Consider the following 72089-nt stretch of genomic DNA (forward strand, 5'->3'; position numbering starts at 1 on the left):
TACTTGTGTTTGTATTTACGTAAATCTTTTCATGTTGTAAGCCACCTTGAATACGGTTTTAACTACGGAAAGGCGGCATACAAATAAAATGATGTTGATGATGATGATGATGGTAATGGCATAAGATAGAGCAGGGAAGGCTCAAGCTAGTTGATTCTACCTGTCAGTGCAACTGTCGAAGTTACAGATGAGGCAGTGAAGCCAGGCCATCTTGTTAGCTATGAATGGTTTGTGACTTAGGCAGAAAAGCTGGCAAGGGTTGTGAGGGCTATCCTTTGTTCACAAATGGTTTGGTGCAGCCATTATGAAGGATAGCTATGGTATGGGACCAGGCATGCTATTCCAAGGTTGATGTACAAAAGCCCAGACCAGAGCCATCAATGCAAAAGGTTTTTCTGCAAATAAGATTCATCCATCAAATGCATGTGTTCAGTTTTCCTATGGTGCAAGTACTATGCCAGCGTGGTGTAGTGGTTAAGAGCGGTGGACTCGTAATCTGGTGAACCAGGTTCACTTCCCTGCTCCTCCACATGCAGCTGCTGGGTGACCTTGGGCTAGTTACACTTCTTTGAAGTCTCTCAGCCTCACTCACCTCACAGATTCAATTCAATTCAAAGTTTATTGCGACTATAAGCCCATATAAACATAAAAACATAAAGCATAAAAGCACAGAGCATAAAAGCACAAAATTCACAAGGAACGCAACAGCAGAAGACCGTACCACAGCCATCTAAAATAACCATAAACACAGGAATATTAGGCAACAGTCGGAAGGATAACAGAAGCCTTTAATAGTCATGCAATTGACCAATTCGCCTTTTTTGGGACAGAACAGAGTTTAAAAACCTTGCCACCTGCAAGGTTGTAAGAGGATCATTGTCTTGCAAGGTGTGACTCTACTGGCAAACCAACCAATTTCTGAATTATTGGTCTTAGAAGGTTTGCTCGCGCATCTCTGTGCAACGGACATGTAAAAATTATATGATGGAGGGATGCCGTTGACTTATTGTCACAAGTGCATAAAGCAGAAACTAGACCCTTGGAGAATCTATGTCTCAAAACATTGGAGGGAAACACATTAAACCTCGCTTTAATAAACGCAAATTGGTGGGAAGCAGTGGAAAGGGAGGATAGATATGTTGGAATATGGTGTATTGGAGTAATGCCTATGTTCCGAGGTGAACAGAGCCCCCACCCACCCAACGTGGAATTACGTTGTAACTCAATGTCGCCCAGTCTTTGGTTGATAAGTCTTTTTGCTGGAACAAGATCTAATTTTAGGGAGTCTACAGGGGAGATTTCAAAGAGCAAGAGTTTGGCGTGGATTTTGCTGGTCCAAAAGCTTGCAAATTTGTCACATCAGAGACACTGGACAAGATAGTGGCTTGGTAAACTATGCCATCGAGTTAGCCAGTAGTTGAAGGTTCGTTTCCATAGAAGGGTCTCTAGTGAAGGGATCTTCAGTTCTAAATGCATAGATGCATTACTCACACATGGAGGTAATTTCAAGAGCTGGCGAAGGAATTGATTTTCCAGCGCCTCCAGAAGAGCAGAGTTTGTCAGAGCGGCCCAAAGCGGGCCGGAATAAGTAAGAGTGGCCACTACTTTTGCGTTAAACACCTTTAGAGCCGAAGGGACATGTAAGGCCCCGTCTGAAAAGAGAAACTGAAGAAGTGCATCAGATAGAGTTTTGCCCTTGTTAAGTAAATATTGAATTTGAGATTTCCAATTCAAATTATATTGGAAGAAAATCCCTAAATATTGGAACTTAAAAACTTGTTCTATTTTTACTCCACCAAGCATCCACTTATAAAGTTTCCGGCTTCTAGAGAAAACCACTGCTTTAGATTTTGAGTGGTTGATGGTCAGCTGGTTAGATTGACAGTAGACCTCACAGAGTGTTTCTTGTGGCGAAGGAAGGGAAAGGAGATTGTTAGCTGCTTTGAGACTCCTTAAAGGGAGTGAAAGGGAGGATATCAAGTCCAAACTCCTCCCTTTCTTCTTCTTCTTCTTCTTCTTCTTCTTCTTCTTCTTCTTCTTCTTCTTCTTCTTCTTCTTCTTCTTCTTCTTCTTCTTCTTCCCACATTGGCCTACTCACATTGGCCTACTCAGACAAGTGTCATTGACATAGCTGCCAAGTTCTCCCTTTTTTTAAGGGAAATTCCCTTATGCTGAATAGGCTTCCTCGTGAGAAAAGGGGAAACTTGGCAGCTATGGTCATTGAGTTCAATGGAACTTGACATCAGGTATGTGTGTGTAGGATTGGATACTGACATTCCTACATAAAGTCATTTTGTAACAGTAAAGCTTCCCACTTATTCAAACGTTAAATTCTCCTGTAGTTTTGGGTGTTCCTTTCAACCACTTTCCTAGAATAAGTGTGCCATATATCTTTAAATAAAGCATGTAGTCTTAAAAGCACCCACTGAACAGAAATGGGCAAAGAAGGCATTGGAGGACATCACATTATGTAAATACAGCAGAATAGTTGCACTGTTTTCAGAAAGGTTACATCAAGGAAACTTTGATTGTACAGAACATTTATACATGTATTATTGCAAGATGCTCAAGTGGCTAAAACAAAATACTAACAATATAGCTAGCGTGTTTCATTTGCCAGCATGAATTATGACAGAATTAAAATGTGAACATCTGGTTTGGCAGATAAAGATTATGTGATGTATATAAACACACACACACACACACACACACACACACACACACACGTTAATCTTTTTCACTTTAAAACAAGATATTTACTAGGCCAATGTCTTCATTGTGTGTGTAGCTGATTATGTGCTGAGGTTTGTTTTGGTTTTTTTTTTTTTTTGCAAAATTAACTTTTCCCTCTGTAATTGAACTGAAGGAATATGTAGCAATTCAGCTTGGGAAGAATAATCTATGGGTATGCAGAGGGAGTTTTAGGGTAGCGGAACACAGTAGGCTGCACTGAGCACTGCACTGCAGGGAGCGCCACAACAATGCTATAGAACAGAGTGCGAGAGGCAGGTGGCACTGAATTTTAGCATCGCACAGGGCACCGCTGAAATTTTAGAGCCCAAAGTCCACCACTGGGGCATGTACTTTTTCCAGCTTTGTTTGGAGGTGGAAATGAAGCCCTGTGACATCTTAGAGAAGTGTGGGAGGGCGGGAAATAGATGTACTGGCTTTCACCTTGCAACGGACCTTGGTAGAGATATCTGAGAAGTTCAGAGGTGGACCTTCCCTGCTTTAGGAGCACTGGTGAGGGAGCAGAGACCCTGATTCAAGGACAAATGCAAGAACTTCACAGGAAGTCCCAAAATAAATAAAAAGCACTAAGCAAAAAGACACAGACTTCTATCTTGGACCTGGTCTTCATCAACGGGGAGGAACTGATTAAGTGGAAGTACTAGAAACCTTGGGAGGAAGTGATCATGTACACTTGGGTTTCATTATAAAGAGCCAACATGACTGCTGGCCCTGTTAGCTAGGGATCATGGGAGTTGTAGTTCCAAAACATCTGGAGAGCCAAGGTTGCCTATGCCTGGCCAAGAGTAAGCTGAATGCAGTCAGATATGTACTCTGGGCTTTAAGGAGGCTGATTTCCATCTCAAGGTGCTACTGGGGGAGATCCCATGGTCAGATTTACTCAAAGAGAAGCGAGTCCAAGATGGATGGGAGTTTCTTAAAGGTGAAATATTGAAGGCGCAAATGCAGACAATTCCAAAAAGAAAGAAAAGTGGGAGGCATCTAAAGAAACTAGTGAGGCTGTGTAAGGAGCTTACAGATGAGCTAAAATTTAAGGAGGGCATTTATAAAAAAAATGGAACTAAGGGGAATAATAGAATCATGAAACCATAGAATTGTAGAGTTGGAAGGCATCCTGAGGATCATCTAGTGCAACCCCTTGCTATGCAAGAATCTCAACTTAAGTATCCATGTCATCTAAGCCATTGGTTCAGGTCCTACCCTCAGGAGAAAACAAATGTTTGCAGATGAGAGTGACTAAGATGATTAAGGATCTGGAAACCAAGCCTTATGAGGAACGGCTGAGGAAGCTGGATATGTTTAGCCTGGAAAAGAGGAGACTGAGGGGAGATATAATAGCCATCTTCAAATATGTAGGACGGAGCAAGCTGGCACATGAAGGATGTTTTCTTCTGCTGAGGAGGGTAGAACCTGAACCAATGGCTTCAAGTCACAAGGAAGAAGATTGTGACTAAACATATATGGAAGAACTTTCTGACAATAAGAGTTGGTTGACAATGGAATGGATTCCCTCGGTAGGTGGTGAACTCTTCTTTCTTAGAGGTTTTTTATGCAGAGGTTGGATGGCCACCTGTCATGGATGCTTTAGCTGAGATTCCTGCATTGCAGGGGGTTGGACCAGATGATTTTTAGGGTCCCTTCCAACTCTACAATTCTATAAATGAGAGCGTTTTAAAATCTCACAGCTAAAAGTAAACAGAGCACAAACTTTGAATAGGGTTATCAATCAACACAGAGAGTCTTGTCTGGAGAAGTCAATTGGGAATAGAGGTGCAGATGATGCCAAGGAGCTGTCAACCTGTCAGAAATGCAATGATGAACATGTCCTTTGCTCTTTTTATGTATCAAGAGCCATGGGAAAGAGTAATACTCTTCAGCCAAAGAGCATTGTAATTTACACAGAGATTACCTATTATGCTACCATGGTTACAACCTCTCTCACACACTTTCATGTGTGTAATTCTGCCTGTAATCACTGGGATTAGTTTATGTGTAATTAGGCAGGACTACAGCCTGCAAGAATAGCAGTTTGATCATGGTTCAAAGGTAATGAGATTCAGGTTCAGCCTACAGCACAATCTGTGTGGAGACAACCTTGAATGGTTGTCCACTGTGGGTGTAGTTTCAAATGACAGCTGCCTCTCGATGGGCCTGGACTCTGATCTCACATAAACTTTGGTATCATAGGTGAAACTGTACTTTGAAAATCTCATGATTTTTTTTGCTTTTAACCCTCCATGGCAAACAACTTTCACAAAGGGGCATTCTATGGGTTCCCAGTTATGCCTTTATGTGCAATCTTGAAATCTGTTTTGGCATGTCTCAGCAGCAGTGGAATACTACAAGTGAAAGCTAGGAATTTCATATATGGGGAAAAGAGTTTCTCCAAATCTCTGAGAGAAGCAACAAGAAGTTTGAGTTGCTTGCCCTTTTTCTTACCATATTGCCAAATCTCATCCACACTGAAAGACCTGCCTACAGCCTCTTTGTGCTCCATTATTAATTTAATTAATATTAATTATTAATAATAAAATATTGGGCAGGAGAGAATCTGGAATTAAAGTGACCTGTTCTGCAGAACCGTATTTCAAAGTTTCCTCCAATTTTTAAATAAATGGGTAAAATTTTGCCGCTTGCAGAAATATCTGGGCTCCTTCGAAGGGAGTGCAGTTATCTTTTATTGGGCACATTCATCTTCCTGTTTTCACTTCTTTGAATTTATCTTTCTGAATGCAACAGCTGATTTGCAAACCCCACTTACGTAGTCCCATAATCATGCCATGAGTATAAGCATCCAGTGAGCTGAATGTCAACAGAAGTTTCAACCTGGATTGGTCATGGCCAAGTATAAAGTTGATTTCTGGAAGTGACGCTCTGTGACGATTTTATTCTTCTTGAAAGCAATTAAAATGGGTTTTAAAGAACACATGCCAAATAGTGTAAGGGTTATTTATAATCCCAGATGCATTGCCCAATAAAGATTTAACCTCTCATACGGTTCAAAGGTTTTACAGTAGATAAAACCTTGAATCATGCACCGTAAACATAGCGCTGCTTCCTCTTCTGGCTTATCTTACCTTTTTCTGCTATATCATAGTGTTGTAGTTGCATTTCTTTCTTCTCTGCCCTTCTTGTGTATTCATTGCTTACACTGCATTACAGCAACGTATGGCATACTTTTATGATATCTTTGCTTTGGGGCCTTGAACCAGAATCTATGCATCTTGAGCTAATCAGTCCCTTCTCCAATTTTTCATGGTCTAGTCAAAGAGCACCTTTTCTCCTTTATAGCGCTCCAAATGTACTTAGCCAAGATAATATTTTACTTTCCTCTGAACTGCAGTTTATGCGTGCGTTATGAAGGCACCATCTCATCATGACTTTCCTAACCTAATTTGTGCTTGTGTACTCTGTGTGTTGCCAACCATTGCTGAGTCTGTGGCCACTTCAGATTCTTTCTTGTTCCAAAGACTGTCTTATTTGTGAAGGATGTGTGGGTAGACTCAGCCAGATGGGCGGGGTATAAATAATATATTATTATTATTATTATTATTATTATTATTGACACACCCTTCTCCACCACTGCATAATACATGATTTGGGTGCTCCTCATGGAGTGATTGCAGCACACATGATATTTATTGCAGGAGTGGTGGAAAGGGGTGAAACTGAATTAAGTAAACAGCTGAATCAGGCCACAATTTTCAATTTCTAGTTAACAGACCCATCCTAATGTGCACAGGGAGATACGTATATTACTTGGCTTTTATGTAAATCACACATCAAATTCCTCTTCTTACCTGAAGGAGAGTCTCCATCCCCATCTTTCAGCCTGGACACTGAGGTCCAGCTCCGAGGGCCTTCTGGTGTTTCCCTCACTGCAATAAGTCCATGTCTTCTCACACCCACCAAATAAGATTTCTGTCAATTTCACTCTGCAGAGTACAAACCTTTTGAGGCAGAAATACTAGAAAGGTAAAGAAAAGCAACAGAGTTGCTAGGAAACTTTAACTGTGTTGAGGGGACAAATAAATTTTGTCCCGCTAGGAATTCTGAAAACTAGCACAGGGAAACAGTCTGATTATGCACGCTAGTCCCAGCTTCTCTAAAAGTGTCAGTTTCCGTCATGTATGATTGACTTCTGCTCCTTATCCAGGAGCTCTGAGACCTGGGAGCCTTTTAGGCCCAAGGTACAGGGCAGAATAACCTGACATGTCATGCTTCAACAGCTTCTTTAGGACATTGCCTAGAGGCAGAGTTATCGAGTGCCTGACAGTTCCAGCCACACCTCTTTACAAACGCCCTGCATGCAAAAGGACCAGGGGACAAGTAGACTTCAGCAGAGCTCCCAAACTGTGTCTGCCCTTGTCCTGTAATATACTGGGCATAATGGAGAATTCAGCAGGAACAGCAGCGGTTTGAAAAATGCAGCTGCTCATTGCAACGTAGAAAGAGAAATTAAGAGTCCATTTGCACTTTTAAGACTGAATGGAATGGTTTCACTGAAAGAGCACCAGCTTTTGCAGACTACTGCTTCATCAGATGCTAGAGCTGAGCACCTGCAGATTGCAAATCAGAGAAATGAGATGTCCTCAGTCTTTAAAGGGCCAGTCACCTATACTATGAACTGTATATTGAAAAATTCAGGGTACAACATCAAGAATCCTTCTCTTTAGCCCCTGACTGATACAGTCCTATTGTTGAATAAATTCCTATTCTGCCACCTCACACTCCTCAAATCTATCAGAATTAATTTCCTTAAGGATGGCTACTCCAAGGGGGGTTTGATGGAGTGTCCAGGGAAGCCAAAATATTCATTCAGAAGCAGAGAGAGAGAGAGAGAGACAAAACAACAGTGCTCCAGTTATGTCAATTGCAACATTTCTTAAGGATCTAGGCATTCAGAAACAGGCAACCAGGCTCTTATTAATGCTGCCTGAAAAAGCAAGGGATTGGTCTCAAGTATTTCTACGATCTTTATAGAAATCATAGGATTTGAAGTAGTCTGGGAGACAGATATGGGTGAAATGGACAAATCTGTGATGTTCCATACCAGTGAGGTCAGTGTCAGACTACATAACGGGAAACACTTTAAAGATTAGCCATAGATGGGCACAAGAACTCCTGTACAATTATTGCATGTGACAGCTAACATAACATCAACATGTTGGCAGGATGTGCTGGAGGCACTAAATGTTGCCTCTGGTGGGAGTGCCCTCAAGGAAAGCAGTTCTGGGAAGGAAGAGGTTTCATGGAAATCTGTGATACTATCCAAGAAACTTGACGATGCCCTCCACAACTTTTTAATTATCTATATTTGAAAGTGAAAACAGAACAGTTAAATTCAGGGACCTTATAATATTTTTACTAGTTTCTGAGAGACAGTCTAATGCCCAGATATGGAAGCCACTACATAGTTTGAACACTGCAATTTGGTAGCATATGAGAGAGAGAGAAGTCACTCATAATTTGCGTTCTCTATGAGGAATTGAAACTCTGGACGTTTTCTGCACTACTATTATATTTATTACACTGGACCATAAAGAAGGCTGATCGCCGAAGAATTGATGCTTTTGAATTTCGGTGTTGGAGGAGACTCTTGAGTGTCTCATGGACTGCAAGAAGATCAAACCTATCCATTCTGAAGGAAATCAGCCCTGAGGGCTCACTGGAAGTACAGATCCTGAAGCTGAGGCTCCAATACTTTGGCCAACTCATGAGAAGAGAAGACTCCCTGGAAAAGACCCTAATGTTGGGAAAGATTCACAAGGAGAAGGGGACGACAGAGGACGAGATGGTTGGACAGTGTTCTCGGAGCTACCAACATGAATCTGACCAAACTGCAGGACGCTGTGGAAGACAGGAGTACCTGGTATGCTCTGGTCCATGGGGTCACGAAGAGTTGGACACAACTAAACAACAACAACAATATGCTAGCAGTGCAGACCTTCTTCAATGGCTGCTTGTAGTACCCTTGGAATTTGGAATGGATGGATAAAAATGCAATATAGATTACTTCTGACCATGTTCCTATGGGATAGAATATTTGGTTGATGCCCTGGCCCCCTTGTTGTGTTTGTTGCTTTGGTTTTCTTTGCTTATACAGGCAAACCCAAGTAAAAACACATTTGATTTTATAAAATATCAGATTATTTGCAGTCATTCTTTGATACAGTCCTGTTTGCTCCATGTACTGTATACTGCTGGTGCACATTTTATACAAAAGATACCAGGTACATCTCATTAGTAATGTTATGGGTTGGTGTTGTTAGATTTTCTAACTATATTCCAGGTTTTGATTAAGGCGCACAATTAGTGGCTGGACATATTGCATGGTCTTATACCTTGGTGTGTTGCTGCTTTGATCTTCTTACTTCTTTTAAGTAGTAGTTTTAATTTGGAGAGGTTGTCTGTGTGCCATCATTTGTCTAGCTTCTCTGTGTCTGTGAGAGTAGACTCATTCTCTCTAACATAGGCTGTGAATCTATTCTGATGCATTGTGTTTATTTGTGTAGAGAGAGTTACAGTAGGTGATTTGGGGGTTGTCCTACTGTTTCACACGAAAGCTCATACCTATGACAAACCTAGTTGGTCTCTAAAGTGCTACTGGAAGGATTTTTTTTATTTTGTTTTGACTACGTCAGACCGACACGGCTACCTACCTGTAACTGTTTCTCTTATGTTATTTCTGTCATTTTTTGACAGAATTACAAGCCTGGTAGATGAAGGGAACGCTGTGGATGTAGCCTATCTTGATTTCAGCAAGGCCTTTGACAAAGTGCCCCATGATATTCTTGCAAAGAAGCTGGTAAAATGTGGGCTATACAATGCTACCATTCAGTGGATTTGTAACTGTCTTACTGACCGAACCCAAAGGGTGCTCATCAATGGCTCCTCCTCATCCTGGAGAGTAGTGTAGTGGGGTGTCACAGGGTTCTGTCTTGGGCCCAGTCTTATTCAACATCTTTATCAATGACTTGGATGATGGGCTTGAGGGCATCCTGAGCAGGTTTGCAGACAACACCAAATTGGGATGGGTGACTAATACCCCAGAGGACAGGATCACACTTCAAAATGACCTTAACAGATTAGACAACTGGGCCAAAGCAAACAAGATGAATTTTAACAAGGAAAATGTAAAGTACTACACTTGGGCAAAAAAAATAAAAAAAAATGAAAGGCACAAATACAGGATGGGAGACACCTGGCTTGAGAGCAGTACATGTGAAAAGGATCTAGGAGTCTTGGTAGACCACAAACTTGACATGAGTCAACAGTGTGATGCAGCAGCTAAAAAAGCCAATGCAATTCTGGGCTGCATCAATAGGAGTATAGCATCTAGATCAAGGGTAGTAATAGTACCACTGTATTCTGCTCTGGTCAGACCTCACCTGGAGTACTGTGTCCAGTTCTGGGCACCACAGTTCAGGAAGGATACAGACAAGCTGGAACGTGTCCAGAAGAGGGCAACCAAAATGGTCAAAGGCCTGGAAACGATGCCTTATGAGGAACGGCTTAGGGAGCTGGGTATGTTTAGCCTGGAGAAGAGAAGGTTAAGGGGTGATATGATAGCCATGTTCAAATATATAAAAGGATGTCATATAGAGGAGGGAGAAAGATTGTTTTCTGCTGCTCCAGAGAAGCGGACACGGAGCAATGGATTCAAACTACAAGAAAGAAGATTCCACCTAAACATTAGGAAGAACTTCCTGACAGTAAGAGCTGTTCGGCAATGGAATTTGCTACCAAGGAGTGGGTGGAGTCTCCTTCTTTGGAGGTCTTTAAGTAGAGGCTTGACAGGCATATGTCAAGAATGCTTTGATGGTGTTTCCTGCTTGGCAGGGGGTTGGACTGGATGGCCCTTGTGGTCTCTTCCAACTCTGTTTCTGTGATTCTATGATTTGTGCTGTAATGATTGTCCTCTTGGTGTGAGTCTTCGTCTTGCACTCTTGTTTTAGAACTGTATCTCAGATTTAGGAATGCTTGAATGTACCAAATGTTTTAATCTGGTGGATTGGTGTAGACAAAATTCAATTCAGGGTTTCACTGTTCATTATAGAACTTTTGATGTGTTGGGGTGATAGCTACTCCATGGAATCGTATAAAATAATTGCTCATCGTTTTAATGAAAACTAACATGGTTTCTCTTGTAATGTGGAATAAATTGGTTGTTGTTTTTCAACGTAAAAACAACAACAATCTTTAATCTAACAAGCAGTAGTTTCCTCTGACCTGAGCACTGGAAACGAAAGGAGAATGATAATGGGAGGACTATTTCATGGTGTGTATGTGTGTGTTTGGGAGGAGACATTGTGGGAAAGATGGTTCATATCTATTATCAAAGGATATATATATATATATATATATATATATATATATATATATATGAGAATAAATATGTGCAGATGAGTTCCTAGCTATTTTTTCTTAGTCAAGACAATGCACTTGGCTGTATTTTAATTTACAGAGAACAGAGAACCAATTTCATTTCTTCTCAGGGATGGAAAGCCAGTTTCACTTGTTTAAAAAGTTAGAAAATCTCCACTAATAAGCCAATTTGAGGAAGCAGTCTAGCTTAAAATATATTTGCCAACCAAATGTTCGTTGACGAACTTATATGTGACTGCCCCAGGTAGCAGATGTGCTGGGGGGGGGGGAGAAATTATGTGTTGGCGGGCACAGCTGCATGTGCCACCCACCGTGCCCTGTGTCCCTTAATCCTGCTGCCCTCAGATGAGTGGGTGGAGCCCTGTTGCTACTGCTGATGTCAGGTTTGACTGCTGGTCCAGTCAGCTTGTGTATGTGGAGGAGTGGGAGAGAGACGCCATTAAACAGAGCTAGCTCTCCGAGTATAGAATGTATATAAGAGTTTTCCATAAATATAGCAAAGATTTTCTGGGAGGAAATAATATTTACCCTTGGCTTGTCACTGTGGGATAAAACTACCATTAAAATATATTCCCAACAATTTGAGATAGCCGTTATACTTCTTTGCAAATACACTTTTTGAAAATCTAATATAGCAAGTTCGAAATAGTACTTTGCATGTACAAGAGAAGACAGCAAAAGGCAGGATGGCAAACTTCCTGGATTTCACTTCATCTGCACTTCACTTTTAGTAACAGCCTACACAAGATTTAAAGCTCTAGAAAAGTATGCACTTCAAAATATTAAGCCTCTCTGTTTTACTTCTTCTTTCTTTACCCAGCTGTCATGAACAGTGTAGAATCGATGTTACAGCAACATTGCACTTTATTATTTGTATTTAAATAGTATGTGCAGTTCTAGGTTATATTGAGGTGACTCTCTGCATTGTGTTTGACATTTCTCTTCCATTGAAATGCATTAAAATTAATTAATTTTGTTCATTTCTGCCATAGCAGATAATCAAATCAGAGTGGGTTTTAGAGGAAGCCAAACTGTAGCAGAATGAAAGAGTGTTGATTGCCTTCTTCTTCTTTGGCGATCACTCATAGCCGAGGAAGATTGTCTTCCATGAACACGGTTTTAAGAGTCTGTAAGTGACTGTGGAGGCCAATTCTGGATATTCTGCAGCCAATTCTGCAGTGGGGACATAGGTTTCCAGGTGGGAGTTGATCATGGTGAGGGTTTGCCAAGCTCTTAGCGCATTTCTCCCTTTCGTCCTGAGTTTGAGCGTCTTCAAAACCCACAACACCTTTGGTAAAGGCTGTTCTCCAGTTGGAGTGCTTGCAGGCCAGTGTTTCCCAGTTGTCGGTGTTTATACTACATTTTTTTTAGATTTTTTGATTGTGATGGACATAGGACAGGAAATTCAATTAATGCGTTCCTATGGGCAAAAAAAATTAAAAAAAATTCAATGCATTCCTATGGGATTCACTAGACGAATTTTTCGCTATAAGAAAAGACCCGAATTAATTTCGTCTAGCGAGGCACCACTGTAGCTTCCTGGCCCTAGGCTCAACAGCTCCTGACAGATGGCAGGATTTGGTGTCTCCTGGACCCATTTCACAGCATTACTAGGCCATAAGAACAAATAGCTATGCTTGGCTCAGGGGTTACATTCACAAGCACAGACCTGTGCATGGGGATAGCCTATTCCATTCAGCAGCATGGCAGTGTCCCCATTGATTTCAGTAGGATATGCATTGAACCCATAGTTTGTGGTGTCTTCTACTCATTTTGCAGGGTATATGGGCTCCCCTTGGGAACTATTGAGTTCCTTTTACTAAGCACTTTCCAAATGTCCTATAAAGCATTTTTGTTTAGGGCCTAAACATTACACTCACTTTAATGAGCAAAGTTAAGCAAACAAATGGTATTAAAAGAAAAAGAAAACCCACAGAGTACTATAGTGTTTTAAAGAAGTATTTTATTTTGTTAGTTGTTTTTTTATCAGAGTCTTTTTAGCCTTGTCACCAATTCTGAGCTCTCAGGATAAGGTGGGTGGCAACAGTTGACAAATATTAATTAAATAAATGCTTCACACCAATTTTCTGTCTTTTTGTCAGAGAGCCTAACAATGAACTAAACATGGGAAAATGAATTATACCACCTCCCTTGAAAATCGCCTTTGCAGGTCATGATTCAGACACAGCGGTAGGTGGTATGAGAGAAAATTGATCTGTTGTTATACGCGCTGTGCCTGATCTGTGAATGTATAGGGATGATTAATTTGTGGGGCTTTGGATTTGACAGCTTTGCCACCATTTATTTCTGTCTCCCACATGTGCATGTGTCAGTGTGCCTGCACACCCCCCCCCCCTGCAAAATCAATACACACTGAGAAACAAAGGAAGCAAGACAGAGGAAGCAAACTATAGGCTGGGACTATATGATGTCCAGTAAAAACAATCAAAAGTGCCTCTCTCAGAGTTGATCATTCTGGAGTTACCCTCATTAGTGAGTGCTGTGATGAAGCCAATTTCTCAAGAAGTTCTTCCCCCACAAAAGAAGCTTCTATTTTTCTCCCTTTTTCTCAGAACACTTCTTAATTCTTTCAGAATGTTGATTAGTACAGGCTTGAGCATACTTGATTGTTACGAGGTGGCAATGGGCAATATATTTTTCTTTCTGTTAAGCATTTATCCGGCACTCTGTAACTTCATCATGAAATCTTTGTGAAAAAATTAGCTGGAATAAGCTGCTGTTGCTAGTTTTAAACAGGTGAGAGTCAGAAGCCTTTGTTGACCTGCTGCAGATCACCCAAAGATCTACCAATCCTTCTTGTAATCTGTTTTAGGAATTCCAGTAGGAAAGCAGGCTATAAATCTCCTAAATAATAAATAAAATACTTAAAACTCCCTGGTGATCATGCAATCACTGTTTCTCAGCATAACATAAATTAAAAAAACAAAATACTGTGGGTTGGATCCTGAGGAACTGAAACTGCTATCCTGTGCTTCTGAGTAGACATGTACAGGATTGCTTCTTTAACATCACTGGAATCAATAGGAGAAATAGGTGATGGAAAACTTAAAGTGCCATTGTTTCCATTGTGACTAAACCCCCTGATTCCATCCTCTAGCACTCTCTAGATCAGTGATGGGCAACCTTTTGAGCTTGGTGTGTCAAAATTCGCCAAAAAACCAAGCATAACTCGGGTGAGAAAAAACCATAATTTTGCAATATTTATAGTTTAAATAACAAATATGTATAATTGTAATATATAACTGTATTTAATAAACCAAAAACTAATTATTTAACCTAACCAAACCAAAAACCCCTTAAAAGAAGTGTGCATGCACACGAAAGCTCATACCAAAATAAAAAAACTTAGTTGGTCTTTAAGGTGCTGCTGGAATGAATTTTTTTATTTTGTTTCAAAAGTGCCCAGAGTTGTTGAACTTTTTTGGGGGGGAGCTGCTGACCAAAGTTTTGGAGGTTTTTTTGGGGGGGAGTTGCTTTGCTTTTTGGGGGGATGCCCCAAAGCTGCTGCGTTTTTTGAGGGGGAAAGAGAACAGAAATAAATGACGAATAATACCTTCGCTGGAACTAACATACAGCACCAACATAGTCTGCCAAAGCGCCAAAAAACCGAGCACAGAACGGGTCAAAAAACGAATGCTGTTACACCCAATCATATTCTGCCAAAGCGCCAGAAAAAACAGCACAGAAAGGGTTAAAAAAATCTCTGGCTATCAACAACAACAACAACAACAACAAAGGATCCGGGTTTTAACAACGGAGACAAGCTGTAGTGGAGACAAGCTGTAGGAGGAGCGGGAGAACAAATGGGGAAAAACAACAACAGCACGAATGGGCCGATGGGGCGCATGCCAGCAGTGAGGGCTCTGCGTGTCACGTCTGACACGCGTGTCATAGGTTCACCATCACTGCTCTAGACCCAAAGTACAAAGTCCTTAACAGTCTGAAGGATGAGTGGGGATAGAAATCAAACAGACCAATAAGAGACCAAAGTGAACAGAAATTCCCGTTTGCTATGATTATTCTAAACGGCTGTCAAAATATAGTATGCTCTAAATATTCCTCCTTGTCATTGTTGCGGCCAGTCATACTAAAATATAATGTCTTTATCAAACTAGAAAATAAGTAGCATTGTTAACATAATATATTATAAATATAAAAACTGTTTACTAGGCTACCTCGAAGGAAGTTACACTGGAAATAAAGGCTATTAACTTGCAGCCAACCCATGAAATTGTTACTGCAAACATTCATTATTTTATGAAGCAGCCTATTGACAGTCTTTTAGCCTGCAGAAAGGATTATGTACTCATGGTAATGCAGAATACCATAAATGGTTTTTTTTTGTAAATTCGTCATTTTGTTCATAAACCCTCAGTAATGCCGTGGTTTCAGGAATAAAGCATGCCTATTATTCCTAATTTCACCACCATGATAGGCAGAAAAGACAGTGTTTAAACAACTGCCATGCAAAAAAAAAAAACCCTTGTCAAATGTGGCAATATTAATACAAAATGAGGCAGGATAGTTTTTGATGCCTTTGAACATGATTTAACATCAGGCGGACAATTTTCAGAGTTTATTGTACATGAACATGCAATGCTTCCTTATACTGAATCAGATCTTTGGTCCATCCAGCTGAAGGGTTGAGAATCTATGGCCTTCCAAATGTTGCCAAAATAAGTGTCCCATCATTTTTGGCCAATGGTCATGGGGCTGATGGGAGTTGGAGTCCAGCAACTGAGAGCTACAAGTTCCCCTCCCCTGATGTAGCCCACTAGCTTAACTGGCAGTGGCTCTCTGCTGTCTTAGACAATGGTCTTTCCTGCTACCTGAGGTCCCTTTGACTAGAAATGTGAGGGATGGAACCTGGGACCTCCTGCAGACAAAGCATGTACTCTGTATTAACTCATGGTCCCTCCTGCTGACCCAGGAGGGATTTAAGCTGCTGGGCATCCTGTTGTAATGATCTCAGGCAGGCAAGCAAGCCCCAATAAGAATGAATGAGTCTCTGACAGTTTTATGGCATGTTTATTTACAATTTACATCCAGAGGGCGGCTCCGAGCCTGCTGCTCTTAGCTACGAGTTGGTCCCTCTGAGTCTCCACCCCTTTTGCAGCACGAAGGGCGCCAAAGTTCCGTCCTTCCTCTCTTGTACTTCCATTGCATTTTAACCCTGGCAGCTTTTCTGGTTTGGGGAGAAGGTGGGTGAACTTCACCCCCGCTATCAAACGAAGATCCCTCCAAACGCTGCCGCCCCCCTGGTTGCATAGCAACCCCCTCAATGTCATCTATCTCCTCCCCTCCCCCTGCTGCAAGCTTTCTGAGTATGCTGCTCTATCTGAGTCTGGGAACCCCGGGCGAAGGGGGGCCAAACTAACCCATTCCTGCTCTGTCTGTGGCATTCTTTCATCTCCAGAGTCAGACTCTTTCCAGGCATTCGATTCAGCCACGTCCCTGACACCTATGTTCTGTATGCCACACAACTCTGGAGTATCCTGACTTCACTTGCAAGCTTTCCCCAAAACATTTGCCTTTCAAGAAAAAGCACTAAATGTGGGGTGAATTTTAGCACTGTGTGTACATAGCAGATTGTGGTGGACTCAGTGCTGTTCAGGCACTTTTGTGCACATGAGGCTGTCTTCATCCAGATGCCATCCCATAGTATTTTCCTTGTTGAATCTGGATTTACCATTGCTGCAGAAAACCCGATAAGTTAGAAATACCCATGGGAACAATAAACCTGAATTAAATTTTGGGAGTGGGAAATGGGATGGCATTTGGATGAGGATGTCGTATGGGCACTGCAAAAGCAAGCCAAAACAACAACAACAACAACAACAACAACAACAACAACAACACCCCTCCATGCATGATCAGCTCCAATTCCACAACAAACTGCTCTGTGGAAGTGTCATTTTCCCATGCAGCAGGATCAGAGGGTCTAGGAAAGCATGAGGTCCCAGACTTTTGGAATTGTTCCTCTCTCTGAAGCATCCCAGCCTGGCAAAATACTGAGAGAGGGATATAGCTCAAGAATCTGTGTCAAATGCAGGAGGCTACTGTAAGACAAGTGGCAATAATGTACAGGAGAACTCAAATGAGTCATCCTATATAATAATATGCAAGTTCTGCATCCAGATTCCCTGTGTCCCGTTTTCCGCGCTACTGAGCATGTGCCCCAGGGACACAGGGATTGGACGCAGAGACTGCATGCACACACACACACACGCTCTCCCCACCCCACCCCTACCCCTCTGCCCTGCACTGGTTCAATAAGCAGTTAAAACAGAGGCCACCAGGTGGAAGGCAGGAGCAGGCAGCAAGGCTCCTAAGCAGGGCAGGCCCTCTCTCAACATGCCCAAGGGCCTGAGGAGGAAGCCGGGACGACCAAAAAATCGAGGCCCCGGCTTCTCCTCACTAACAGGCCCGAAATTGAGGCCCAAACAGCACAAGCAACCGGGAGACCCCCGCTGGGCCGGAACGGCCAGTAAAGGCGTGGGAGGCCACCGAAAGCTCAGCGCCAACCGCGGGACCCTCAGAAAGTGCCAGGGCGGGTGCAAGCCCCACGGACGGCAAAGTTCCCTCCCGGACGCAGCAGGTGACTGAAAAACAGCCGCGGAGGCCAACAAAAGTAGCGGGAGCCACCCCCACCCCCCTGAAAAACTGGGTGTACACCCCGGAGCAGCCGCCTGGGCCGTCCAGGAGCCAGAATCCGGCCACTGGGCCCTGGTAGCAACAGCGCTATTGACGGGGGGAAATTCGGAACCAAACGGCAGGCGCAAAAAGTGCGCGAAAACAGGGTGGGGAGGGATCCGCACTCCAAACACAAGCTTCGGAGGGGGTAAAGGAAGAAATACCCCCCTGCACCCCCAGCCGAGCCCGGGTTGTAAAGGTAAAAAGGGGGGGGACTTTGGCTTGGGGTTTGGGAACGGGGGGAGAAAATTAGGGATAAATTAAGGATCAAAGGGAGGGGGGGAGGAACAATCAATTAGACAAGGAATAAAAGCCCCCCACGCGCCGCTGCCACCGAAAAAGGCCGAATGTTCTAGCGCCCGTTTATTAAACGGGCTGAATGGCACTAGAAGCTCATAAAATATAACATTGGGTTTCCCAGTATGTTTTCCTCAACTTTTGGAGAGAGAAACAAAATTAAAAAAATTCCTTCCAGCAGCACCTTAGAGACCAACTAAGTTTGTCATTGGTATGAGCTTTCGTGTGCATGCACACTTCTTCAGATGCACACGAAAGCTCATACCAATGACAAACTTAGTTGGTCTCTAAGGTGCTGCTGGAAGGAATTTTTTTTAAAAAAAATTCAACTACGTCAGACCAACATGGCTACCTGGGGAGAGAGAGAGAGAGAGAGAGAGAGAGAGAGAGAGAGAGAGAGAGAGAGAGAGAGAGAGAGAGAGAGAGAGATTGTGCAAGTTTCAGTGCTACAGTTCCAGAATGGCTTCTGTAGTTGCTAATGTAAGAGAAGGGAAGATCATTTTCTTTGATTTCCCCCTTCCCTGAGCCACCTTCCATGCTGTTCTGAAGGGCCTGACCCTGAAACAGATTTAGGGTATGGCGAGTAGCGGGAAAAAGGAATTTAATAAAATTGCCCTCCTTCTTTTAAATTTATGAACACCTCCACTGGATCAAAAGCATAGCTGCCAAGTTTTCCCTTTTCTTGCGAGGAAGCCTATTCAGCATAAGGGAAAATCCCTTTAAAAAAGGGATAACTTGGCAGCTATGAAAAGCCATTTGGCAACTAGAATGGCAGCACTGGATTTCGCCCAATGCATTAGCTGAACAGGCTGTAATAAATAACATTTCCCCAATTTCAAAAGCTTATTGCTTTGATTGGCTAATCTCTTTGGGCATGTAAACAGATGGTTCGTTGTTGATATACAATAGGCATTTTTCTCCCACCTTCGAGATTTTGTTGTACAGGACATATTTTTTATGCTGTAAGTTGAAAATGACTGCACTGTACTAGAGTGTGCTGGAGACTTCCCTGAAGTGAACTGATAAATCAGTTGTAATTAGAACAAAGTGATCTTGAGCTGAAACAGAGATATCCAGTTACGTGTGATTTCCATTTGCCAATACACTCTGGCAAATACATTTTACATGTTAGCTTGACTAGAGAATCAAATTTGACACTACTTACAAGATCATCACCACAAACAGGTTTTAGATTTGTATTTTGCACTTACTGGGTCAATACAAGCCTTGCAATTTCTTTTATCTGTGCTTGGGAAGGACAATTATATGGCATTTTATAGAGGTGTCACTCATATAAATCTGAAGGAATTTTGCAGGTGGTACTAAAATGGTTCATGTAATAATAATAATAATAATAATAATAATAATAATAATAATAATAATACCTTTATTGTCATTGTTCAACCTGTGTACAATGAAAAACAAGCCTCTTCCCCCAACACTCTAATCTCTTATCAAACAACACATCACCTTGCAAGTCAATTTCGCTATGTTATTTTTTGTTCAACAGCCTAACAGCCCACGGATAGAAGCTAGTTTTTAGGCTTTAGGTATGGCTGATTATACTTCTATATCTCCTACCCAAGGGTAGAAGATTAAAGAGGTGATTCAGGGGTGTGAGTCATCCCTGAGAATTTTTCTCGCTCTCCTAAGGCAACGATCCCTTGCAATGTCATCTAGTGGACTCAAGGGACAGCCCATGATAACATGTGCTGTATTCACCATCCTCTGTAGAGACTTTCTGTCTGTGGCTGTCAGGCCAGCATACCACACTGTGATACAATATGGAAGGACACTTTATATTGTGGAGCTGTAAAAGGAGTTCATCAGTTGTTTTTTAATATTATTCTTTCACAAGACCCTGAGGAAATGGAGTCTCTGTTGGGCCTTTCTGACCACCTGAGTTATGTTGATTTTCCAAGTGAGGTCCTCACTAAGGTAAACTCCCAGGAATTTAAAGGAGGCGACTCTCTCCACACAGCTCCCCCCCCCCCCTGATATACAACGGGGCAGGTTCCCCTCTCTTCCTCCGGAAGTCCAACACAATCTCCTTTGTCTTACTAATATTTAGGTGCAAGTTATTCTCTGAGCACCATGTAGATACTTTTTGAAACCCCCCCCTATGCTGTTTCATCTCTACCTGCAATTAGGCCCATTATGGTAGTATCACCTGCAAACTTAATAATTACTGTGGATGGATCTGATGATATGTGTACAATGAGTATAGGTAGGGACTTAGCACACATCCCTGTCGGGTGTCATTGCTAAGCTTCAGGGAAGTAGATGTAACAGTCCCAATCCTCACTATGTACAGATAAAAAACAAAAACCAAACATATACCAATGTGAAGCTATCCCAAAATACAGAATGCTGGAAACTTAGAAGTAGTGTGGTACTGTCTACCCAGCACAATCACCTATGGGTTTGCATCAAGAGACCACATCAGTCATGTCATCAGACCCCATAAGCATTGTGGTTGTGGTATGAGAGTTAAAAAATACCAGCTCTCCATACATGTATATACCATGGTCAAAATGACCATTCCCTCTAATAGAGAACTTGCGTATTTGACTACCTATTAGTGGAGAAGTGAAAAACAGGGCCGCCCCCCCAAAATAGGATAGTGCTTTCTACATACTTGGAAAATTTCCTAGGTATGACAAAGTAAAGAAGCTTGTAAATTACTGGTAAGAAGTTTTATTTTTTTAAAGGCTAACAAATGGCCTTGTGAATGCCCATGGTTTATGAAATATTAAGGTGCCTGTTGAAGTGGGAGAAAGGAAACCGGAAAGGGATATGAGAGAAGAGGAATTTGGCCTGTTCAATCTCCTGAAATTTATAGAAAGAATTTGAGAGGAGAGTTTAGAGTTGGGGGGGGGGCAAGGACTTGGCTCCCTGAGGGTGTGGGAATACACCGCAACATTTTGTTACGGGTTCCACTCGTAAACCTCTAAACCAGAGAACCTTTATCCAATCCCCTCTTACTTGCCTTTACTCTAAAACACCACGAATACTGTAACCTTGCCTCATAGGGGAGTTTCCCCATCCCCTCAATCATTTCGGTTGCCCTCCATTTGTCTCTGCTTTTTCTTCCTAACTGCAATTCTTCATGCTGTGTTGAAACCCACTTTGGATAGTTTTCAGTCTTCACTGATACTCTCTGGACAGGGGCAGAAAGTGCTGCAGTGAGATGGAAAACTGGAAAAGTCCTGTTGTGTATGCAGAATGCAACACATTGCCTTTTGGAAGTCAAGCGGAGGTGGCTCTCAGAAATGTGCCCCTCAATTAAGAAATGGTTTATCATTGTTTCATGGGGCAAGAGGTCAAAAGGTTCCATTATGACGATGCGATCTGACCTCTTGGATGCATGGGGCATCTATGTGTCATGTTTGAATTGAAACCTAATCTTAATTTAAAACTCTAAACAATGGTAATGTGATTACCTCTAAGAAGATTAAGTGTTTAGTTAACATCCCTGCTAGGGAATTTTGCCATATTTGAAACTGCCTTTGTCCATCTGCTCAGTTTCCTTCAGCTTTGGGCTGAAACAATCCCTATTAGCTGTTTAAAACTTAGCTTGAGGTTAGAAAATATGGATTAATAAAAAAAATGCTAAATACCCACTTAAACCAAAGTGTTACAGTGGAAATGAAAAAGGTTAAAGACCCATTCCCTTTTTGCATTAACTCTGCCCCAAACCAGGTTAAGCGAAGGTTCTTACCGTTGCTCAGTGGTAAAGCACAGGCTCTCAGAAGTCACAGGTTCAATCCTTGGCATCTGCAGGTAGGGCTGGGGAAATCAACTGTCTGAAAGGCGGGAAAGCTATTGCTAATCAGTATAGACCAACAGTCTAAGGCAATTTTCTTTGTTCATACCTTCTTCCTGTTGCTCAGATTTCAGCAAGTCTCTGGAGGAGAGACTGCTTTATTTTATGGGCTCACACTCACACTTTTCTCTACATATGGTAGCAAGCCTGTCACCATCATGATGCTTTGTTGTTGTTGTTTAGTCGTTTAGTCGTGTCCGACTCTTCGTGACCCCATGGACCATAGCACGCCAGGCACTCCTGTCTTGCACTGCCTCCCGCAGTTCGGTCAAACTCATGTTCGTAGCTTCGAGAACACTGTCCAACCATCTTGTCCTCTGTCGTCCCCTTCTCCTAGTGCCCTCAGTCTTTCCTAACATCAGGGTCTTTTCCAAGGATTCTTCTCTTCTCATGAGGTGGCCAAAGTATTGGAGCCTCAGCTTCACGATCTGTCCTTCCAGGGAGCACTCAGGGCTGATTTCCTTAAGAATGGATAGGTTTGATCTTCTTGCAGTCCATGGGACTCTCAAGAGTCTCCTCCAGCACCATAATTCAAAAGCATCAATTCTTCGGCGATCAGCCTTCTTTATGGTCCAGCTCTCACTTCCATACATCACTACTGGGAAAACCATAGCTTTAACTATACGGACCTTTGTCGGCAAGGTGATGTCTCTGCTTTTTAAGATGCTGTCTAGGTTTGTCATTGCTTTTCTCCCAAGAAGCAGGCGTCTTTTAATTTCGTGACTGCTGTCACCATCTGCAGTGATCAAGGAGCCCAAGAAAGTAAAATCTCTCACTGCCTCCGTTTCTTCCCCTTCTATTTGCCAGGAGGTGATGGGAGCAGTGGCCATGATCTTGGTTTTTTTTATGTTGAGCTTCAGACCATATTTTGCGCTCTCCTCTTTCACCCTCATTAAAAGGTTCTTTAATTCCTCCTCGCTTTCTGCCATCAAGGTTGTGTCATCTGCATATCTGAGGTTGTTGATATTTCTTCCAGCAATCTTAATTCCGGCTAGGGATTCATCTAGTCCAGCCTTTCGCATGATGAATTCTGCATATAAGTTAAATAAGCAGGGAGACAATATACAACCTTGTCGTACTCCTTTCCCAATTTTGAACCAATCAGTTGTTCCATATCCAGTTCTAACTGTAGCTTCTTGTCCCACATAGAGATTTCTCAGGAGACAGATGAGGTGATCAGGCACTCCCATTTCTTTAAGAACTTGCCATAGTTTGCTGTGGTCGACACAGTCAAAGGCTTTTGCATAGTCAATGAAGCAGAAGTAGACGTTTTTCTGGAACTCTCTAGCTTTCTCCATAATCCAGCGCATGTTTGCTATTTGGTCTCTGGTTCCTCTGCCCTTTCGAAATCCAGCTTGCACTTCTGGGAGTTCTCGGTCCACATACTGCCTAAGCCTGCCTTGTAGAATTTTAAGCATAACCTTGCTAGCGTGTGAAATGAGCGCAATTGTGCGGTAGTTGCAGCATTCTTTGGCACTGCCCTTCTTTGGAATTGGGATGTAGACTGATCTTCTCCAATCCTCTGGCCATTGCTGAGTTTTCCAAACTTGCTGGCATATTGGGTGTAGCACCTTAACAGCATCATCTTTTAAAATTTTAAACAGTTCAGCTGGAATATCATCACTTCCACTGGCCTTGTTATTAGCAGTGCTTTCTAAGGCCCATTTGACTTCACTCTCCAAGATGTCTGGCTCAAGGTCAGCAACCACACTACCTGGGGTGTACGAGACCTCCATATCTTTCTGGTATAATTCCTCTGTGTATTCCTGCCACCTCTTCTTGATGTCTTCTGCTTCTGTTAGGTCCTTACCACTTTTGTCCTTTATTATGGTAATCTTTGTACGAAATGTTCCTTTCATATTTCCAATTTTCTTGAACAGATCTCTGGTTTTCCCTATTCTATTGTTTTCCTCTATTCTATTCCTCTATTCTATTGTTTTCCTCCATGATGCTTTACAGAGTTACATATACAGCATAGATGGGTTGCTGCCCTGAGAAGCTTGGACTGTAAAATTGGAAGTGGGAAAACAAAACAAAGAAACCTATTTTTTTTATTAAAAAAATGCAAGGGATGATGTTATACCCCTGAAAGAGCTGATTTATGCATAGCTCTTGAGAGTTATCACACTGCCACATAATGAGTCCAGATTTCCACATTCTTCTGGCCCACTTTGCATTATATACATGTAAAGAGGACTTCACTTTGTGGAGCACGGCACCTCCATACCCAATATCATAATCATCCCTGCCCCTCCACCGAGTGTGGATGTCTGAAAAAAGGAAGCCCGTGAACATTGAGCGCTACACATGTGGGCTTTCATTGTCAGACATCTATGCTCAATGCATGGATGCTGGGATGTGGGGCCAGGGATGGCTGCAACATTGGAGATGGGGGCAGCAACGTGACCCTGCTTCCTCTTCTGTGCATGGATCAGTCTTCATGCATGTAACACATGAATCAGAGTCAGAGTTGTATCAACATCCTTGTTTAATGAATGAGTATCAAAGTCAAAGGAATGTGAAAACCTGACAATGCCAACACAACATTGTACTGTACCTTCACCACCGTGGAGTTTTTCTTTAATTTTATGCTAAAAATTCAACTGGTGACCTAGAGTAGTAACCGCCGTGTTCAAACTGATCTGGTGGCTAGTGATTTGCTTGTGAATGTGAAAATCTGTTGGAACAGTCATTTTTTCTGGGTAGCTTTTATAATAATTATAATAGCACTACTCTTTGTGTAGGAGAACCATTGCTAGGTGTTTAAAATAATTATATTATCCTTATTCCCTTATCACGTCAGGCATTCTCTTATCATGTAAATTAATTTTTCTTTCAAGAGGAAAGTCAGCAATGCAAAACCATAAAACCAAGTTACATTGCCTGGAACAACAAGTTTCATATCATCTGCCTTCAAAATTACATGTATGAGATATGCCCCGTATCTTTTCTGGCTCAGTATTCCTCTCTTTAGATAAATCAAATAGAAACTAGGTCTGAACTGAAAGCTTACTTTACTGGACTTTGAAATTTAGACATAAAGGAGGGCCAGTTCAGAGTAGTGTTAAACTCTGCAAAATTTCTTTGGGTGTTATTCTTTGGCAGTGGTAGTGACAATGCCCTTTAAACATTTACCCCCTTTCTTTTAAACTTAAAAAGCAGAGAGTGGTAAGGAAGCTTACAGGACATTAATGATCTTCCCAGCAAAGAACATCTGATACATATTCCCTCTTTTCAGGCAAAATAAATATTTGACAGCATGGGAATCTCAGTGACACCCAATGGTCCTGTATCTTTGTGCATTCATCCAAACCTGTGCATGGAGCCTGTGCACATACGGTGTGCACACAGGTTCAGATGAACACGCAGGGGTTGAGATGGGGCCTGTGGGTGCAATTCCAACTCCACACATTTACCCTGGTGTGGTCTGAAAAGGCTGGAGAGCTCCATGGTAGATCATCTGCTTTTTGTGCAAACTTTCCCAGATTCAATTCTCAACATCTTCAGGTAGGACTGGGAAAGATCCTTGTTTGAAGCCCCCAGAGAGCTGCTACTAGTTGGTACAGTCAAAATTCTGGACCAAAATCACCAAGATACAGGTTTGTTCAGAACCTTGGACAGAGAATTGACAAGCACTTGGTTTTGATTGAACTTTTGTATAACCTTGGAGCAGACTACCTCTTCCAGGTGCTACGTTCTTGCTGAGAAGTTGAGAGCAGTAAAGAGAGCAATTTTTCTGGCCTGGAACCTGTTGCCTTTCTACTACCACTTTTTGGGTTGACCTCCTAAGATAGTAAATGGGGTTACCCCCAGGGGGTAACGAAGCCAGCACACTTGGTAGAGTCTAGGCTTAGAGTTGCAGTTTCTGTGGGTCTCTGATTCTGACAACTCTTAGCTTTTGGCCTTGGGATCAATGTTGAGGCACAAGTCCAGCACTCCTACTTTCTACATTATTGGACCTCCTTACCTAGTTTGCTCCTCTCTCTCTCTTTGCCAGTGTACAGATAATTGCTTGCCATGGTAGCAGAACAGAATTTGAAAACCATAACCTCAAAAGATAAAATGCTAGTATTCATTATTATTATTTTGTTTGCACCCATTCTAACAGTACTCAGTATGCTACTTAGGTCTCTGAACAAGACACTTTTTATTCTTTTGCTTTTAAAAAAATCAGTGTCGTGGGTGCACATAAGACATGATGAATTCTATGCCCTAGTCTTTATAATTTGAAGGCAGGGGGAAATCTGAACAGTTAAATAGCATTCATGGTCATAGTCATGACTATTTTGCTGACACAAATGTCTGTGAATACAACAAAAGTCACAATACCTTATAATATATCTTACTCCTAATGCATTTAAAATACCTCCTTATCTAGTGTAAAAACTCCTCTGTGAACAGCAAAATGATTGCAAAGAGAACTCTTTGTGCAAGGAGTGCAAAATTTATCCATTGATAGTAGCAGACAGAGTGGGCTGTGCTTATTTGAAGGGGAACGGGCATTTTGTTATAACTCTGTCACAAGGGTGAAAGCAAATGATCCTTTGCAGGCATCACAAGAACAAGAGAAGCAGGGGCAGTTGACCAAGAGTAGAGTCAACTAAAAAGCCGAGTAGGGCAATGTCTAGCTTAGGCTGTCTGACTGTCAGGTTCTTTAATGACCTGCTCCGACAATGAGCCAGAGAGAAGGAGGAATTATATACGGTATATTTACACTAGAGTGACTATATTTGCACGACCTAATGTCTGAGTATTGAAAATTGTGGGTGGACTGGAAAAATGGCAGCTCCCTATTCAAACGTCAATGATATATTAGATAGAATTCCCTTGTTTGCAAAATTTCCCTGTTAATGTCGTAGCCCTGTGGATTTGAAAGCTGTGTGTGAGACAAGGAAGTAAAAGGCAAAACGCTCTTCTTATTTTTTACTGAGCCTTCTTGTTGGGAGCAACTACTGCACCTGTTTCATTGCTGCCTAGCCTACAATCTTGAAAAGCACAGGAGCCATGGGAGATAAAAAAGCTGGTTATCCCAACTGATTGTTGCTGCCACTGGACTATCATTTGTGTAGGTTATCTTGCTTGTGGTCTGCTTTTTATTGGCGGTGAGGAATGACACTGCTATGCTTTTCAGCTCTAGCAGCAAGGGGCCTGACTTAGTAGTAGCGCTGTGGTCTAAACCACCGAGCCTCTTGGGCTTGCTGAATAGAAGGTCGGCAGTTCAAATCCATGGGACGAATCCATGGGACTTCCCTCTTTCTCACCCAGCCTTCTATCCTGAACCCTCCACCCTTCCTATTCCTCTGGCAGCAGCATGAAGGAGCGGATTCTTTCTTTGTGTCTCCTGTGCTTAACCCTTATGCTATATTTGTGATCCAGTCATCAGGAGCTCTGGGAAATGTGATTTACTCTGATTACGGGTACTTGGCTTGCAGCCAAAGTAGCACTGAGGTTGGGGAACTGAGAAGAGTGGGACGAGAACAGCCTTACTCTCTCTCCTGCCATTGTTGTTGATGATAATAATGACAGGGGGAAGCAGACGGGGAAGTGGTTGAAAGGCCGGCAGAAAAGGCTTTCTAGCAGCAAGGCAGAAAAGTGGAGGACAGAGTTGGAAGAGGGCTCAGACCTCATTGTCCTCCCATTATGGCTCTGGATAAGCCAGTTCGCAGAAGCCATTTATACATCAAAGGGGGAGTAATCCATCTATCACTACTGTTGTTGTTGTTTAGTCGTGTCCGACTCACTACTACTATTAACCAACTAGAGCAGGCATCCCCAAACTTCGGCCCTCCAGATGTTTTGGACTACAATTCCCATCATCCTTGACCACTGGTCCTCTTAGCTAGGGATCAAGGGAGTTGTAGTCCAAAACATCTGGAGGGCCGCAGTTTGGGGATGCCTGAACTAGAGCTTAAAATTGTAGTGTATTGCAACATTCATGGAATAATGGAAAGATATCAACTCATTTTTGTGGTACCTTCCTTCCTTCCTTCCTTCCTTCCTTCCTTCCTTCCTTCCTTCCTTCCTTCCTTCCTTCCTTCCTCCCTCCCTCCCTCCCTCCCTCCCTCCCTCCCTCCCTCCCAGTCTTCTTCTTTTTTCACAGGGGAGTTTCCAATAAGGTTCTGCCCAGGAATCTTCATTCAATGCTGCAACTCTTTGATGAGGTACTAAGGCAGAACTCTGCAGTTGTCTTTAATATACAGTATATGCATGTGCTTTGGACAAAGGGAAGGACAGAAAGTGATCCTGCTATAGAAAGGGGAAACATTAAAAAGACCATTTTCTTTCATAGTTTTAATTTGCATGCTAATGAAAAAGGCAGACTAGGAATTGCTTATCGGTGCTCTACTGATAGAACTTTTTTTTTTTAAAAAAAAAATCAAAACCATAATCATAAATGAATATATTCAATGCTAACCAGCTTCCTTCCATAACACCTACACTTTTGTAGTAAGATAACCAGATGTCTGTGCCTAGGAACCCCAAATCTTACAATATTGATACATTTCTGCCTACACACACACACACACTTCCTCCATCAGGACTAGAAGAAAGTCTAATGCCAAATGAAAACTGAGGTTCCCAGGTCTTAGCCCAGATCATGCTGGTCTGATCTCTTGTAGCATTCCCACTGGAGTGTAGGGCAGACACACACAGCACTGAATATAGTTCTCTGAGGTCTCCAAACTGCTTATGTTCAGTTTGAATGTATGACAGGGGCAATTGGGAATGTGAAAGGCAAGGCTCTTCCCCACAGTGACAATGTGTGCACTGGACATGATGCATTAATTCAGGGAATGCACCTGACGTACATCAACACCAAGGGGAACACAGGAACCAATAGTCAAACTATTGCTCCAATCTAGCTCAGGTGTAGGGAATATTTGACCCTCCAGATGTGGATGAACTACAACTCCCATCAGCCTCAGCAAGCATGGCCAATGGTCAGGGATTATGGGAGTTGTAGTTCAGCAACACCTGGAGGGCGAAAGGTACCCCACACCTGATTTAACTCCATATTGACTGGCAGTAGCTCTGCAGGATTTCAGTCTTTCCTAGCTTTCCTGACGATCCATGCGTTTGAACCTGGGATTCCTGCTTGCCCCTTTGTATGCTCAAACTGAATGCCTTACTTAAGACTTAAGAAATGGAAGGCTTATACAGGGATTGGGCATAAGAACTGTGGGGCAAAGTTCTGCTTTCACAGTGGGGTTTTCCCTCCATCTCTTTCCCCTGCAGCTTCTATGCCAGGAATCCCCAAACTAAGGCCCGGGGGCCGGATGCGGCCCAATCACCTTCTAAATCTGGCCCGCGGACAGTCCGGGAATCAGCATGTTTTTACATGAGTAGAATGTGTTCTTTTATTTAAAATGCATCTCTGGGCTATTTGTGGGGCATATGAATTCATTCATATATATTTTTTCAAAATATAGTCCGGCCCCCCACAAGGTCTGAGGGACAGTGGACAGGCCCCCTGCTGAAAAAGTTTGCTGACCCCTGTTCTATGCCCTCTCAAGAATCACATCTGAGTGTCAGGATTCCTTCTGGAATAATATGTAATGTGATTTAGGGCTGCAGCTGCTGCTGGGTTTAGAAGCAATTCTCACAGAAGGGCTTTCTGGATCAGAGGTGGATTTCTGGGAGCATGGCCCGTGTGGTCGCACTGGGCGTGGAGCCTTGGTGTGAACCGCAGGGGACACTGCAACTATTATTTAGAATGGAGTGTGAAAGGTGGGGTGGGTGCTGAATTTTGATGTTGCACAAGGTGCCGCTGAAATTCAAGATCTCAAGGTCCCTCCCTGTCTGGATCCACATTCGGATGACTTGTAAAAGGAAGTTTGGGATCCATTGATGAATATGAGGCTGACTTTAAGAAGCAACTGCTGCAGACAGCAGTGCAAGAATGTGGATGCATTGCTTGTAAAATATTCCTCAAAATGGGATAGCTGCATAATAAGAAAAGATGTTGGGGTAGCTAAATCTGACAAAGCCTGCAAAAATGTAGAGAGTGAGATCAGTTCTGGACGTGGTTCACAGACAGCCATTAAAATCTGAGGATTCATACAAAGGCATCCATCAGAGCTTGGATGTTCTCATTTGCAGAATGAGGGAATGTATAAAGCAGTATAATATGACAGGACTTGTGGTCATCTGTCAAATTTGCTAACCCTGACTCAGAGGTGGGCCACTAAAATTGGAGCTTGAAGGGAGCTGTCAGAATTTTCCTCTTCTAGTCCTTAGATTAAGCAAGGAGTGCAGGGAATGAATAGGAGCACATATGAGAGACGTTTGCCTAGCTCTCCCTCTCTGCCTCCTCCAGAAGGTGAAACCAATTTTATTTAGTAGAACTTAATACAGATTGTTTAAAAACATTAAGTGGTTTTCAAATGTTTTTAAAGAGATAAATAAGTAAATAAATAAACAAACAAACAATGTACACTTCACCTTTCTGTCATAATAGAGCAGCTTCCAATCAAACTAATTTAAATTATAGCAGAATTTTAAAATACTTTTACAATATAAACAAAATTTGGACTTTCTTTATTTGGTGGCGGGGGAAAGGGATGGTTGCTTTGAGGTTTCTGTCTGCTGCTGAAATTTGATTATCAATCTCCAAAGGTTTGCAAGTTTTCAAGACTGCCGTGGATGTTTTAAGAGGAATGGGGGGGGGATCCCCAGCTTTTCACATCGTTGGAGTTTCAGAGGGGGAGAAAAAAGATTTTGATATAAGGGTTCAGACAATCCCTGAGATATCCTGGACCCAAGTTGTTCAAGCGTGTGTAAATTGAGACAAGAACCTTGAAGCTGGCTCGGCAGTAGATGGGCAGCCAGTCCAGCTGTTTTAACAACGGTGACACATCTTCTCAAACAGAAGCTCCCATAAGCATTCTGGCTGCAGCGTTCTGCCTCTTGTTTGCCTACAGTAGATGGTGTGTGTGTGTGTGTGTGTGTGTGTGTGTGTGTGTGTGCAGGAATGTCTGGTTTTTGCACGATTGGAAGGTAGCCAACAGGAAAAGGACCCACATTTGCCTCTGGCCCTGCCTACTGGCAGGTGGGCAGCCTCTGGAAGACTCCCGACAAGGGAATGAGGTCTGCACCCCTGAGATTTAGCATGTAGGTTCCCTCATGTTTCACATAGGGCACAACTGTACCAATTTCAAGAGTTACCCCATATATTGAATTAACACTTTATGAGAGATACTTAGTCCCAAGCGCCCAACAGGTATTGTTTTCAGCAAGCCTTTTGCATCCACTTCAGCCTTAATCATGGCCAAGTCTTCGATTTCTGACAGTTGCCGTTGACATCTCCCCACCAGGACAAGCAGCGAGGGAGGTCACGCCTGGCTTCCTGAAAAACAGATGCACAGTGAGTCTCATGTTGCTCGCAGGTTTAACCTGAAGCAAATGCCTGCATCATGCTCATAGCTCATATAGACAGAATAGATTCCAGCTGGGATTCAGGGTTCATGACAAGGTTACAACTACAAAACACTGCGCCAACTATTTGGCCAGAGAACAAAAGCGGTCTTCTAAGACTTGTTCAGGGCAAAATGAATTGTGGCCCTATACAGAGGTTCCCAGATTTGACAACAGCTCTGAATTCCCATGTCACCTCTCCTGGGAGAAGCCTGCTGTAGGTAGTAGTGGGGGTTCCAGGATCAGTTTCCCCCAGAAACTGGGGGACAGTTTCCCCCAGAAACAGAAGGGACATGCAGGATGCTTGAGGAATTCATTTTCTCTGAATTCTGATGCAGACTGACCGGATCAGAATGTAAGTATCTTTCGGTTTTCACAGTTCTCCAAATCTTCCCACTCATTAAATCCCCATAGTAGCCCTCTGAGGTAGGTTAGGCAGGCTGCCTTATGGCATGCCATTCACGACATGGTATAATTTGTTGATCTAAGCATTATAAATGGTAGCTCTTGCTTTCCCCCCGCAGCACATTTGCCAGAGGCAGTGTAGTGATGCAAACCGAAGACGCTTCATATGAAGACCGCTAGCGTGCAAGCATTCCAAAGCTTGAGCTAAATATGCCAATGTATACTAAAACACATCTATTTAGCAGTAATAAAGACCCATGAAGCAGCATGCCACATCCTCAGCAGTCAGCCAAACCGCCATTTCACAGATGGAAGGCTGAGCTTCAGCCAGACAGTTTCGGAGCATAGCGAATAGGCCATAACACACATTTTTAAAAAGCATTAAATTATTATTCCTCTATAAGGACAGTGACCCATTGTTCACGCTCCAAGGGGACACTGACTTGTATCCTTCCGCAGAGCATAAAAAATAGGCTCTCCCAAAATGGTTAGAATGAATCTGTCAGACTTGGTATTGAAACTGAGCCACTGAACACCCAGGACTATAATTAAAATGTGTCTTTATTGTAAGAAAGACCCCTCACACAACCCTCTCCCCACTCCCCCAGCTGCGCTTCCTTGTCTGCCTGACTATCCTTCATGAACTAATTAATTCTTAGTTTATTAAAAGAGAGCCACTGAACATGCAGGCTCATAATTAAAATGTGGCTTTATAATACAATTTCTCATCCACTCCCTATTCAAGTTCCTCTCCCGCCACGTTTCTCTCTTTCTATGCAGGGGTTTCTATGCTATAATTGATTCCTGGACCCTCTACCTGACTGGCACTGCTGAGATTTTGTGCTTGGGTACATTCTTGAATTATATTTTGACAGTTTTATTTTGATTATTGTAGAAGACCAGTGACTGTCAGCGTCTTGCATTGGCCCTAATTGTGGAAATTACATGCCTTAAATAAAAAATCAGTGTGTTATAAAAATGTTTTATTACAGTTTTACTCTGCACAGTACCCCCTGCCCTATTTCTCCCCCTTACAACCAACCTGCGTGATTTAAGAGTTTAACTCTCATCTCCTTAGTCCAATACTCTGACTACAACACAACACCAGTTCTGGTGCAGTTAATCCATCATTCAAATCTAAAGGGCTCAGTGAGAGATCTTGCTACTTCAGAGTACCTGTGAAGCCATGCATGTTGGGTGCAAGCTGTTGGCCTCCTCCTGAGCCTGGGAGAAGTCTTGGCACTTTGATATGCCCCCAAAGTCCAGTGTAACATGCCCAATGAGCTGCATTCAATATGGGTTGCTCACAGGGTGTGCTTTGCAGATGCTTAACCATGCTTAACCATGTTGATAATTGAAACCAACAATGGAGGTTCAGGGATGTGTACTTGGGGTCAGTCCATTTTAGCATCACACCAAGCTTGTAAATGAAGTTAGGCTGAGAAATGGTGGCTGGCTAAAAGTTACCCGGTGACTTTCATGGGCAAGTGGATAATTGAGACAGGATCTTTCCCACCCAAGGCCAATGGTCTCTGCCACCATTGCACACTAGCTCCAATTTCTAATATTCCAGTCGCAGGTCACCACTTCCAAATTAAAGTAGGTTTTAACAATATCAACACTGTTAAAATTTTAAACCAAAAGTCAGTTCAGAAGCATTGGCTTATTCTGGCAGTAGGCTAATGCAGCACCACATGAAAATGGCATTAAGTAGAATAAATTTAATTACAGAGTGCTGTCAAACGAGGACTTGCATTTTAAATGAATTTTTTAAATTCCCATTAAAAGGGCTACTTTTAGAAATCATACTGGCTGCATAAATGGAGAGCGAGGAGCCAAGGATCCCGCATGGAGCTAGTTAGGGACACTTGAGGAATTTGTGAGTTCTAAGGTAAACTGAACTCAGCTGCACCTCTTTGACAGTGCTTAATTCAGAGCTTAGGCTGCGATCCTAGCCCCATAAACCCAGGAAAAGCCCCATTTAATTCAATAGGACTTAATTCTAGTAGGCATTGCTAGGACTGCACTGTTCATTATTCACCAACTTTCACTGCTCCTGATTGTCTGTCCCAATGTATTTCTGGTTTTTTATATATATAAAAAAGAAGCATAAAATTGTGTTTATTTTGAGAGAAACCTTATCAGGAATGTATATTTAAATGCAATTTTACAAGCAATATATAAGGGAAGAAATGTAACAAACCAGATTGTTGAGCAAACACATGCAAAAGTGACATTGACTGGAAATAGATTGATTTGGCTATTCTTAGAGTCACTAAAGGGCATCTGTGAAACAGAGGACTCTTCATATTCACTGGCAGTAACTGGAGAATCATAACAGTGACTTATGCCAACCTTATATTTATCAACCTGTGGGAAGATCATCCAAATCACCGTCTTGTAAGAACTATAAGAACTTTGCAATATTACTAAGAACGAAAAGATTTAACGACTTGAGACAATGACCTTCAAGCAGCCTTGAACTTTGGAAGATCACAGTGATGTTCACACAGTCTTTGCATGATCTACTTTCTGAAAAAGAGTCAAGGGCCTTGCACTCTGCACCTATTTCTTTCAAGGCTGAAACAGTGATCCACATCAGAAATTTTCAAATTGACCTCTCAGGTTCGCATTAACTCCCTGCACAGGATATGGAGACAGGTTCTTGTTTTACTTGAAAGGAAATCCTTTGCTGCTCCATTTTCTCCCTTGAAAAACAAGACAGTCACTTAGTAGCTTTATGATTTTCATTGCACCTTGATGTTTCTCAGTTCCTTATAGACTGTTCTCCTTCTTACAGTTTCCGAACTTTCGGTGTAGACATAAAAAGCAACCTGCTAATGAGGTCCTTTTCATGTGAAATCCATTATGCAGAGTACATGAGATGAAGTGATAACGCTTAAATCAAACAGCATTTACTCAAGGCACAAGAGCTGTTATCATGAAGAGAATCTTTTCTGACATTTTATTTTGAGGAACGGGGGAGCTGATGAATGTTCCTAAACTGTTGTTTTACTTCGGAACAAGCTCCTTGACGAACAGCCCTAGACAGGATGTTGACACCAAAAGCAGAAGCAGTTATCCTGCATTAAGGATTCTGCCTGTAGAAATATACTTTTATCCAATGCTATTGAGAACATTATGAACCAGGGACATGCTCCACTGGGAATCTCTTTTGCAAAAGACTTGTTTCAATATATCTTCTACACATTCCATTGGAATTAATGGGGCTGATGTGCATTTCTCTGTGTACAGGACCAGGGGCGTACCCAGGATCAAAACTGGGGGGGGGAGCCATGGTCGTTCAGGTTGTGACATTTCAGCACGGAAAAGGTGAATGAAACCAAAATTTTAAGAAAATTATGTATAATTATAGCAGTGCTTTATTACAGTAGTTATTACAATTATTTGCTTGAATTTTTTTAATTTTTATTCTAATTACATGTCTTATACTAATATCATTTTTCTTGGGTTTGAAGAAAACTTGTTCAAAACTTTCATTTCAATCCAGTCCTGATTTTCCTTGAAGAATTTCCGATGGACCCTCATCAAACACAACCCAGTCAGTGTGTCCTCTCCCATGGTACTTCTGAGCCAGGTCTTTAACCCCTTAAAATTTATTTTTCTACAGAAATTACTTAATTTACCATTTTGGAACCAGTTTCTTATATCCATTTAGGCAGCCTCGATGTCTTCTAAATGTAAATAAGAAGGTAAATTAATAGCGGGCGGCTCAGTTTAGCGGCGGGCGGCTCAGTTTAGTGATGCGGAACTAACTAGACCCCTCTAGAAGATTACCTCTTCTCTCTGCTAGAGCCCGATAGAGACCTCTCCCTCCCTTGAATCCCAATGGCTGGCTGACATAGATTCCTCTAGATACTTCTTGGTTTTTACACCATTTCAGTGTGGTAAACAACTGATTATTCGCCATCGCCCTACCTAATTTTGTTTCGTTTCATCACTTTATAACCATTTTATTTTATTTAATTTTTGCTTCTGGGGGGGGGGCAGCTTACGCCCCTCGCTGGGTACGCCCATGTACAGGGCCATTGTGTGTAATAATCTGGAGTTAGTGTCTTGCATCCTTACAGCCACTTGTGTAGCATATATATATTCATTCCTTTTATTTCATCTGGCATGTGTAAGTCATCCCACCTCCTTCTGCCCATATCCTGGTTCCCAGCCCAAAACATTCAAGCAGAGGATCACACTTGTGAGTAAGAGAGAGATATTTATTCAGGCAAGTAAAGGTACAGGCTTAGCAGCAGACACAGCACTCAAGAGTCACAATTTATGGGTTCTGGCTAAGATGACATCCCCATCTGAACTCATGCTTCTTTTATCATCCTTTTTTACTCACCTGGAGCAAAAGTGACAGGTGCCTATAGAAACCTGTGCTTGGACAGCAGCATTTCTGCCCCACCCCCTGGGAGGAAAAAGGTAGTACCCAAGGCAGGATTTTGTGCTCTTTCTAAGTCAGGTCTTATTATTTCATGTGAAACATTCATTTCTCTCCATTGATTTCTGTGGCCAACTCTCACTTCTGTCCTAAGAGAGACATAAATATGGCTTGAGAAATAAACCTGGAAGTTTCCTGTCCAAAGGATTAGATGGCTCACACTGTGATTTTCTTATCTCTGTGATTCCATCAGGCCTGGGCGAGAAGCCTCACATCCTAGTGAGAGTTACATATGGAAGTGTAAATTATTTTCCCTTGGATTTTCTGCAGCTGCAGTGGTAGGAACAACAAGAGAGCCAGGGAGAAGTTTTCACATTAGGTCTCTTGGCCACCTCGCGGTGTTAATTGCCTAGCATTGTTATAATCCATGGAAAGCTGCCTTGGGGGATGATTCAGACCAGAAGGTGGGGAATTCACTTACGTCCAGGCAACCCATTAGCCAAGGAGGTGGATTTGGAGAGATGGCCAATCAGGGACCTCCCTGCTCTCCACCTGCCTGTAGAGGTGTGCTTAGCTACCTGCCACCATTTCACTGGCAGGCTGATTGGCGGTTACTGCTACTGCTTGGGTGGCAGCGTCTCTGCTGTCAGTCACCCAGTCACCACTCCTGACCTGGCACCTGCTGTCAATAAACCTTGAGGTCCTTGTCATCGCAGGAAAGTGGCTGTGGTGTAGCATTCCTAAAGGGCCCTTCCTCAGAGTGAGGCACTGGGAGTGAGCTGGCCCTGAAGAACGCTTGTTTATGCAGCTTCTTATGGTTCCACGGGATTTGCTGCTGCAAAAGTGGGAGTAGCACAGGTGTAGTAGTAGGGCCACCTTGACTGGATAGGCACATAGGACCATGCTAAAAACCAAAGGCGGATGGAGGAGGAAGCAGTGCCAGTGGTGGGAGCAGGATGATTTGTTTAGAGGCAACAGTGGTTGGCCCACTTTCCCTCAGGTGGCATAAAGTCTTGCAGCAGCACTCAGAATAAAATAGAAATATTGCAGGATGAATCAGGAGTATGCCTGGCTGTCGTTTTTCTCTTTCTTCCCTTTCTACCCTATCTGCAGTATCAGAGGCTAGTCTAACTAGAATGTTTAGCTCAGGGGGTAGGCAACCTAAGGCCCGTGGGCCGGATGCGGCCCAATTGCCTTCTCAATCCGGCCCACGGACGGTTTGGGAATCATCATGTTTTTACATGAGTAGAATGTGTCCTTTTATTTAAAACGCATCTCTGGGTTATTTGTGGGGCCTGCCTGGTGTTTTTACATGAGTAGAATGTGTGCTTTTATTTAAAATGCATCTCTGGGTTATTTGTGGGGCATAGGAATTCGTTCATTTTTTTCCTCCAAAATATAGTCTGCCCCACCACATTGCCCGCGGCTGAAAAAGGTTGCTGACCCCTGGTTTAGACCTTGGCCAGACTTTCTTGCTTGCTTTAGGATAGACTATAATCAACTCCACAATGGTACCTCTTTTCACTATACTGGACAATGATTACAGGCAACTTGATAGCTACTCATTCAGGTTGTGATGACCTTATTACACATTGAAAGGTATTGCTTTGAGGAAAATACAAGAGTCTGTTAGAGTTAGTCACCATTTGATGAAAGTTCCAAGAGGACAGTCTATCACATGATAATAGCAAATACTGGAATAATGTTGTTTTTGAGAGCTGTATCTTGGAAAAGTAGTCTTCAACATTTTCAAACCTGGGAGTCATATTTAAACCCATCCTGCTACATAGGATTCAGTTTCCCTTCTTTTCTGCTTCTCACTCTCTGCGCACCTTTCTACTTTATTCTTCCTTTCCCTTTTAAAATAAATTTAAAAGGCAGCAGAAAATGATCTCTGGGCTTCTCATCTAATCCACTTTAGGTTGATCCTGACCCATCTGTTGAACACCAATGAGGGAGGGTCTATTTATTTTCCTTTCTTTCCTGGACTTCCATCTCCAAATAAACAATATTAAGGGGCGGGGGGAAGCTATCTCATTCAGGTTAAAACAATGTAAGCAGAAGCACACACACACACAGAGAGAGTGCAGGTAAAACAACCAGGGGGCAAATAAATAGATAGAGCCAGAAAATAGACCAAAAGAACAGAACTGTGAAATCTTCAGTTGATGGTAGAAAACTGGTAGAGAAAGGGCTAAACAAAACTCATGGGTCAGGGAGCTTTATATTATTGATAACACAATAGAAAAGGCCCCATTAGACATCCTCACCAGTCATACCTCACAAAATGGCAGGAGTCACAGAAGCACCTCACCAGCTGAGCTCAATGGACACGCTGATTCATAAGGGAAGAAATTTAAATATATGTATATGTAAGAACATTGTATTCAGTCTTTAAAGCCCTAAACAGCCTTGGCTCAGTATAATATTTGAAGGAGCATCTCCACCCCCATCATTTAGCCCGGACACTGAGGTCCAGCACCGAGGGCCTTCTGGTGGTTTCCTCACTGTGAGCTTAGCTGCCAAGTATCCCGTTTTTCGCGGGAAACCCCCAGATTCTAATCTGTTTCCCGCTGTTCTCCTGAATGGAGAAAAATCCCAGAAATCCCCTGGATTTCCTACCTGCCAGGGAGCTTCCATTTTGGGTGCCACTCTTCCCATGTGTGGGCACCAGAAATTGGGCAGAGCGGCACCGGAAGTTGCTTCTACACATGCCCGGCGGCCATCTTGGTGGTGGCAGCATGGCGGCGGCCGTCACCAAGATGGCCACTGCCATGCGGCCACCACCAATATGGCCACTGGGCATGTGTAGAAGCAACTTCCGGTGCCACTCTGCCCGATTTCCGGTGCCCACACATGGGAAGAGCGGACCCAGAAGTTGCTTCTACGCAACCTCTGGTGCCGCGCCGCTGCTGATCCACATTTTTCAGCGGGAGACTTGGCAGGTATGACTGCGAGAAGCAAAGTTACAGGGAACCAGGCAGAGGGCCTTCTCGGTAGTGGCATCTGCCCTGTGGGACGCTCACCCACCAGATGTCAAAGAGAAAAACAACTATCAGACTTTTAGAAGACATTTGAAGGCAGCCCTGTTTAGGGAAGCTTTTAATGTTTAATAGAGTATTGTATTTTAATATCCTTCTGGAAGCCACCCAGAGTGGCTGGGGAAACCCAGCCAGATGGGCGAGGTAATAATAATAATAATAATAATAATAATAATAATAATTAATAATAATAAATTATTATTATTATTATTATTATTATTATTATTATTATTATTATTTTGTGCCAAAGTGCCCTCCTCAAGAACATGTCAGACCAGAGTCAAATTCCTATGCGTGTTGACCCTACTTGCACAATGTGACCGCCATAAGGAGGGGTATTCAAATGCTGCATGGTGCAAGGTACAATGGTACATGGCGGGAGAGGGCGGATAAGCTCAGACTTTGCTCCCAGTCCCCATCACTGGGGCTGTGGGTGAGCAGGTCTTGAATCCACCTCCAGCCCTTTGAGCACCAGTCCTGTGTAAGAAAAAAATATGTTTCATTTCGCTGGCACTTTCATGAGCATGAGAGATTGCTCAGTGGTGTGCACATCAGTGACTACAGCAGTGGTAACAGAAAGTATGCAGGGATATTTATGATATTGTCAGGCACACAGTGGTTTGGCATGTTGCAATGATTTGACATAAATGTTGTTCAGAATCAAGAAACTGGAAGCAGGGATGGTGTAACACATACTTTCCAGATAGTTGAAACTATGTTGAATTCACAGGTTGTTCAGGCTGAATTTCTGAGGAAATCCAGGAAGTTACGCATGGAAGGATGGTATGCTGTGAGGGTCTGTGGATTCAGCAGATGATACATCTGATGAAGGGGAGTATGGTTGATGAGAGCTTGTTGATGAGAGCTTACGCCATAAAAAAGAAGAGTGACATTTTGATCCATCTCATTATTCTATAACCCAGGGCCAGCCCAAAACATTTTGACACCTGAGGTGACACCCCCTCCATACCAGGGAAGAGGGGGTGAGGGAAGATCTGCATCAGGAGCAAGAGGGGAAGAAGGATCGGCATTGGGATCTGCTGCCCTGGTGGATCCTGCTGCCTGAGGCAGTCTCCTCACCTGGTCTCATGAGTGGGTCCGCCCTGAACCCAAGGTCATCCAATGAATCTGAATGGTAGGAGATTCAGGACAGAAAAGAAGAAGTATTTCTTCATATTGTGCTTAAACTATGGAATTTGCTGCCACAAGATATGGTGACAGTTACTTTCTTATGTGATTTTAAAGGGAGATTAGACAACCCAAAGTAGGCTATCGTTGGCTATTAGTCACAATGGCTGTGTGCTTCCTCCAGTTTTGGATGTGGCATATATTTGAGTGTAAGTTGCTGGGGAACAGGAGTGGGAGAGTATTTTTGACTTAATCTCCTGCTTGTGGGCTTCCCAGATACATTCCCACTACAAGAAACAGGATGCTGTACTAGATGGGGCTTGGATTTGATCCAGCAGAGCTTATCTTTCAGGTGCTATAAGACTCATTGTTGCATGGGATGCAAAATAGTAGATTGTATTGCTTTAATAGGTAATTTGTTTGTCATATACATGATTTTTTAAATATGCCATCATGTTTTTACTCCTTATTTGTAAGTAAGGCTGCAATTCTATATTATCCATCAAAAGCTCACTGTGTTTCCTTTCCCACAAAGCCATCAAAAAATACCCACCCCTGATAAGCTATCTTTAACTTCACAAGTTACTACCTTAATGTCAGATCTCTAATCTAGATCTTTTCTTTCAACAACTACAATTAATGTAGTTGCACTGTTGCACAAATGCTTACTTAAAAATCAAAGAGCTTTTGGAGGTGTCAAAAAATTGTAACGTGTTCACCAAGCATTTCACCTTCTTCCAGCAAAAACACACATGCATAGATTCTACGTACAAGGAGAAAAATATATTTAGAAGTAGAACATTTTGCGGTGCGCCAGTAGCCCCTCTGGGACAGTGGCCTGAGGCAAGAGTGCTAAATCCACAGTTCAAAATATACTGCTTTATTGAAGTCTAAGAACACAAAGGTAGGAAACTTGCTGAGCTGAGCAATTATCTCACTTGTACTCATACCAGGCTGAGAAAATACAAATGGAATAGTTATAATGAAAAGCTTGGAAGTGTTCCCTCTGCCTGGCCAAAGGGAGGTTGGGAGGTGCAAATATCTGGACAGATTAACATTAGTGCCACTCAGCGTTTGAACTCTGGTGAGTGCTGCACTTAAAAACAACATTGACCAAATATTAATATGATGATGCTTGCCCATCCAAAATAGCACAAAAGGAAGATTGCCATGAGCTGACCTTTGACAAGGTGGATTGACCCTTAATGTGCTTGTGAATAGCTGGTGGTAAGAAAAGGGCACTGTTAAAAAATACACTACAAATGCAAATGTCAAACATTCTGAAGGAAATAGAGGGATGTGGTGTGTTTGGGTTCATTTGCTATAGTGTTATTGATTTCCCTGCACAGACTGGCCAAATGTTTCCTTCCGTAAATGGGCACATTTCAGTGTAGATTTGAAATGTAAAGGGAGCTTTGTTGCTTAATGAAGATATTAGCCATGATCCAGCAGTCTCTTTTATGTATGTGCAATGAACTACATGGAGATTTCCTCTCCTTTCTTTCCCTCCCTGCGCTGCATTTCAAGGTTGTTATACAGCTCTCCTGAGATTTAAATGGAGCCTGTGATGCAATAGTGTATGGAAGGCAGGAGTAAGTTTGCTCTGCGGGAATGGATAAGAAAAGCCTCGCCACATGCACAAATCTTGTTTTTTTGCGCGTCCCATGAGCACAACTACAGCAGTTTACATTCTGAAGAACACCACTTCTAAAAGGAAACTCACGAAAAGCCAAAAATAAATTTCTCAGTATTGTTTTAAGCTAATGTCATTTTACAGCACCTTTGGTTGTTTCCCTCACATACATCACAGATTCTGAAATTATCTTTGAACTCAAATGGCTATTCAAGGGATACTCCTCAGACGTTTGAGGGACTCAGTCCCTGAAAATCTTCTAGAAAGTGCTCCAAAGCACACAAGCTGGAACATTTTGCTGGGACACTCAACCAACTTACTCCAGAGTAAGTGTCCCGACTTGAGCGGGACATTCCGGAATTATGGAAGCCATCCTTCTGATTGGATCCTGGGATGTCCCGTTTGGCTTCCGCCAATGGAGCACCTCTCACCAGCTCCTGCTGGTATGGCAGTTGTGACCATTCCTGAACCAAGATAGCACGACCACGTTAGCCCAGGCATTGGTAACGTCAGGACTGGGTGGCTGCAGCCCACTCTAAGCAGGACTTTCCTTGCAGTTGATATGGAAGTGACAGACAGTGCAGAACACTGCAGCAGAATTGCTGAATGAGAGTTTGCCAGCATATTCCACTTGTGCTCAGAGATCTCTGCACTGGCTGCCAATTTGTTACCAGGCCAAGTTCAGGTATATCAAGCTCATAATGGCTTGGGACCAGGTTTTATAAGGCGTTTCCCCATACTGTTTGATCACTTTGACCTGCAGAACTTGTACTTTTACAAGTGCAATATAATGTCCATTCTGCATTTGCGAGAAGTCATTCCTATGCTCTGAAACTCCCTGTCTATGGACATTAGGCAGGCCCCCTCACTATAATACTTGAAGGAGCATCTCCACCCCCATCGTTCAGCCCGGACACTGAGGTCCAGTGCTGAGGGCTTTCTGGTGGTTCCTTCACTGTGAGAAGTGAGGTTGCAGGGAACCAGCCAGAGGGCCTTCTCAGTGGTGGCACCTGCCCTGTGGAACGCCCTCCGATCAGATGTTAAGGAAATGAACAACTATCTGACTTTTAGAAGACATCTGAAGGCAGCCCTGTTTAGGGAAGTTTTTAATGTTTGATGTTTTATCGTGTTTTTAATATTCTGTTGGGAGCCACCCAGAGTGGCTGGGGAAACCCAGCCAGATGGGCGGAGTATAAATAATAAGTTGTTGTTGTTGTTGGTTGTTGTTGTTAAGATGCCTGATGAAAACCTTTCTGTTTCAGAAAGTTTCTCCGTATACACGATTTAGTTATGTTTTAAAAGTTGTTTTGATCTTATCTTTATTTCTAATGACAGTTTTATGTATTTTTATTTGGTTTGTGGATTTTAGTCATATTTTATATATATTTTTATTTGTATGCCACTTGGATATTTATTATTATTTTTTTTTAATTAAGCAGTTAATTAAATTTCTGTATAAATAGATGGATACATTTGTATTGTAAACCAACTGAAGCAAAAGCCAGTTTAAATCTGATTTGTGAAAGCACCCTAGGTGACCAAATTGACTTATTTCTAGTGGACTCTTTCCCAATGGAATATGAAGTGCTGAAGAGCCCCCCATGTTTGTTAACAAGGTTTTCACAAACAATAGGAGACTTGTGGACATTTTGGCTTGATTAAAATAGGGCAGCAGAAGCAGGACAACCTGTCCAAGTTCATTGCATCAGGAAGTAATTAGAGAAGCAAACCCAGGCGGTTCCATTGCAACTTGGAGAACTGCTTTCAATATGGCAATTTCAGTTCCATCCTTTTATTTGGAATGTTATACATGTCCTTTCAATCACACACAGGACTGATTGTAGCATTTAAGGACACTTTCACATGTTATTACCAGCTAAGAGATGGGACTTTACATCCACAGTAGGATAAAATGTGATTCCCTGCTACTAATTGTGACTTCTCATGCTCCCTCTGCAACAAAGCTGTGTACGTAGCATGCTCACAGTCTAAAAGTAAAAAGAGCTTGACAATTAGTTTTGGTAATAGGACATTACCTGGGCTTGCCTGGAGTTGATTTGCTGCTGGAGGACCTCATATTATTCAGTGCATACAAGGTTTCCACAGCTTTTCAGGCCTTTATTTAAAAACAAAGAAAACCCTGACAGTACTGTAAGCTGAAAAGGAAACCCATTCATTCTAATTAGAAGAAACTTTCAGATCTGCCTCCTGGCAATTAGCACATTGTTTGTGGTCCTAGTAGTTAAACCAGCACTAGTTTCCCCTGCTGAGGAGGCCCCCCAAAGCATCTTTGTATCTAACACTCAAACTCAGCATTTTCTCTGTATCAAGGCCATCCACAATTAGGGAATGTACATAATGCCAGATGAAGAATGAACCAATCCACCCTCAGTGCACTGCACAGCTGGATCCGATGATACTTTCTACTCAGCCTAGTCCATTGCAGAAAGGGGAATTTGTGTGTGTGTGTGCGCGCAAAAGCCTACCCAGGTTATTTGCCTCACCTCTGCTATCCCTGCACCTCCACATGGGGACATCACAGCCTACAAGGCTGTGGTCTAAACCACTGAGCCTCTTGGGCTTGCTGATTGCTGATTAAGACAGTCTTAAGGTTCAGGTATGCTTGTGGAAGGCCTATGGTCCTCATGCTCCCATTAATGGACCAGTGCATGCACATATCAGGATATATACTTATCAGGGCAGGTGGAGGGAAGAGAACAGTGCTCTATTGAACCCTGTGCCAATCCCTCCACATGCAGGTGGCTGCATCTGTTCCTAAACAGATATGGATCATGATGTAATGTTGCAATAGTATATATACATATTACTTGAAGGAAAATCCTATTGGAATCAATGGGATTTATTTACAGGTAAAATGCATGAGATGGGACTTCCCAGTTCATAATGAATAAGCATTATAAACACATGACTCTTAGGAACAGAAAATGCCAGTCCCTCAAGCGAAATATTAGATTAATACTTCATGGTTAGTTATTTTATTTCTTACAAATTATTGAAAGATTAACAGCCATACTTAAATGGACTATTTCACATTTGCAAGAATGCATTAAGGACAACCAATTAAATTTGCTTAATCAAGCTTAGCAATGCTGCATGCTGTTACTCATCAGAAAGTAAGCAACACAAGAAATTTCCTAAGTTACTTTATGCTAATCCAAATGGTTGGTCATATTTTTATCAAAATGGGCAGCCACCCACATTTTTTGCCAGTGAATTGACTTCAGCATGACGTATTCCTTACAATAAATTATTATCTATCTCAATGGCATGGAAATCATTGTCTTGGGCATATCACTACCTCTCATAGTTGAGAAAATTGTAAAACCATTTGTGTAGCAAAGAGTGATATGAAAATAATATATAATTAAGGGCATAATCCAGCCATACACTCTTAAATTCATTCATTTCAATGAGGTAGGTGAGTTAAGCTTGTTACTTACCATTTCTAATGGAAATCAATGGGGTGGATCATGCTGTTGTTCTGAACTGTAAGTAATTCTAAGGCCAGGTTGGAGCTCAGACACAAAAATTCAAAAGAAATAATAATTTGAGGAATGCTTAGCTTGCTGTCTTCAAAACATTTATTACTAGGTAGCCTTAGTGAAGGCAATGAACTATGTTTGAGAGAAGGGTCCAAGGAACATAGATTAACTTGCCTACCTGTCAGAACCAGGCAATAGACATGTTGGGTTATACCCAAAATATATCCAACATCTGGAGGATATGTACTTCATCCTAGAGTCACCATGGTCAACACCTTGAGATTGAATCTGGAGGTTGAAGTGTAGCCAATGAAAAGTACTGTCCTGTTGACCAAAGAAAAGTAGACAGCTCATACTTTTGTTGGGCATGGCAAATCTAGAACCAGATACCATCATTAATTGCAAGGGATCACATTGAACAACCTGTTCTCTTCAGCACTTGAAGGCAACTATGAGACCTGAGTAGACAGAGTCTGTGGTAGCTCACTAGCCTACCATTTCTAGCGATAGACGGCAAGATTCCTGGTGGAAAGCTGAGAGGCTGTAATATTTCCATTGTTTTGATGGGAGCACTTAGCCTCCGATTCTAGTACTAGGTGATTTTTCTTGGGAATGCAATATGGTGCGGAACTGAACATTTCCCAACAAATATTGCCTCCTGGCTTCTAGAAGCTAAGGCAGGAACACTGCTAATGGTCCCCCTGAGGGTAATAGAAACTGTGGCAGGGTGGAGGCTATGACGCAGGAGGAAAGTGGTCTTCTCAGTACTCTACTTTTGGAAGTTCTATGCCTTTGAATTCCAGGTGCTGGTGGGGAGAGTGCTGTTGTGCTCTCTTCTTGCAGGCTTCAATAAGTATGGTGGATTAGATGGGCCTTTGGCCTGAGCCAACTGGGCTCTTCCTGTGTTCCCAAGGGACACGGGTGGCACTGTGGTGTAAACCACTGAACCTCTTGGGCTTACCGATCAGAAGGTTGGCAGTTCGAATCTTCGTGGCAGAGTGAGCTCCTGTTGCTCTGACCCAGCTCCTGCCGACCTAGCAGTTCGAAAGCACACCAGTGCAAGTAGATAAATAGGTACTGCTGCAGTGGGAAGGTAAATGGCGTTTCTGTGTGCTCTGGCTTCCGTCATGGTGTTCCGTTACACCGGAAGTGGTTTAGTCATGCTGACCACATGACCCAGAAAGCTGACTGTGAACAAACGCCGGCTCCCTAGGCCTGAAAGTGAGATGTGTGCCACAGCCCCATAGTCATCTTTGACTGCACTTAACCATCTAGGGGTCATTTACCGTTTTTTACCTCCTATGTTCCCATGCACCATAGTCCTAATTAAAATCCCTGCCCCCAATACCTGCTGTTTCATTTCGTTTCCTTTCCTTTTTTAAACAAAGACACATCAGTGCCAATGTCCCCAGTAAATCTGGTCTGCTTGCATCTGCTTAATAAAATTTACATGCAAATGTTTAAAGGGAGAGGTGGGGAAATGACTATTTTATCCCAGTTTTCTGCATGTGTCAAAACTGAAATTCACGAAGGTATTTTGCTCAACCTCAAGCTAGACCAGAATAAAAGGTTTTCTGCTGATATAACTGCAGGGCAATTGTGGCCGTTACAATAGTTGGTTTCTTTGCAGGCATAATTATGCTGGCTAAATGCAGCCCTGACCTCAGTAACTATTTTGGAGGAAACAAAGGGTAAGAATAAGTTCAGTGATTAGTGTAATGTATCTTATTCATATTAAAATCAAGGACATTGTGTTTTCTAGAGAATTCTTTTCTTTTTTGCAAGCTTGAAATTTTGCAATTTGATTTATGGTTGCAGCCTTGGTTCCAAATTTATGGAGAACCGCAATATCAGTGCATATTAGCCAGAATTGGCAGCATGGGTAAAAGAATAAAAAAAGCACAGAGAAGGCACAACCCGTTCTAAAAGCTACATGAACAGAAATAACTCCCTCCCCCATTAGTTACCCACGATCCCAGACTCACATTCTCATCCATTATGTAAGAACTGGTGGACAATAGCAAATATTCACCTTGTTCACCATCCTGCTTGCTACAGCTCTTGCCTGCTGGTGATTCCCATCAGATAACTGGATATTGCCATCATGGCTAACAGCCATTATATGATAAGAACACTAATTTTATATATGAGAGGCAGAGAGAGACACACGTGTAGACATTTGTAAATCCTAGGGGTGTGCATTGGTTTTGTGTGCATCTTAAATAAGGAGATGAATCAGAGTGATCTGGGTCATGATCTCACCTTCCTGAGTTAAATTGTGTCATTGATCATGCCTGCAATTTGGATTAAATTCTGGAAGAAAATTAGAAACATTGAGACTGCTTTTTAAAATGTTTTTAAAAGCTTCTTGCACAAAACCCTTGGAGGGATTTACTTGAAATTTATCAGACTTATAGAGAAGCTCTGTAGAGGAACTCATTTGCCTGCAAATTTCAGCTACTTCTGTGAAAACAAAATAAAAGTTATAGCCATTTTTAGATTCCCCATTATACCCTGTTTCTTCGAAAATAAGACACCGTTTTATATTTATTTTTCCTAAAAACACACACCCCGTGGCTTATTTTCAGGGGATGTCTTATTTTTTTATTAAGTATGGTACAGTTTAACCTACAAGGTTAAACTGCCTATCGTTATGGCTTATTTTTGGGGTATGGTTTATATTCATTGAATGCTTAAAAATCCCGCTATGGCTTATTTTATGGCTACGTCTTATTTTCGGAGAAACAGGGTAGTTGTCAAAAACCTCTTGATGGCACCAGTTTGGAGAATGTCGCACTGTAGGGTAAACAGGGGAAGGTGCACCTGATGTAATCCCAGTGTTACATTATGTAATAGTGTTGCCTGAGTAAATATGAGAACAGAGCTACCACCCATGTTTCTTGAAGGGCCTAGTTTCTAAATTAGTGTATCTCTTAGGTGGCCCATTGTTGCCAGTACAGACAAAGGAGATATTCAATTCAGATCACTTTTAAAAACCAAACCTACCAGATTCACAGTTTGCAAAACAACACAAAAACTGGGGGGGAAATCCATCCACCAAAATCTACACAAAATCTGAATTTTGCAATGGAGTTTTCCAGTCAAGTAGCATAGACAAAATTGTGTATTTTGGTGTAAAGTGTGTGTAAAGATGAATACATTAGTGAATTGAACATTTAAAAATGCCTTTCACCAGGGGAAATTTCTTTGCAAAAATGTGTATATAAGGCAAAAATACATATAAAAATGTGCACATTACAATAAATTTTCACCAAAATGCTGACAAATTTTCATATGGCCTTTAAAAAATGCAAACTGATATGGAAATGTGGAGAACTGAAGTGATTAGGAAAATGAAATTGAGAGGCAAGTAGGTCACTAGATGGCCAGTAAGTAACTATAGTCGATAAGGGGATTGCCTGGAAGCTAGGACAAATAGGTTGCTACCATACAAAATATGAAATTATTGGTTTTATTTTATTTTTTATCTCCTCACCCCCATACAGAATTTGCAGTACTATGCTGAGGTTGCACTGATACTAAGTCTAGTAATGATACTCTTATGCCCATTCCTTTTTCTGTGTTTTGGCTCAGCCAGAGGAGGTTGTAATCTTTGTTGGAAAAGGTTTTAATTTGTTAGCTTGATCTCAATTTTTCATTGTTAATTTGCCATGATACATAAAAGCAAATTCCTGCAGGGAAAGCTTTGTCTACTCAGGCATAAGGACTAGCTGTTTTGGATAGAATGCTCAACTTCTGGGTGATTAAAATCGCGGGTAACTCGACATAATTGGTTTTAATAAGTTATTGCTAATTAGCACTTAACTGAAAGTATAAGTGTTGGCAAATGCATTCAATAGATCCCTGACTTTCAAGGGAGCATGAGCAGAGATGTGAAGGAAAGGGTAGACATCTCTTCAGCCCGGATGTTTGCATTTCAAGTAGGTGGGGAAATAGACCTGTTCTTTTAAACACCTTTTCTTTCAAATGATCAACATGAGTATCTCTGTCTATCTTATTTTATTTAACTTGTATGACAATAGCATTGAGAATGTGTAAGGACTTATTTACATCTGATGCAGAATTCACAAAAATAATTTACCCATGCAGACTTTCATGCCAGTGGCATCTCATTTAAAGGGTCTGTAACCCATGCATAATCTGGGACATGGGTGGCGCTGTGGGTTAAACCACAGAGCCTAGAGCTTGCTGATCAGAAGGTCGGTGGTTCAAATCCCTGCGACGGAGTGAGCTCCCGTTGCTGGGTCCCAGCTCCTGCCAACCTAGCAGTTCGAAAGCACCTAAAAGTGCAAGTAGATAAATAGGTACCCCTCTGGTGGGAAGGTAAACGGCGTTTCCGTGCGCTGCTCTGGTTCTCCAGAAGCGGCTTAGTCATGCTGGCCACATGACCTGGAAGCTGTACGCTGGCTCCCTCAGCCAGTAAAGCGAGATGGGCGCCGCAACTCCAGAGTTGTCTGCGACTGGACCTAATGTCAGGGGTCCCTTTACCTTTACCTTTAACCCATGCATAAGCCAGTTTGAATGCCAATGCAGCTTTCTTCCTGGTACCAGACTGGTGGTTTGAAAACACTTCATGTGAAGGGGGCTGCACATGGATTCAGCACCCCTAGGTCCTGTATCACATGGACCTCTGCACAGGCGAGTCCTTTTCATCTTCTATCTTTACAGTCATACCTTGGGTTAAGTATGCTTCAGGTTGAGTACTTTCAAGTTGAGTACTCCGTGGACCCGTCTGGAACAGATTAATCCACTTTCCATTACTTTCAATGGGAAAGTTCACTTCAGGTTAAGTACACTTCAGGTTAAGTATCGACTTCCAGAACCAATTAAGTACTTAACCTGAGGTACCACTGTATATCTATTTGCCTTTCTTATAACTAAATCCCGAGGCTACAATCTATGCATGGAAGTAGACAATGAATTCAGATCAGTGGGAAATTTTGTGCAAGGTGGCAATGGATTTCAAGGCGTTCCCCGGGTAATAACGGGGAGCCATTTGTATTCATTTTGCATTATTCTAATTCAGAAGTGGTAACATCACCAGGATTTGAGACCCATTTCACCCATGCAGCCCACTGATGTGAGTGTCAGATCTTGGCAAGGCACTTGGGAAACCTGGCTGGTAACCTAAGTGGGCCAGAAGCAGGTCTGTGGTCTGAAACAAACTATGGTGGATAGGGACTGGCCTTTGGGGATTCAAGCAAGCTGATGCTGTTGGCCAGATTGTGCTATCAAAGCATTGTGCTAATTGTGCCAGTGAGCTATGAAAACAGAGCACCCATGTGGAGCAGAACAGAAGCTGCCAGAAACTCAGTGCTTTGAGTTCAGATTTGAGCTACTCTCCATTATCTTACACTAGATGAACAAGCTGCCAACAATTTGATTACCCCGTGACTGGCTGCATCCCTGGGGCTATCGGGGGGAGGGAGGGCAGCTCAGCATCAAAAGCATTCATTGCGTTCTCACAGGAAAAGTGAGTGGTGAAATGCTTTCCTAGATGTGACACCTGTGATTTACATTCCTGAAGACCTAGCAAAAATTTCCCAAGATGTGATAAATCTACTACTGTATCATGCAAGAATGCATTGGAAATAAATGTTCTCCATGCAAAAGGTTTGTTGTGACATATGCATTTCCTTATATCAAAAGTGAGTAGTCTTAATTACATGAAGGGGCATTAGAATAGATTTTTCTTTCTTAGAGCATTCCTGCATGAGGATAGTTTGAGTCCCTTTATTAGAATGCAGGTCTTGTAGTTCCAATGGTCGAAAACTCTTTCCTATCAATCATAACATCAACTACCGTCTGTTTTTCTGTGTGCAGTTATGGTTGCCCTTCAGCCGGTCTCCATTAATCTTGTCTGCTCCTGTTGTAGAAGCTTGGCCTATGATTACACCACCCTGTGCTCCCCGACCACATTAAAGTCTAGAGACGGCATGACAGTTTCTTTCCAAGACTGGCATATGCTCTGTGCAAGGTTTCATATCTTTGGTATAGTATTCTCCCAACAGATCTGAATAATTCTTTTAAAAACAACACAATCCCCTTCCCAATCATATAATCAAATAATTGTAGAGTTGGAAGGGACTCTGAGGGTCATCTCAGTTCAATCCCCTGCAATGTGGGAATCTCAAATAAAACATGCATGACAGATGGCCATCCAACCTCTGCTTAAAAATCTCCAAGGAAGGAGAGTCCACCACCTTACAAGGAGGTCCATTCTACTGTTGAACTTACCGTCAGAAAGTTCAAATAAATGAAATACAAATACAAGTATGTAAAATAGTTTAAATTATTTCAAATTGTTTTCATATTCATAGAATCATAGAGTTGGAAGAGACCACAAGGGCCATCCAGATGAAATATAATTCTGCAATACATACTTTTATTCTATTCAATTTCTCTCTCTCTCTCTCTCTCTCTCTCTCTCTCTTTCCACCTTTGTTTAGCATGCAACATCATATCATTGAGTAAATCATTTGTTAATAAAACATACATGCCACTTCTCAAAATATAAAGCCCAAGGCACTTAACAAATGAAGCAAAATGAAGCAAGATTTTAAAATATTGTAAAGAGCGATTAAATAAAACACCAGGAGACAATGTTGTATCAAAGAGCAGCAATAAAAAAAAAGATGGACAACAGGAATCAACCAGGGGAAAAATGCAATTCAATAAAGTTGACTACATCTAACTATTTTTGCTTATTCCAAAGCTGTTGGAGTCCTATCTATGAGCACCAGTTTTTAGCTGGCTTGTTGTTGGAGGCATCAATATAGACCAACAATAAAATAAATTTGGGGGGCACTTTAAAAAGTATTGATACATGGGTTTTTGTTTTTTAAAAACCATCTAGCCCTCTTTAGAGGTTTGCTGATAAAAAGCTATAAAAGCATTAGGTTTCATCAATATGCATCCTTCCTGCTCACAAAGAATGATCATGCTGCTTAATGAACACTGAAAGAGGGAAATTGACCATTCATATTTCAAATGCAGCATACATAATCTACACCATGACCCATTCTTAAATGTTTTAGGATGTTTAAATTAGAAACGAGTTCAAATGGCAGGATTTTATTCCAGATTTGATCATCACTGGAGTGAGAAGGTACTTTAATGCAGTCTTTTTACCTACCTTGTAATAGCTGTTGCTTTTATTCAGTGAATACATTGATATCTGGGGTGCTTTAAAATGCATAGAAGCTAATTTAGGGACTGTAACAAACAAGCAATGAACATAGGAATCAATTTACAGGTGTAGTTCGTATGTTATGCCCTTTTAAAAATTGAATTTCTCATTGATTTTTGCAGTTTCAACACCAAATGCCTGATCTACTGCTTTGATTCAACTAGCCCAAGATGCAATAAATCTATTGCTACCTGGAATAGTTTGTGTAGACAGATATTAAAAATAAACTTTAAAATATAATAAATAAATAAAAATAGAAAATTGTCCAGTAGCACCTTAGGTAAAGGTAAAGGGACCCCTGACCATTAGGTCCAGTCACATACGACTCTGGGATTGCGGCGCTCATATCGCTTTATTGGCCGAGGGAGTCATGTGGCCAGCATGACTAAGCCACTTCTGGCGAACCAGAGCAGCGCAGGGAAACACTGTTTACCTTCCCGCCGGAGTGGTACCTATTTGTCTACTTGCACTTCGTGCTTTCGAACAGCTAGGTTGGCAGGAGCTGGGACCAAACAACGGGAGCTCACCCCATCACGGGGCCTCGAACCGCCAACCTTCCAATCAGCAAGTCCATGTGGAAGGTGACTGGATACAACTCACAGTGTTTACAATCAATAGTCTCGCCTCACCTCCCTTTCCTATATTTATTTGTTTAATTCATTATAGATATTTCTATGATACCCTTCAACAGAAATTCCCGGGGTAGCTAACTTCAGCAGAGAGACAAAAATGGCACAAAATGTACTTCAATTATTGCCACAGAAAAGAGTTATAACAGGGTTAATCTCAGCACGCCATTATACAGCATTCAAAATTCTTCAATGTAACATTTGAAAATCAGCATCTTTGTGTTCTCAAGGAGACAAACTATTTTAATTCCCAGTGCAAGGACATCTATCAATGTACATTAGAAGGTGTACATGGGAGCATTCTTCCATTGACAAAGGCTGTTCTACAAGCATTTTTTCTGCATACTAAAGGACTGTCGTTAAATGTAATTTGTTTGGCAGGTATTATTTGAAAATGAAATCATCCACCAAGTACCAATGTCAGTATGGTCAAAATCGTTGCAAAAGGCAGCACTATAGAGTTTTACTTGCAAGGGCATGCAGATACCACAAAAAGATGGAGGAGGAGGAGAATGTTTTTAAAGCATATTGGCCATGACACATTATTATTCAGCTGATTTGTGTTGGGAGACATGCAAAAGCCAAGGCTAAAGGGACAAAAAGGACATTTCTGCACTCTTTCCAGTTCCTCTGCTGGGTGGGGCTTCCAGATTGGAAACATAAACATCAGACTTGCACTGAGCAGTGGACATGCATATATTTTACCGGATACAGCATAGTATCCAAGTCACATTGTTCACAAAGGCACGTTTAAAGAGCTGGCTGTTCAGTTCCTCCATGTGCTACTTCTGCCAAGTCGTACAAGTACAGTATAAGAAAAGACCATCGGTTTTGACAATTGGCCACCTAGTTCAGCATCAGCTTCCATCAGTGGCCTGCAAAACGTTTCTGGAAATGCTACAAGAAGGACAAGGATTGCAATTGTTATCCCCCATTATTTCTGTCTCCCAGGAACTTGGCTTCAGAAGCATCGAGCTTCTGATGAAGGGAGTCCCACTTAACTATCATGTCCCAAAGCTATTGCTTATTATCCTCTGTAAGAGTCTCTAACCCTCTTATAAAGTCATCTGAGCTTTCTCTTCTAGCTTGTACTAGGGTTTGGGTTCTGTAAACTTGTTAATTAGGGGTCCCCAAACTTACCCGGCTTTGGGCCGGATGCCCGCCGCGCCGATCATGCAGCAGGCCGGAAGGCGAGGGAGCGCGCGGCCGGGCGCACCCATGCGCATGCGTAAACACTTCTGGCACACTCCCGACCTGGATAGTGCTGGAAATAGCTTGTTCACATGTGCAGAAGCCTTCTCTGACCCCGAAGTGCACCGGAAATGACGCTTGCGCATGCACACAAGCTATTTCTGTCGCTTTTCCGGGTCGGAAGTGGGTACCCGCGCCACGCTGGTAAGAGCGGCAGCGGGCGGCAGGGGCTGCATAAAAGAGCCTCCCGGGCCATATGTGGCCCCCGGGCCGCAGTCTGGGGACCCCTGTTGTTAATCTTGTAAGTAGTTGGCCTTCATGTAGATTTACTCAGAGCTTCTGCACACAGCCCTTTGAACCCACAGTGGCTGCAGGTTTTTGTCTGCCTGTGCCAGAGCTGGCTCTAGCTCTGAGAGGGCCCTTAAACACCACCCCCTGCCTATATTGATGTTCTGCCATTAGCTCATGGTAGAGATGTAAAATTTACAGAAATTTTGAAGCTCGGCAAAAAAACCTGGGTTTTTTCCGGGTTTTTTCGGGGAGAAACGGAATTTTTCAGAAAAAATGGGGGAAATGCTCCATTAGCACTTCTTTTTTCTTTTCCATATTGAAAATCATTCTGTTACTTTAGAAACATAAAATATAACTATGGACAATTTTAATGGGCATAAAATTATCACAACTAGCATATTAAAAATATAGTGTATCCAAACAGGAACTGAAATTTAACTTGTCATTCATCACTGTTTGCTATGCAACATGCTTACTGCATCCTCCCATGTTTTGCCCATGAGACCTTATGTATTTCCTCACACTGGTGTGTGTGGTCTGTTAACCATTTTAGCTACTACTACACCTCGGTTTATGAACACAATTAATTCCGGAAGTCTGTTCATAAACTGAAGCGAACTTTCCCATTGAAAGTAATGGAAAGTGGATTAATCTGTTCCAGACGGTCCGTGGAGTACTTAAACTGAAGCATTCTGAAGTGAACTTTCCCTTTGAAAGTAATGGAAAGTGAATTAATCCATTCCAGATGGGTCTGTGGCGTTCATAAACCGAAAATTCATAAACCGAGGTGTTCATAAACCTAGGTTCCACTGTATATGCTTAAATTAGTTTATTTCACTTTTTAAAGACTGTTTTACATCATTTAATGTTTAAAATATTTTCATTCCTTTTTTTCTTTCATAACACTTCTCTGATTGCCACGACAGCACATATACTTTCAGGCCCTTTTTGTTGCTCTATATTTTCTTCCAGTGCTTTGAGGCCTAGTGAAGAGGAACAGAACCAATGCATACCACACGTATGCAAAAACAAAACTGAAACCTTTTTCTTTTCTGGTGACAACAGCACCTCCTAAAGAAAGAAATGTATCTTGTTCTTGCATTGGAGAGTTCAGTTTGTAACCTAGGACTTGCTTATCCTCACAGAAATTAGAATAATCTGATACCATACATATTTTTTTAAAATGAGTTATAAAATATTTGAACCCTTTATCTTAAAATATTTTATTCATCATGTTAAAATAAAACATCCCATAATCTATTTTTTCCAATTTTTTTTGGGGGGGGGACAAAAAAAGGCTTCAGGGGGGAAATGGGGGGAAGCCCCCCCCATTTTCCCGTTTTTTTCTCCAGGCTTTCACATCTCTAGCTCATGGTGAGCAGTAGCTCATCAAACCAAAATCTGTATAAAGAGGTGTCTTTCAGTTTAAAGCATGCATAAAAATCTGCACTTTGCAATAATGCAAAACAAACAACCACCACCACCAGTTGATGTGGAAATGGGACAGGATAGATTTATGAATGAAGGCATACAAAACTGACATGGACTGTGAAAGGACAGATCCACCTATTCAAACTCTCAATACAAAAGCTTGAATGGCCATAGTTGAGATTTAAAAGCTGATTAGGGCCATTTACTGTCAGATGACTAGCTCAAGCTCCCATATCATGTCTGAATGTCCCATAACCAGCTCAGTCTATAGCAGGGGTTGCCAACCTTTTTAGACTAGTGGGCACATTTGGAATTTTGAAAAAGTGCTATGGGTACCAGTAAAAAATGGTGGTTGTGGGGCATATGCCATAACACAAAATGGCTGCCATTTATCTGTGGAAAACTGTACGACAAAAAGCAGGGGAAAGACCTTGGCGTGGAATGCAGTCAGTTCAGTTTTCATTTCTGGGTGGATCTTGGAAGCAAAGATGTGCACTTTACAGAAGGCACATTGGAGGGTGTTATCAAACATATGCCACTGTGTACAAACTTTAATTTCCTGTGGGAAACTTATTTCTCCATATCATTTTTCATCCCCTATTGCTAAACATTTAATATCCTGCAGCCACCTGCTTCATTTGTAACTAACGCTGCAATCCTATACCGATTTACCAGGGAGTAAGTCCGACTGAACTCAGTGTGATTTACTTCTGAGTAGACATGTAGAGATAGGATTGTGCTATAGAAGTGAGCAGGCTCATAAAACAGGACTGTCTTGATAAAAACATACAGCATTCCTTACTAGATAAACAGGATTGGTGTGTATGTGCCTAATTGCAAAATAATAGACCAAAAACACCTGACATCTTTAAAAGGAGCAGGAATACTCATTCTGGCCCCTCATGTGATTCCTGTGAAGGACAGCTGCTCTCAAGTAGGGCAATGCCCAAATCTGAAAACACGCAAAGCTCCTTCTTGACATTTCTGGCAAGCTTGCTCCTGTAACACCACCCTGCATCGTCAACATTTGTGCCACATCCCCAGCCTTCATTGGTGGATGAGATAACGTCCATGCTTTCTAGACCTCAGCTTCCCCCTTCCTTTGAAGCCACTGATGTGGGAAGTATTCACATAAATGAGGGCACCAATGTGATATGGATCAGTGGATCACCATTGGATCACCCATACATTATTGTATTCATTATTAGGAACCAGCCCCAGAGAGCAGTTTTATGACTGCATCTAGGGATGGGTGGCAGGATCCATAGGGGCAGTGGAAACAGCCTCCAAGGAATGCAACGCCTGCTGCCACTTCCATTTCTCGGCAGCCCTCCCAAATTGCCACTTCTACGGCAGCCTCTTGGCAAATAGGAGGTGCAGCCCACTTTCTTTCTGATGTAGATCTTTATTCCTCCCTTGTTCCTGATATAGATCGTCACCCACCCCCCTTCCGCTCTGGCTTGGAGGCAACCATTTGTGTCTCACCTCAGGTGGCAAAATGTCTTGGGCCAGCCCAGACGGCATCTCTGTCCCAAAGGTAAGATATTACTTTGGCCCATGGCCAGTGCAAGGAGGGAGGCACCACATTTTTTAAAAAGAGGCTTGTGGGAGTTGGATGGTCTACTTCATTGCTTTTCATTTGATATCAGAGACAGCCAGTAGTAGATGGTGGAGTGCAACAGGAACCATTCACCTGATCACCTATCCCTTGAATCTCTGCTGCACACCATGATGGCAAGGCAGAGGGTTGAGGTGGCGGCAAGGTTGACACGGTGCAAATGCAGCAGCGGAGCCAACCTGGTGTCCTTGCATGTGTGTGTTTGCACCGCACCGACTTCTCTGCAGCCTTGCCTCTCTCTCTCCAGCCCTCCCAGAATGCAGTAGTGATGCAGGTGACCAGAGGTCAAGTGAGTGCTGCTCCCCACACCGTCTGGTGCAGGATACAGCTCGTTGTAAAAAAAAATAGCTGGGGTCTTGGAGAAGCAACATTATAAGAGCACTGATTACACCTATGCAGTGTGGGGTTTGCCAGCTTTGTGGGGACTGTGGACACGTGTAAATCAGGAAACCATCCCTCTCTCACACGCTGCAATTAGACTGGGGGGGGGGCTTTCTGTTGACCAAAGCCACCCATACACCACAGCTAAGACCCTTACACTGAATCCTACAAGCTACTTACTTCTGGGGTTTATAGGACTGGTTTAGTTATCTCTTCATTTATATATCAGCTGCACTTGATGAATTTCCTCTAGGGAGTCAGTGTGCTCCTTGTGTTTAAATAGCAAGAATAAAGTTTACTTTCTATTGGTAGGGAGAATGTTAAAATGTCTTGTTTTGTTTTGAAGGTATATCTATCAAGAAGGGTATTTTCTAGATAGTGATATTAACCAGAGTGAATCACCTGAGCTGTCTCTAAGTTTGATATAAATATGGCTATTGGAAACCCCATTAAATGTAGTCGAAACAAGAAATATGTCAAGATGCCAACCCTTACTGCAGTGATTTAATCATGGTGTCTATTCAAACCTCTAGTTTCTCAAGAACCCGTTTTTAAAGAAATCTTATCACCTCTTGTTGACATATGCCATATGTTTACTTATAATGTTTGCGCTTGGAGGTGTGTCAGTGACTCAGTGCTAGGAACCAGGAATTATATCTCACGTGCACACGACTAATATTCCCATTAAGGAGATTGTCACAGATAGGGGAGCTGATAAAAACTGTGGCAGGTCTATTTGCAACGCGGTCCAGGTGCTTTGAAACAACCTATGTGTTGGTATTTTCCCAGCTTGCGATACTTAATTGTATTGCAAATCAAACTCCCTTACCACGGTGCTCTTCCTTCCTTCATAATGTTGTATATGTATCAGTATGTGTTTATGTAACATTGTATACAGGTCTGCCAATTTGGTACCTGTATGAGCAGCATTCATCAGATTAGGCATTCAAAGCCAGTGGCTACTGCCCCATGTGAAATGGCTTACTTATGAGTATACCCACTTAGGCTCACAGTGTTCCTTTTATAGGCATATGCAGCTTGTTTATTTTCTCTCCTATTTTCAGATTCTGGCCAAATTACAAGAGTGGCACCACAGGCATTAATGATGGCTTAATCTAGGAACGAGTAATTGCAGTCTGTAATGAGTTTTTCAGTTGAATATATTTAAATGTGGATTTTGTGCGTGGTGGTGGTGGTGGTGGTGAGGGAATCCAGACTTAAGTTACTTGTATGATACTTTTTGTTGTTATCCAATTCTGCATTCAGTTAAAACTGCATTCTCATTTCTCCCTTAAAAAAGCCACCTTACTAAGTATAGGCATTGAACAAAATCTCAAATAACCAGAAGCATATTGTCAGGGGGACTCCTTACAGGGACCCTCCCCCAGTCATCCTGACCAGCACTTCACCCAGTGATAGCGCTAGCAGCGGGTCAGGAGGAGGGAATGAGGAATGGAGCGGAGTGGAGAGGGGCTCTCAGACGTGTCAGAGCCTAGACACTGACCCAGCTGCCCAGAGGGGGAAGGACAGCGCAGCGAGGTGTCGGAGCCTCTGCAACGCTCCAGCCAAAGGACGGGAGAAGGAACGCAGCCCCTTCCAGCGCCCGAATTGAGGTGTGCGCCCACATGCAGGGCTAGGGGGAGGCGCTTTGGGGCGCCCAGGCTTTTATGCTGGTCCAAGACGCGACGGAAGCCATTGCCGGGTTCTGAATTGGACTAGGCAGTCATGTTTTCTGATATCTCTGCACTGTAAATACTATGCACAATAAAGCTCTTAAAGACTGCAGCATCTTTACTCGAGAGTAGCCACAACAATCCCCGACACATATTTTGAATTTCTTAATTTTCTCCCTTTTCTAATGATAATGGTCTTATAATTTATTTTAAGTCAAGATCCACTATCTCCTGGCCAAGGGGTGGGGTGGTGGTAACCCAATTCTAGGATAATTTGCCATGAATCTCACTTAGAGACCTTGGGCCCAGACACACTACCAGATTTGAGGAGGTGTTTTCTGTGTCTCTAGGAACATGTGCATATACATGATTTACACCATAGCTGTCAAGTTCTCCCCATTTTTAAGGGAAATTCCTTCATGCTGAATAGGCTTCCTCATGAGAAAAGGGAAAACCTGACAGCTATGATTTACACATTAATCCAAAACCACATGCCTGTGAGATTTCCTGGATCTTTTTGTGTGAGTCAAAACACATGCTGCCCTGAAATGTGCCTAAAAAGTTCTAAAGCCACAAATTCATATCTACAACACAGACAATTTCAAATGGAATTTTATAACAGTGGGGTGAGGGGTTAGAGCCAGTCAGACTGGGACCTGGGAGACCAAGGTTCAAATCCATACTCAGCCATGACTTTTGACTGGTCACTCCTCTCAGCCTAACCTACCTCACAGAGTTGTCGTGAAGGTTAAATGACTGTGTATGTTACCTTGAGCTCCTTGGAGAAAAAGACGGGTCAGAAGTTGAACAAACAAACAAAAATGAATAAAGTTCCTTGGATTAAATGTATTTTGTGAGAATAAAAGAGGAAGTAGGGAGCAGAAGCTCATGCCTCCTGTGCAAACTTCTCGGAGAAAAATAAAAAAATTCCTTCAGTAGCACCTTAAAGACCAACTAAGTTTTTATTTTGGTATGAGCTTTCGTGTGCATGCACACTTCTTCAGATACAGTGAAATAGAAGTCCCCAGGCACTTATGTAGAGAAGGGGTGGGGAGGGGTGGGGATGGGGAGGGGAGATCACTCAGATCTCCCCTCCCCAGATCAGCGGCACAGCCATGGGCACCCGCATGGCCCCACAGTATGCCAACATCTTCATGGCAGATTTAGAACAACGTTTCCTAAACTCCTACCCACTCAAACCTCTCTTGTACCTGCGATACATTGACAATATTTTTATTATCTGGACACATGGACAACAGACCCTGGAAACCTTCCACCAGACATTCAATGACTTTCACCCCACCATCAACCTAACAATGAACCAATCTATGCAAGAAATACATTTTTTGGACACTACTATAAAAATACAGGATGGATGTATAGACACCACCTTATACAGAAAACCAACTGACCGACAAACATATCTACATGCTTCTAGCTACCATCCCAAACATACCAAACAATCCATCGTATACAGCCAGGCCCTACGTTACAACCGCATCTGTTCCAACTCTACAGACAGAGAATCTCACCTAAGAGATCTACAGCAAACCTTTTTAAAACTAAAATATCCACCTGATGAAGTTAAACAACAGATCAACAGAGCCAGACTGATACCTAGAGAGAACCTGCTGCAAGACAGACCCAAAAAAGAAAATAACAGAACACCACTAGTCATCACATACAGCTCCCAAGTTAAAACAGTACAACGCATCATCAGAGATCTACAGCCTCTCCTGGACAATGACAGCTCCCTTTCTCAAGCTCTGGGAGGAAGACCTTTCATTGCCTACAGACAGCCACCCAATCTTAAACAACTCCTCACCCACAATAACACAACCACCAGACTTAACATGGACACTGGTACCAGAGCCTGCAATAAACCCAGATGCCAACTTTGCTGCCACATACACCCGGACAACATCATTACTGGCCCCAACAACATCCAACATACCATCTCAGGACTATTTAATTGCTCATCTTCTAACATTGTGTATGCCATCAAATGCCAACAGTGCCCTTCAGCTCTCTATATTGGACAAACAGGCCAAACCCTACGCCAAAGGATAAATGGACATAAATCTGACATCAGGAACCAGAAGACAGAAAAACCAGTAGGAGAACACTTCAATCTCCCAGGACATTCTATACAAGATCTCAAAGTAGCTGTCTTACTACAAAAGAATTTCAGAAATAGACTGGAAAGAGAAGTTGCTGAATTACAACTTATCACCAAGCTCAAAACCATGGAGGGACCTGGTTTGAACAGAGATATCGGATTCTTATCTCATTATACATGATAAGCGATCTTCAGCCATCTCAACCCTTGCTTTTTCATGCAAAACCATTTGCAGTCGTTTTCGGTCATCAACAGCTATCAGTCAGTCAATCACCCACTTCCACCACCCTTCTGAGTGATCTCCCCTCCCCATCCCCACCCCTCCCCACCCCTTCTCTACATAAGTGCCTGGGGACTTCTATTTCACTGTATCTGAAGAAGTGTGCATGCACACGAAAGCTCATACCAAAATAAAAACTTAGTTGGTCTTTAAGGTGCTACTGAAGGAATTTTTTTATTTTACTTCGACCCAGACCAACACGGCTACCTACCTGTTCTCGGAGAAAGGCAAGGTGGGAGTGGGGGCTAGAAATCAAATAAATAAATGCCCATTTCTATTCGAAGCTTGTCCTTTCTGCTAAGATTGTTAACAAGGGTTCCTGAGTACAGTGGAACCTCGGTTTATGAACACCTCGGTTTATGAATTTTCGGTTTATGAACGCCGCGGACCCATCTGGAACGGATTAATTCATTTTCCATTACTTTCAATGGGAAAGTTCGCTTCAGTTTATGAATGCTTCAGTTTAAGAACAGACTTCCGGAACCAATTACACCCATGCTTCAGTTTATGAACGCTTCAGTTTAAGTACTCCGCGGACCCGTCTGGAACGGATTATTCCACTTTCCATTACTTTCAATGGGAAAGTTCGCTTCAGTTTATGAACGCTTCAGTTTCAGTACTCCACGGACTGTCTGGAACAGATTAATCCACTTTCCATTACTTTCAATGGGAAAGTTCGCTTCACTTTATGAACACTTCAGTTTATGAACAGACTTCCGGAACCAATTGTGTTCATAAACCGAGGTACCACTGTAGTTCTAAGCCAGACATCCCCAAACTGTGGCCCTCCAGATGTTTTGGCCTACAACTCCCATGATCCCTAGCTAACAGGACCAGTGGTCTGGCATGATGGGGATTGTAGTCAGGGCCGTCTTGAGCAGATCGCGCGCCCTGGTGCTGAGGGGCGGAGATCGCTCCACCGCCCGCCCCGCCCTCGCAGGGCGCAATTGGTTTCCGCGCGGCTTTGCCGCGCGGCGCCCTCCTTGCCAGGCTGGTGCCCAGCTTACCAGCCCCCCGCCGTGGTGCACTGCGCCACCGGGGGGCTATGTAGAGCCGGCCCTGATTGTAGTCCAAAACATCTGGAGGGCCGAAGTTTGGGGATGCCTGTTCTAAGCAGTTCTAGATTCTCCTAAGCAGCTTCCTAAGTAGTTTTAGATTTTCAGTGTTGTATACTGGCCCACCTGGCAGCTATAAGGCAGCTTCATATGAGTGGAATTCAACACTGTGCTATGCTAATTGTTCCATAAGCACAAGTATTTCTGCTTGTCATAAGGAATGATCTCCTCCTGTGTGCTGTTCTGGGGGTTCTCCTGACTCTCTTAGACTGGATTTGATGGAGGCTCAGGGGTGCCCAGGGGAGAAAAGTGGGGAGAGCTCCATTGACTAGTGTGTGGTTCCTTGCGCTGACTTCTGCTAGCATACCAGGTTAGCTGAATCTGACTGTACATTTCCTTCTCTAAGTTGTAGGAACAGGCTCAGCCTGTTTTCCATGCTATGACTCAGCCTCAAGAAGTAACGATTGGTTCTCTATTTGCACCTGCCTTTGAGCATGTGCAGATGAACTTTCTGCTCACCATGGGGGCTTTCAGAGCAGCAGCAGCATAAGGCTTTGCTGTAAGGCTGCTGCTACGAGCTCCTGTCTGCAGTATAAAGAATACAGTTGCATTGCCATGATAATAGCTGTAAAATGAGTGCCTTTCAATGACTTCTGGGATTTTACAATAATTAATAAGGTAGTATCAGAAGAGGAAAGCAGATCTGCATAGCAACTTGATCAGTTTGGTGGGGAGTGGTGCTGCTTTTCCTCTAGAGAGACAGTTCCGAAAGAGAGAAAGAAAACAAGGCTTAGAAGGCATAAAGAAAACAAACTTAAATTATAGCTGGCACTTGCAAATTGTTCATAAGTATCTAGGAACCGCATACTGACATTTAACTACACTGTCAGTGTTAGGCAATTTGCATTTGTAAAAATTCTGCATAATGAGTTTAAGATGTGAATTGATCCTGTTTTCTTCTTATATGGAGTGCAAGAAAGCACTCTAACCACCTACACGCCCATAAATCAAGGGCAATAGACAAAATGACTAGGAAAGCAAGCAATGTCATTAAGGAAAGTCTTATGAAACACTACTGCCGCTGCCTCCCCCCAGCTATTGCCATTGTAGTACAGCCATCTGTAATGCTTGGCACTGCTTTTAATCCAAAGGTTAAGTGCTAAGTTAGATCTCACGCTACAACCTTCCAGAGGAGTTAACTACTCAATGCCAATGTTATGAGATCTTCCAGTGCTCTCGATGTAGTTTTGCATTTGCTATAAACTCTGTTTATCATCCATGCCATAAAGCCAGTCTTTGTTGTCTGCTTTCCTTTTGCTGGCCCACAGTAGCCCCTAAGCTACACATTACACAGAATTGTTTAACAGTTAAACCTAAAGTGAATCATCGTAGCTTTCTAAGTGGCAATAGATATTTATCATGAAGCTTTGGTACAAGGCTGGGGAATCGTTTTCTTCCTGAGGGCTACATTTCCTTCTGAACAACTTTCCAAGGTCCACATGCCAGTGGTAGGAGACAAAAAGTGGGGAGAGCAACAGAAGTAAATTTTACCTTTGTATGGCAGGGCAGTTTCTTTCAAATCCACACATCCTCATGATCCTCTATCTAGACAAGCAAAAGGCATTACAGTTGTACCTTGGCTCACGAATGCCTTGGGAGTCAAACGTTCTGGCTCCCAAACAATCAAAAACTGGGAGTAAGTGTTCCAGTTTTCGAACGCTTTTTTGGAAGCTGAACATCCGGCATGGCTTCCGCTATTGTTTCCAGCGCACCTGTGCAATCGGGAACAAATCAGAAGCCGTGCCTTGGTTTCCAAACTTTTCAGAAGTCGAACAGACTTCCAGAACGGATTCTGTTCGACTTCCAAGGTACGTCTGTACTGGACTTTAAGGATACATTCCAGTGAAGTAAAGACACTTTGGATACAAAGCAGGACTAGTGGGTGTGTTCCTGAGTGAGGTCAGGCTCCCCACCCACTGCTTTTACAACCATTTTGCAACATACACTTGCCTGCGAATAAGTCTCAGTAAATTCTGAATAGGCTTGCTTAAGATTCTGCTGAAAGACATGTTCCTTTTCCTTAGCCTCTTCAGTCAGATAGGCTTGAAACGACCTAGATACACACAGAGACATGGTGCAAGTTCCTTTGCTCAAGGCTTTGCCAGCATTGACAGAGCACTGTTTATAATTATACTGGAAGGCAGCTCTGATTCCTCAGAGATTTTTTTATTGCCTTTCATTAACTACTTCTATCTGACTATTTTTTTAACCTCATAACATAGAGACAGGTGGTAAAGTCCTTGCATGGTCCGAGCTGTATATTATTATAATTCTTTGTTCACTGCTTTTATAAAGTATATTTTCATCATTATCACAACCACGTGATTGATTAGCAATCTCTAAAGCCTGATGTGCTATGGTCCATGGGGTCACGAAGAGTCGGACACGACTAAACGACTAAACAACAACACAAAGCCTGATGTGTCCCAGTCTCCCGCAGAAACATGTCAACCCTGAAGCATCTTGGTGCTTGAGATTAAATATCAAAATGGCGCCCTTTTGCACAGGGTCTTCTGCTCTGGACCTCAGAGCTAGCAGACCCTCTTCACCCACCCCAGCTTTGTGGTTTTTGTAAGATCCAATTAAGTTTTAGTGTCTACAAATTTTACACATCTGTGCCAGGCAACTGCCTTCTACTGGCTCAAAGTCTCTGTCCTTCCACTTGGAATTTGTCAATAAGCCCTGGCTGTGGAGTCCAAGAGTCTGTATGGATAACAAATCCATGTCTTACAAGCAGCAAGCTGGAATGTGTCTTGAAAATACACAGCTGTTGGACAATTCCAGGCTGTCTCTTTAAGCATCACCAGGGATGAGGGCTTGATTAACAGAGTAAGGAGAACACAGATTGCTGTAAACACACACACAACCCTCACACTCTTCCCCCTTCAAACTAGCATGTCCAAAAGGGGCTATCAAAGGAAAGCTTACAACCAAGAATATTAGATAAGTGCATCCTCTTTTGGCAGTTTAGAATACATGAGGCATGCAATATCAGGTAACATTAATCAAAAGAAAACCTTATTTGCTTGTTGATGACACTCCTGGCTTGGACTGTCCCTCTTTCCCAGTGTCCACTTCCTATTGATTGAGAGTTTCTTTCCTTCTTACAGATATTGACCAAATTGGATTAGATGACTGTTGTGGATTTCCTTGGGAGATAATATATTTTATGGTGTGTGTTTTTCCTGCAAATGCATTGCACATTGATTTAGACCAGTATCTTGACATCCTTTACTTACCATATAAGGGCACAATCTCTTGGTCACCCAAACCACTTCAAAATGAGGTTTCAGGCATCGGCTTTATTTTTTTAATTTGTTTTTTTCTGCCTTTGTGAACAACAGTTAATTAGAGGACAAAAAAACCACTCTTCGCTATGTGCTCCTGTTCCTCAAATTACTGATCCCAAGTTTGAGGATTTCCCAATGAGAGATGCACCTTATTAGTTGTATAACTCATTATTTACACATGAATTCGTTCACTAACATCTAAGCTATACTAGTTTATTTTAAAAACAAACAAACAAACAAAAAACAACCAGTAACAGCACAGAGGCTGTTATCTTATCTCTTGAAAAGCCTGTGTTGGACTGTGGACTTTGGTTGCAAAACAAAGTTACAAATAAGATTGCCATCAAGAGACAGCTCCAAGACATTGTACAGAAATAACCAAGTCCCCACCCCTAGACAGCTATTTTAATTTCTCCAATGAAAACGAAAGTGGATAGAGCCAGATTTCATAAAGAGTTGAATGCCATATTCCAAAACAATTATGTATGTAAATGGGGCTTTTTACTATGGAGCAAATACTTTACACACTTCAGGCTTCTTTGTCTCAAAAACATGAAATAATCTTCAGCTTTGTAGCCACACAACTCTTCTGAAAGATGCTTGGTAGACTATATATTACCTCATATATTTATGGCATTTAAACTATTTAGGGACAAACTAGATGCAATGTTTCAATGCATCTTTGCCCAATGCATCTTTGCATTTATCAATAACACACATACTCCTCCAGTGTTGCAGTACACATTGGGAGAAAAGTTCCTGTTAGCTCCAAGAGAATCTTTCCTCTCCATGAAAATAGCAACTTTGGAGGAACAATTTTTGCAGGACTACATCAGAAAAGGAAAATGCTCAGGTCCTCTTCCTTGCCTGCTGTGATCCCAGTGGATTATTAGTCCTCTCCCCAGCAGCTTCTAACTTCATGAAAAAAAAAGCCCATTAAATTCAAATACAAGTTTAAGGTCAAGAGTTGTTAGGAGACCCCTTCCCCTCACAGTGCTACAGACCCAAGAGTGGTTTAGCAATCAACTCATCTTCCCAGGCAACTCTAAGAATTATTCCTCTGTGAGGAGAAAAGGGGTCTTCTAACAACTCTCAACATCCTTAACAAAAGTATACTTCCCAAGATTCTTAGGTGAAAGCCAGTACTTTTAAGGTGGTCCAATAATGCTTTAAATCCTTGCTAAGCCATGGTGCTACCTCACCATTTCTCAGCCCAAGCTATCTCACAGTGTTGTTGCAAGGATAAAATGGAGAGACAGAAGAATCATGTAGGTCACAGTCATCTCTTTAGAGGAAGGCTCAGCTTTAAATTTAACAAATAAATTATATTTATTGTTATTAATTCATTACTCACTTGCTACCTAAGGAAAGAACAATACATTACAATAAAAACGCTACAAACCCCATAAAACAGACCCAATGAAACAGCAGCAAAAGCTTCAGCAAGGAGCATATACTCAAAACACAGCAAATTGCCTGGGAGTAGGGATACGCTTTTATCTGCCGCTGAAAGGATGTAAATGATGGCACCAGGCAGATCTCAATGGGGAGAGAATTTCACAAGCGAAGGAGCCACAGTTGAACAGGCCCTCTCCCTTGTTACCATCTTCCAAACCTCCCTCAAAGGGGGCACCCAGAGGAGGTTCTCAGATGAAGGCCAAAGGGTCCAAGTAGGTTCATATCAGGAAAGACACTCTGAAAGATATTAAGGTGCAAAGGATTATAGTTTTTATGCTCTGCTTCCCAGAAGCATTTGGCTACTCACAATTGAAAATAAGCTGCTGGGTGAAGTAGACCTTTGCTCCAATATTCTTAGGAAAAAGCAAATCTTCCCATGCAAAAGAAGCAGGTGTCAAAAACTCACTTGCATGAAACGTTTGAGGAAGTGATTTGAAACAAAGGCTGTAATTGTAATGTATGTCGCACCACTAAGTGCATTTTCACGCACCCAGTCTTGTCTGGCACAGCAGGAACCGTAAGGAGGGAAACTTTTGACTAGCACAAAAAGGTTATTTAAAATGGAGCAAAAGCCCAGAAAACAAAAGGAAAGCCTTCACAGTGGATATGATCTCTTTAATGCAGCAAAACAATACAACGAACAGGCCAGTAAACAGAGCAGCACTTAATCCTCTTTCCGAAGCTGGAGGGCTCAGCAGGCAACAATGCCACTCTAGTTTGGTTGGTGATTTTTTTAAAGCACTGAAGTGTTTTCCACAAAATTGCATCATGGATGGCTGCTAAGAGTGCTGGATATTGGCACAGGTCCAAAAGACGCTCTGTAAAAACATCTTGCTGAGAAAGATGCCACAGGACATTGATAGAAGGTGACACCCAAAAAGTGGCTGAGGAGACATAGATTCGTTCTCATGGAGCAAGATAAGAAACAGCCAATGACAAAACCCAACCAACAGCAGCCCTGACCTTAAGCATATTTATTGAGATGTCCCACTAGAGCCTGCTTTAAGGAAACGTGGGCAGGACTGGAGCCTTGGACTGATTCTGTAACTTCTTGAAGAAAAGGTCTGTAGCTCAGTTATAGAATACCTATTTTTCAGGTGAAGAAGGTCCCAGGTCCAATCTTTGGTTTCTCCAGGTAGGGTTGGGAAAGACTCATCATCTGAAACCCTAGAGAGCCACTGTCAGTCTGCATATAGGGACCCCTGACTGTTAGGTCCAGTCGTGGATGACTATGGGATTGCCATGCTCATCTCGCTTTACTGGCCGAGGGAGCCAGCGTACAGCTTCTGGGTCATGTGGCCAGAATGACTAAGCTGCTTCTGGTGAACCAGAGCAGCACACGGAAACGTCGTTTACCTTCCCGCCGGAGCGGTACCTATTTATCTACTTGCACTTTGACGTGCTTTTGAACTGCTAGGTTGGCAGGAGCTGGGACCGAGCAACGGGAGCTCACCCTGTCGCGGGGATATGAACTGCCAACCTTCTGATCGGCAAGCCCTAGGCTCTGTGGTTTAGACCACAGTGCCACCCGCATCCCATCAGTCTGCATAGACTGTACTAAACAAGACAGGTGAGAAACGGTTTGATTCCATGTGAGGCAGCTTCCTATGTTACTAATCTTTTGGCCTTGAAGGATTGCTTTACATTTCCCAGGAATGGCTTCCCAGGAGCCATGAAGCTGTGTCAACATTCACAACAGGGGTCCACACTCAATTAATTGTGAAACTGTCCAATGAAGCAGTCTAACTGTTTCCCTCCTGCCATTTCCCCACTGGAAATGGTTTCTCTGAAACTGAGTTTTGGAGCAAATAGTAGTCAGGAGGGGATTTTCAGTGGAAAAATAGCATGGGCGAAATAGTTTAACTTCTTTCACCCACTGCATGGCCCTGATTGTGACGGGGAGGGTGTCCATGGGTGTCCATCTTGTTAATGTATTAAAAAAGAAGAGAATCCCAGAGGTTCAAAGGTGTGGTCAATGCCACATCCAGTTTAATCCTGAGCATGGTGCTAATTTGGAAAGACTGTGATAGAAGCACGGAAAAGGATATAAAGGATACATAGAAGTTCATATTAGTGGTATAAGAATGTAATTACTGGCCTCAATTTTTATGTAAAATTAATTTGCTTCTTGTTTTCAGTGTTCCTAAAGTCTGCTGCAGCATCTAAACCCTCTCTTATTAGTCTGGATTTTGTACTAGCTTAATTTGTTGTTGTGTGTGCTGCTGTTCTCTTTGGAATTAAGAAATTGTAGAACGAAGAAAGCCAGCTGGCTTTGAATGCTTTCACTTTCTTTGATTTGTCTTAATCCCCTGCCTGATTCTTTTTTTTTTCCAGGCCAGACTCCTTGTTCTCCTGAAACACAGTTGGGGTCTTTTGAATTAACATCTACTGTCTTCTTGAATTATCATTGCCATTAACTTGGTTCTGTTTAAAATGGGGGGTGGGGGTGGTTTTTATCCTGCACCTTGCTATATTCTCCCAACTCTTTGTATTTCATGGCTGTCTTCCAGGTCTTGAGCACTTCAATGGTACTTACGCCATGAATGACACATTTTCCCAGTTAGGAGTGTAGCTTGTTTCATGTGTACTTTTTTGTATGTTTTGCTTACATACATTACGTTAGAAAATAATGAAGTCTTTGGTTTTAAACTTTTTTAAAAACAACAACAACAACAACAACAACAACAACAACAACAACACAACTGGATAGATTGTTTTTCATACTAGTCATCACTTCTTGCACTTCTTGTACATTAGGGGGCAAAGCTTTGCACTCTGGTTTGCAATAATGGGCCTAAAAGATTGACTTAAAAGCAAGCCCCATTGATTGTAATGGATTTTTTTGAGTAACTGAAATATGTCATTTTTCACCTGCCACCCTCTCCCACCCATTATGGAATGTTCATGAACATTCCAACTTCCGAAAGGGATATTTGAAGTAAAAAAGCTTGCTTTGGTCGAGGGGGTAAATCTCATGAAAAAATGACTCTTTAATACAGTAGATGCTCAAAAATGTCTGATAATCTAATACTATAGCTATTAGTGCTCACCACTACTGTCAAGTTGATGTGCTCTAGATCCTATGCTACCCCAGTAGCAAACCCCCAAAGCACAATAACAGTAGGAGCAAGATCTGACATAGCAATTGGAAAAAAGAATAAAATATTATCATAATAAAACAGAGCTGACATGGCAACAGTGATACTCACTCCCACAGAGACCTTGGCACCAGTGCCGACACTCATCAGTCATGATGACACTCACACAGACAGTTCCCTCTCACAGAATGCATTCTATTTGGAAATACAGTAATGAAAACTTGAAATGAATGGGATCCATTTCGTTGACTTTTTATTCGTTGCAAAATGAATGCCATCAGGAACAAATGGGTATGAAGGGGGTTAATCTGATTCCCCTGTTCATACCAACCGGCTGCTTATTCAGAGGGGCTCAACTAATCTGGCTGCAGGGGCACTCACCATAGTTGGCTGTGTTCTGACGGTAATCATTTTTGTGGAGGCATTTGTTGGCTGTTTTGGCAGGAGTGAGAAAAAAAAGCCTAGTAAGGTGGTAGGCCAGGGTTTGCTAGAAAAAGTAGTGGCAGCAGTGGCTCTTACTGGTTGCCACATTGATCCCTTCAAATAGGTAGTGTCATTCCAAGGGTTGGCATTGTGTGGAACAATGGTGTTCAGCGAACTGCTGATAGGAGTACTGTTGCTGTTTGTGCAGCAGCAAACCCACATTGTTGGGGTTTTTTTTAAAGGAAAAATACTGTTGCTGTCGCTGCAACTAATAAGCTCTGACCCTGAAAAAGTTGCAACACCCCTCTAAGCTTTTGCTGAAAATGTTCCATCAAGAACGTTTGACTCAGTGCTCCATTTTTACCAGGTACAAAATATATAAC

This window comes from Zootoca vivipara, chromosome 4, assembly GCF_963506605.1.
Source record: "Zootoca vivipara chromosome 4, rZooViv1.1, whole genome shotgun sequence".
In the NCBI taxonomy this organism is placed as follows: Eukaryota; Metazoa; Chordata; class Lepidosauria; order Squamata; family Lacertidae; genus Zootoca; species Zootoca vivipara.